The sequence below is a fragment of the Xiphias gladius genome, chromosome 18 (genome assembly GCF_016859285.1).
Source record: "Xiphias gladius isolate SHS-SW01 ecotype Sanya breed wild chromosome 18, ASM1685928v1, whole genome shotgun sequence".
Classification (NCBI taxonomy): domain Eukaryota; kingdom Metazoa; phylum Chordata; class Actinopteri; order Istiophoriformes; family Xiphiidae; genus Xiphias; species Xiphias gladius.
Window position 1 is genome coordinate 6,789,072 of NC_053417.1, and position 72,089 is coordinate 6,861,160.

Consider the following 72,089-nt stretch of genomic DNA (forward strand, 5'->3'; position numbering starts at 1 on the left):
AAGCAAAATTCACGTGTAACTTTATATAGTGCCATCATAGATTTTTATTAAACTATGTGATCATAAACCATTTTGATGCCATTTCTGGCAGCTCATTGCATCAGCGGTAGTAGCCTACACAGCAAAAAGGCGTTTGGGCAGAGCCAGTGCAAGAAGAGGAGGAAAGGGGAAGAGCCTCCACTGAACAACATGGAAGCACTCCGTATACCACTACTCACTTCAGCCATACTGTGACCAACAGAGGAACAAGGAATAAAAATTAAAAAAAACAAAAAAAACAAAAAAACAAAAAACCCATATCAACATCATCTTCAAGTAAATGTAAGAGGACAAGCAGAAAAAAAAATACCGTGTTACTACTGCACACCTCCATGTACACTGGATTAACTCAGAGCCAGAATTTACTTATCAATAGTGAAATTACAACAACAACAATAATAATAATAATAATAATAATAATAATAATAATAATAATAATAAAAGAGACACAATACAAAATGAAAAGAATGGATAAAACAATCAATTAGAAATATACAATTTAAAAAATAAACAAATAAAAGAAAAATAAAATAGAACAACACTGATGGCAAAAATCTAGTGCACTACCAAAAATACTTCCACCGCCAATGGACATCCAGACAGCCTGAGGCCAAAGATTCAGCAGTTTCACACTTTCAAGTATTGATGTTTTACCATATCACAACGATTTGACCCAGAGAGGCAAAATAAAAATAAAAACAAATAAAATAAAAAAATTATCCACAGCGCAAGATAGTTTAGAAACACAGAAACAATACCACAAAAGTCATTTCTCATTCATCAGACAAAGATCACAGTTCAGACGGGAAAAGGACAAAAGGAAAAACCAGGGGGATTCAAACATCCCCAATGCTCAGATTCAACTGAATATGTCAAATATGGTGCAGCATATTTCTAACAGACATATTGTAGGCCTTCACTGACGCAGGGCAGCAATGCCCTTTATTTAATAAAACACAGCTTTTATTGACATATAGAATCCACCATTAAAATATGTGGCAACAACTTATATGAGGAAAAGTTTCAAACCAGACAGCCAAGATATTTCTGAATTGATGAGAAACAGTTTCTGTGAATGTATTTCTACTGATGTAGTAGAACCTTAAATAAAGGAATTAGTGCCGTCCTAATCCGTCAAAACACACAAATGGGTTGTCTGGTGGGACAACATGGCAACTGCTGGCTACATTGTTACTTAATTTTAGAATACTGCACAAGGTCAAGTGTATCATATTACAGTTTTTTTTCAGTGCCATAGCTGATTTTAAATCATGTCTCTTAAGAGTCACGAGCGGGTGCAGAACCTGGCTAATTTATGACTGAAGAAAACAAGGTGAGCCCACCCTGCGAGTGTCCTTGACCTGGGTAGTTGGACAACGCTGTTGGTGGAGAAACAGGAATGGTCAGAGCACAAACGCCACCAAGTGTCACTCATTCATGGTTTATCTTGATGAGGGTAGACTGAACACACATTATCATTACAATGTCCTATTGCGAGTGACAACATGTTTTTTTTTTAAAGAAGGTCTTAAGGACCATTAAGCCATTACCTTTTAAACAAGCTAGGTCAGATTTCAGCAACATATCTGCACTTGTATTCCATAAGGATATTTTGGTGATGATCCTGGAGGCTAAAAATAGTGAACGATTTGCCAGACAGCAGAGAGGGCTCAGTGCTCCGCAGCACCAACGTCTTCCTTATCACATCAATGACGCTGGCTTTCCTGCCCCGCTATCATCAAGCCTGGATTATGGCCATCTTCTAAATTACTTTTTGGAGACAAATCTATTCTTCAATCTCAGGCAGATGGCCATCTGGCCCACTGTAATCGGCCCCTTTGCCTTGTCTCCTTGTGACGATATCCTCTGACAGATGTTGAACCGCATCATACCTGCTGATTAACGAGGACTGCCAGACAGATGAAGCCGAGAGATGGCGGTCAGCCAAGCTCAACTCCAACCACCCCTTCAGGAATCCTCTCAACCCTGTCAAATATGGACTTCAAAACACTATTGAAATATAAGTCAAAATTAGTGCTGGGGGTGCTGCTTAGACAACTGTGCTTAAATATCATCTCTACCACCATTATGCTCCTTTATAAATATAGATGTATTTAAAAAATAAACATCTCAAATGTTAAACAACCATGAAACCAACAGCATCAACAAAAACACCAAGAAACTAGATTTACCGTCTTGAGGTTTTAAGCCTCTGCCAACCAGTCAAGTTGCAGCTTACATCCATATCTGTCCATTCTCATATAATATATGTAGTGAAGACTTTGAAGGAATTTAATAAAAGGTATTAAGCGTATTTTGTCATAATTATCCTATGAATTCTTGAGTAATGGCCAAAAATGTGTTTTGTTTGGTCAAAGTAACCTTTTGACCACCAAATCAGTTCATCCTTGAGTTGAAGTGAATGTTTGTGCCAAATTTGAAGAAATTCTGTCAAGGCGTTTCCTGAGATATTGCATTGACGAGAATGGGAAGGATGGACGGATGGACAAACAAACTGAAAATGCCTCCGGCCACAGCTGTCGCTGGTGCAGAGGCATAATAATGAAAAGAAACTGATTAAAAGGACTGAAAAAAAGATAAGAAAAAAAAAAATACTCAAAGTGGGACAACTAGAGGCCATTTTCAGATGACGGAGGACAGACAGGACTGATGTGTATGTCCAAGTAACCATAAGAAATAGGTAAAAAATGGTCTCCTATTCCGTTAAAGAACAATAACAGAACAGCTGATTTGCATTTGTAACAGCACAGGAGATTGCATGCAACTCTTTCAGAACAACACTTTGAAAATCGATCAAATCTGCAAAAAATCTATATAAAAAGAATCCACTTTTACACCCAAAATTAAAATGACAACTTATTTTTTTTTTTTGAAGAAGAGAGGGCTTGCTTGCCCTTCCTGTGCCTCAAGATCCTTTAGCAGGTTATGTAACTGCCCTCCCTATCACTCTGCATTCACATTAATAACCACCACAGCTGGAGAGACAGAACGCAGCAAAAACAGTCTTAGGTTTGAGTTCAAAATGACAGCCAGCAAAGACAGGGGAAGAGAGAGAGCGAACACGGTGATTTCTGCCAACAAGCGGACAAACAGCTTAGCTTTGACCTCTTCTTGGGTCCCGCACAGCTCTGTTCATTTCAGGCCAGGGCAGACTCCGTGTTCAGTATCCGTCATCCAAGGGAAAAACAGGTTGTTTCCTACGTCAACTTGGGTTTCCAGGGTTTGGAAAATAGTAGTAGAAAATAGTATAGATTTAAGAGCAGGTTTGGGAAGGCTAGATTACAGACACATCCTCTGACAAGGCACTTTCGCTTGTTAAGAGAGGGAGGAGCTCTGGAAACTGGGGCAAGGGGGAGAGAAACGGGGGGAGGACAGAGGCACTGAGCACGGGTGCTATGCTGTAGAGTCCTCCTCTCCATGGAAGGTGAGGTTTTTACTCCAAACAGAGAGGACCAGCAGGACGGCAGCAAGAGAGGAGTCAGCTCGCCACCTTCAGCCCGGGCAGGGTCCACTGGTGAGGGGGTTAATTAGAGCACCACACTCCCTCCTCCCCCAAGGGATTTTCGAGGCGCTGATGAAGCAACACCTCCACTGAAACTGAGGCAAGCACAAACAGACACACAAACAAGTGGAGTTGGTTGGTGTCTTTGAATCATGAACACTGGAATCTGATGTAATTCATGTTATGGAGCTAAAAGCAGCATATACTCAGCATACGCTACACAGACAGGGACAGAGACAGATCACATATATTAGGAGCGTGTGCATGTTTGGATTTCATTTTTTGTTTGTGTGCAGTGACTGGAAGTGCCTTCAACCACCCACACAATTGATTAAGAAAATTCAAAAAAAATTTGCAGTTTTTATAATGTGTGTGTTTATAAAAACCTTGCATGAGTTTTTTAAAAAAAAAGACAGAGGCCAACACAATACTAAAGTCAGACTGACAACATTTTAACATAAACATTCATTTTTGATGAGAACCCCTTTTTTTAAGAACTGTGTCCAAGTTATATCGTCAGCAGGACATTTTACTCTTTGACTTCATCTGTCTGGGAACCGTGTTGATTGATAGGCCTTTTTCACATAAGACACTTTGACATATGACTGTATGAACAAATGGTGGTTGAATTCCATTCAGCTGCCTCAGGGTCCTGGTATTGTGCATGCTGGCTCACTGTCACACTGTTGTGGCTTATTGGGACACTTGAATAGAACGGAGTCATTGTTAGTTTTATTAGTAATACCTGTGTTTTTCCTACTAATGTTTTCCTGCGGTTAAAAAGGCCCATCAACAGAAGAAAGGACTGTAAATGAGCTGGAGATAGACTAGTAGTTATCTAGTTAGGTTTGAAGGCTAACTGTTAGATATAACCATTGTTAGTTCTTTCTAGTGGGTGAATCATGTAATGTCAATATGTTTCTTAATTATATTGAACATGTCTTTAGCATTTTCTGTACTCCAATTTCTTGTTGCTTGTTGGTCGACACATTTTATACGCCGATGCAGATATGGCTGCAATAAGCTAGTGTTGGCGCGGACAATTAATTGGTTGTGTTCTACAACACAGATCTGTAAGAGCCCTAACAGTCAGAAAAACGCTCCATGTTGGCAAGATTTTACTTCAAAGAACATTTTTTTAATATTGGCGTGTTTCTAGGAACGTTTGTAAATAAAACTACTTCATTGTTTTTTTCAAAATACTGACCTGGAATAATTACAGCTCTTAGGAACAACTGCAAGCTAAGATTGATGGTTATTGGCTAAAATGCCCTCACTTCCAAAGCCACATGCAGGCCTCTGAGAGCCTGAGAGAACATGCCATCAAAACCCAGGAGTTTGGATGATGAATATCCAAAATCCAACTGACAACTTGTAGTACCGCTTCCCTGAAGCTTTAAATCACCTACATTAAAAAATATCAAAACCTGATTTCCCATAATGCTAATCGCAAAAAACAAAAAGATGACATATAGAAAATTGAAGTCATATTGTAATTTACAAATTTAAAAGTCCACAAAGAAGATATTCAAAGTCAAAGTAGCCATCAAAATTAAGCTTTGAGAGTTCAAATGAATCAATCAATAAATAAATAAATAAGGTTTTTATTTGAAAAGTTTTAACCGTGAAAAATACATAGGAGAATTTAGAGATCTATATTCATAATTGTGATATTTTGAGAACTGCTTACAAAAATGTCTGGTTAGATTCATTTTTAACCCTAAACAATCCCAAAAGAGAAAATATGGAATTAATTTAGCGCGCATTTTAAATAGATTCACTGGTAATTAAAACACTGTTCTGCACTGTCTTCTGCGGATGACCCCAAACCAAAGCTACAACCCATTAACTTTAATGCTGCTGGATTCCGTGTTTGCTCTATTAATCACTATGAGAAAAAAGAATGAGACCGTGAGAATTGAGGTTGATTATAATTTGAACCTAAATTGAATCTTTTGTTGCTTTAAGCGTAGCTCAGGTTTTCTTTTAAGGAAGCCCAGCTGCTCCTGGCCACCCTAGAATCTGAACCTTGAAAATAAGAGAACATTATTCTTCTACTGACAAATTCAGTTTCTCTGATAAAGCCACATAAGCCTTAAGTTTAGAGCTGAATCATAGCTCATGTTTCTCCACAATCCTGATGGGATCCAACATGTAGTACCAACAACACTTGTTTTTCTCCCTCTACCAAATCAACTGCAATGAAGACCTTTAACATGGTGTTACTATAGAAAAATTTTCTAAAGCAAGTGGGATTGCAGGAGAAAAGTACCAAACCAAGTGCTAGTTTTAAACCGTAGTGGCTGAATGTGAATGTCTGCCAGAGCACAGAGAGAAATTCAAAAAATGTAGAATGAGTTGAATGAAGTACTTACAAAGAGGCAGACAGAGAGAGGTGGAGGTCCTGACAGTTTTACCTCCTGGTGTTACTGCTGAAAGGCGTCTGAGGGCTTTTAAAGTTTATGTTCTCGTACACACTCGACGAATCCTCATTTGTCATCCTAGGATAACACAAAACATATTCACTGACAAAACAAATGAACAACTTTAACCGGTTTTCTGCAGTGAAATTTAAGCCTTTTAAGACCTTTTTAATATCACACAAAATTAAATTTAATACCAGTTTCATGACCATACTGGCTAAAGTATGAATGCATGATGTAAAGCCAGTAGGGATGAATATTTCTTATTATATCACATTTTTCAGTACTTCCCAGCAGTATTCAAAAATAATTCCTACTGATACAATTAATGCAACCTGGATCCAGCTAAGTAGGGGAAAATTGATCAATGGGTAAACCAGTAAAAAAGATTCATTCGAGTTTGTCCAATTTAGGCTTTTGCTAAAAGCACATTGCCAACAATGAGACGATGAGCTTCCTAGCCACTGTAGCTAGCAGTACTGACAGTGTTTTCATGAGGTCTGATGTTGCTGACTAAAACTCACACAATCCACTGCTGCATCAATCCTGCCTTTAATTTATTTATAAAATTTACGACTTTTAAGCCTTTAAAAAAAAAAAAAAAAAAGGAAACTGGATTCAACGTTTCCTAAGACTTCTCAAGGCCGGCAGATACCCTGTTTAAACTATTCTCTGCTATGTTTCTGTGATCACGTGTTTAATATCACATCAATGGCCACTTCACCTTCACCATGGTGTGTGTTATACTCACACAGAAGAAGAGCGCGAGGATGCCATGTTCGGTTTGGACCTTGAGTTGGTCATCTGGGGATATTTGATATTGGAATATTCCCTCTCCTTCATCTTATTCCTCTGCAAAGCATCAACATGAATCAGTCAGATTCAGTCTATCAGACGGGATCCTTTAAAAAGCTCTCACAAACTGTCCTGTGTCTAAGACCTGAATTAAACATGAAACAGTTCCAGGTGGCATCCACATTCAGTGGAAAAGCACTTTAGAAACTTACTGAGATATTTGCCATACTGTTTGCCTCACCGCTCTAGCCGTCATAACATAACGCTCGGCACTGACGTTCAGACTGAGGTCAAACATGTCTCACATAAATATTTTAAAGCCTTCATTACTGTGTCAAAAAGCGATGTATTTTAATTCCTCCATTTGAAGCCAATCTGGAACCTTGATTTATAGTGTAGTGGAGTACCTGCTCCTCCTCCAGTCTTTTCTGAGCCGTGTCTATGTACTGCTGCACAGCCATGTAGATGAACTTATACTGGGCCTCTGTCTGCACCATGCCCGACCTCTGCTGCCGTACCCTCTGGATGGTCTTAGGGATGTCGATGTCACAATCTAGACCTAGAACACACACATCCTGGCATTAGCACAAACACAGTACAAAGATTTAAAGTCCAGTATGTCACTATCATTATATCTCAGTTTCGCACCTTGGCGGTTAATAACATCGATGAGGATGTCAATGACGATAATGGTGCCTGTCCTGCCGATGCCTGCACTGCGAGGAAAACAAGAGTGAAACGTCAAACTGTGTGTAATTGAAACACTTTAAGCATCAAGTCAAGGCGAAAAATAGAACTATCTATTTAAAAATGCATATTTGATTTTTACAATTAGTAACAAATATGTTACATGACGATCAAGAGTTGACAAGTTTTCTCAAAACCTACATGACAATGTATGTAACACATGAAAATCTATGGCTGTGAATTATAGCTTGGTGACAACAGTAAAGTACCTTGAATTTTTTGTTGTGTCACATGTAAAATGCTGTTAGATCACTCTGAGAAGCCAATGTTATTCTCCCCACAATACCAACATTAATTAATCAGCATCCCACTGATTAGTAAACGTAATGAGTCAGATGTTTCCTGTCAGTCTGTCATTATGGCTGTAGTGCATGTTTGGGTGGCTGGGTATGGTGAAAGACATGGAGTGAAACTGGATTAATCTATTCACACCAAATAAACAAATCTATTACATTTGCTACTAAACATGTCTGCTGTAAAGTTAAAATGAATCAGTGCACTCTTGATGATAACAACACATCAAACAAAAAATATTTAGACGCCTGTCAATCCAGCAGGAATTGATTTGTGAGGAACTAAATCTGTGTGACACTGAAATAAATCTGAGGTACTTACAACCCTCAGCTATGAAATAATGTTATTTACCAAACCACAAATTTAAATTTTGGGCTATTATGTCAAGACGAGGAGCACTTCCTGACTACAGCAGAACAAAATCAAATTGTGCTATTTCAAAAAGTTTCAGCTATTAGTGGTCATGCTGACATCCTTCATAAGTAAAACAGACCAATGTAAATAAAACATATGGCATAATAGTTACTTGGGTAAAGAAGAACTTTATCTAACAGTTATCTAATTACAGCTCAAGCGGCAACATGAAGATTTAAGTGCTATTAAGAGCATATGTATTTGTTCTACTGAAAACCATGTCACTCAAAGGGACAGAGGGCCACTGAGCTTGGGGAATTAATGTGATGAGAAAAAAATTTGAAGACCTATTGCGCCCTCAAGTTGCCAATTGGAACCATTTTTCATGAAATCCAAATATCCTAAATTCATGGAGAAGAAAAGAATAAAATAAAAAAGCAAACAGTGACTAACAGATGGGTTAAACCTTATGGGAAAAACCCTGGAAAACTCAAGCCAGATAAATTAATGTGTAATGTCTGACAATGTGTGTGCGCATGTCTCTGAATCTGAATGTACATTTACCACTTAACTTGCCCCAAACACAGTACAATTAAGTGTGTGTTCTAACTCGATAATCAAAACCGGATTATTCTATTTTTCTCTCATATTTACACTGCTTTGCCTCTGTTTCATGTCATGTTTTTGTGCATGCCCCGTTTCCTCCCTCTCTGTCTGCTCTCTGCTATCTGTTACTATAGGATGCCTTTCTTGACTGTTACAGGCATCAGATCCACCCACAGCTCCTATAATACCTCCAACTGGTCCATGGATCCAGCATCGAGCACACCTCCCACTTTACCTTCTCTTGTGATTGGCCTGTTTCTTCAGGTACTGCTGCACTGTTGCCCAATATCAGCCTGCCACATTTTTTAAAGCCTGTTTTTGTTTATGCTGTTCCTGCTCTTTCTTCACCCTCTTTGTTGTCCAACTGCACTCCAGGTACTGGTCAGGTGCGTTCCGCAAGGGAAACAATCAAAAGCCAAAAAGAGGGAGCTTTCGCGCTCTGAAGATGTATCATTTTATTTTTATTTATTATTAACTTACATGGCTGAACACAGAGACAATGTTTCTGCGTAAACGCCTTCTTGACTGTCAGTGTCAACTTTTTTGTTGCCTGGAGAGTCAAAACTGGGTTTGTTAATAAGTTAACTCTAGAAAAGTCTCCTTTCAGTTCACTCTCAGTTATTGAGAGAGGGTTTGGCACCACTTGTGGGTCATTTTTCCCCCCTTGCATTCGTGTTTATGTCTGACACAAACTTCCTGCTGTAAATATAAACACACTCGCAGCCTTTATAGAGCTATGCCTAAAAAATCCTTTAAATAAATTCCACTGTTAAATGAAAGCACTGTGAAACTATGTAAAGGTCTTTTTTCTTTCCTTGTTGTAACCATAAAACCAAGTTTACAATGGTCACATAGACAGCTGCAAAAGGGTTGTAACAGCCTCTGAAAAGAGACTGATGGCCGTGCTGGAGCTGTCTTCACCAGGTCTTTTGGATGTCTTCAGTATCATAGTAACACTGACGTCAGGTTTTTTTAATGGGGAGGCTAGAGGCCATTGTGTGCGCATGTGTGTACACAGGATTGCACACAAGATGGGATTCTAATAACTGTTGCTGATATCTGCTGAACTGTTTTGGCAGATGAGCTTGCTTATTCTCTCTACCTGACCATACATTAATTAACTTATGGCCCAACCACAGTCTTTCTCGTCCAAATTCACAGCATCCTAATGAAAAAAAAAACATAACAGCATCCTTCCTTCCTGGTTGTACCTGCAATGGACAACAATGGGTCCAGTGTCTGGAATGGTGCTCTGTGTGCGGTTGACCTCCTCTAGGAACCAGAGCACACCACCAGGCTCATTGGGCACCCCGTGGTCTGGCCAGCTCAGGTACTGATAGTGCCAGATGTACCTCAGAGGCTCCTTCTACAAGGAAGATACAGCAAAAAGAAAAAAAAAGAAAAAAAAAAAGAAAAAAAAGAAAAAAGGTGATGAGCTGAAGTTGTCAAACTTTCCGTTAAACACTTACAGCATTATTTTTGTTTCCTTTTAATCAGAACATTCATATTGTTTATTTATGTGTGCAGATCTGAAGCTTTTTTGTCTCCATACTGGCTCCCCAGTGTTCATAAACATGCGTAATTCCACTGTAATAAATAGGGGAGAAAATCTACAATCCTCATTCCACACAAAAAAATTGAACTGCTCGGCAAAACTATTATGATACTTCAGCAGTTTGATTTTGCCAGCTCCAGTAGGTACTGTATTTTCCAAATTCATGGTCAGTTCAAAATTCTGTCTTTGTGTTTACTTGAACTATGCTAATTGCTGTACTGTGACGGAGAAATACTCTCTTTTTTTTGTATCTTTGAATCATTACATTGTGTGAACCTTAATGTGTAGAAACAGGGATGGACAACAGTAGTAGTACAGTACAGTAGTAATAGTCTCCTGCTTTTACAGGAGATGGACAGTAACCTTGACTAACTGCAAGAGTGTGATCTATTAACAACTTTTTTGATGACTGATCAATTTAGCTGTATTTAGCCAACACACAAACTTTAAGGCTTGATTGAAGTCTCACTTGGGGGAAGACTTTGGTGAAAATATAATAATCTGCACACTAGCTACAACAAGACTGGATATCCAAAAGTTAAACAGCATTTTTTGCTCCCTATTTAATCAAATACAGACTGAATGCTGTGATCAAAGCAAAAAAAACCCATCTGTTTTTAGTTATTGTTTTCACATATAAAAAAACAACACTGCATCAAAGGGATTTTTATGTAAGACTTCAGTATAAGAAAACCGGAATTTTTAAAAGGTTGTTTGCACTACTCTACATCTACTCTTTCTGTATCTGCCTCTTCAGATCCATGCAGTCGATCCTCTCGTAAGCACAAGCACGTGCTAGAGGACTGAGTGTGTGTCTATGTGTGTGTGTGTGCGCGCGTGTGCGTGATAATCTGACCCCAGGTCAGTGGGCCAGGTCTGACTGAGAACACAGCTCTTCCTACCCGGTCCAGATGGGTCACCTCCAGCTTCCTCAGGATGTAGTCTTGTGCTGGCCGCTCGTCCACGTTCCTCACTAGCACCTTCCCGAACTCCTTGGTGGCATGGAGGTCTGGCCAGTAACGGACACATTTGTTCTAAATCAGAAGAGGAAGAGGAAGAGGAAGAGGAAGAGGAAGAAAGAAAGAAAGAAAGAAAGAAAGAAAGAAAGAAAGAAAGAGAGAGAGAGAGAGAGAGAGAGAGCAGAGGGAGGGTGGGTGATGGGTATTAGACAGTCTAAAGAACCAGCTCATCTCTGGCAGCTTTCCAATCAGCTTAACTGTCATACTATCCTTGTCAGCCGTCTCCCTCCCCTCCCCAACACCAGGCACAGGCACAGGCACAGGAACAGGCACAGGCACACACACACATGCGCACACACACACACACACACACACACACACACACACACACACACACCACCCCATCATCCCCACTACACATATCCATCTATCTCTGTTAGAATCAGCTAATACCATCAAGTGCTGTCTTTCATCTGAAAATGCTGAACAAAATGGCTGATGATAATGTACGTCAACTGACAGATACATACAGGCTACAGCTGTAGGAGACACACACCAGAGTCAACACAATCCGCTGTCATTTTCATTTGTACTGTTATCTTCTGTAGCTTGTTAAAGCCCTTTGTGACCAATCTGGTGGTGAAAGCACTTCCTAAATTAATTTCACTTGACTAGAGTAGTGGATTTTTAACATGTAATGATTTAGATGTGGGTATTTTGCTCACACTCTCATTACGAAATCTTAAGTGTCCAATCGCACAGCTCTCCTCAGTTCGTGGATCTCCATCATTACAAGCAATCAACAGCAATCAGCCCAAAGGAGTGTAATAGTGAAAAAACAGACCATTTAAGAGTAAATGCTAGAAAAAGTGAATGAAAGAGAGCTAGGGAGAGAAAAAGAGCTGCTTGCTTAGGAAAAATAATATATAGAGAAACTTTTCTACTTGATTATTACCTTTTTCGCTTATCATTAAGGCATACAGAAGCCATCACAGTATTCCACGATATTTAATTATACGACTGAATAATTGCTCTATGTTTAAGCCAAATGCTAACCCGTCCTCGCTCTATCTCCTTTGTGGTCATGACGATGACGTGTGTATTCTCCTGATACACCATCTTCCAGAAGTCAATCACTGTATTCTGTAGGCACCCCTGGGTGGCGATGAAGACTTTGCCCTCCTTCATGTGGCGCCCCTCTTCATGCATACTCTATACAGAACAAAAAGTTATACACTGAATAAAGTATTTTCACTCTGAGACCAGAGAATCATATTCTCACAGAAAATGTAATAATGATAAAGTTAAATATACAGAAATATAAAAACATTTTTACTTCTTGAAGAAAATATCTACCAATTAAAATAAAGACCAAAAATAAAGAAATTAATAAAAAGTTAAGTTCTGTTTATAAAACAGTAAATTTTGTTTGAAGAAGTAATCTGTGTTGAACGATAAATTCGAAGTAACCACACTGTATGTTTTTTTTTTAACTGATGTATTTATCAGTTTGGAACTAAACCATCCACAATAATTTTATGTTAAGGTTAAATTCCCCTTAAATTTCACTTATATTGAGTGTTTGCTGTATGTTGTGTATTAGTCATTGATCAAGCACAGGTGTAGATAAAAGGAGTTGTATAATGTTGAAAAGACTCACTCTGATGTAGTTGGCATTGATGTAGTCTGAACCAGGAACATCTGGATCTGATTCCCTGATTTCCACACGAGTTGTGTCGACTGAAAACGCGAAATCAAACTGTCATCAGTGCACAACAAAATATCTACAGTTTCCTGGAATTACATTTTTTTCCAAATATAATGTCAATTAATAGGCTGTGAGTTATCGAAACCAAATCTTGAAACTTTGCTGAGGCCTCTGTGTTACGAGTTGACTATTTGTGTCACTGTTTCCACAGGAAGTTGGGGAGACAGGAAATGGCAGATTGCTGCTTGACTCACAGGGGAGGATATTCTTGTATCTGTTTTTACTCTTGTTTTCTGGCTTCTGGCCTTCTTTCCGGGGATACAGCAGTTTGCACTCCTGCTGCTGAAGTACCTGATAGTTGATGACAAAAGAAAAAGGAGAATGAAAAGAAAACATCTTAATATGACATTCCAGGAAGTTCCAAACAAAAGAATATCCACTATAATGCGACTGCCAAGTCTGAGGTCATTTATACACAGCAGGGGTCACCCTGGAGTGCATGAAAATGAAAAGTGCATGTGTCAGTATTGAGGTTGTACACTTAAGAGGATGCAGTTCAGCACAAAGTTTCCTTCAAATAAAAAGAAGGGCCCTAAAGCCCTTCATTCATATTCATTTTGGATGCATATCTACTCTTGAAGGGGAGAACAAGTCAAGCAATTACAGCATTAATCTATCATTTTTTTAGCTGTGATAACTAAAACCAGTTGTAAGGCAGAAATACAAAGCCAGATAGACTAGTTACTGTCTTTTTTGAAATAACCTATGAGACAAGCATAAAAGTATTTTATGTGTTATATTATGTCACCAATGCCAACTTCAACACAGAAGATGCAGTAAGTGATTTAAATTGATTTGAAAAATGATTATCATCTCAATAAAGACTGCATCCTAGGAGCAGGCAATTCAACAACCAGACAAAGATCAGTTCCTATGATCTTATAGGCAAACTGTAAAAACTTGGTATTGGTTCAGTAAATGCCAATTAATAATTCATTGCCTAATTAGCACTGAAACAATAGAAATCATTTAATTGTTTCAGTGTAAGCCACAGCAAAAGCTTCAGTTAGCATCATTACTTAAAGGTTAAAACAGCATAAATTAATTTGAATTTCCCTCAATAGACAAGAAAAACAAATAACTCACTGGAAACAACATTAATGTGAGCCTACACAAATAGATATAACACAGTTAGTAAAAAACGACATGGAACAAACGGCCTACAAGATGACATTTTATATGACACTTATGTGACAAATCGCTGTTATGGAAAATACTACATAGTTATACACTAACACCTAGCATTAATTAACAGTAGTAACAGTAATCTTTTTTTGTACAAGAGCTAATGAAAACATCATCCTCAAAACACTCTCCAATAACAAAATTTTGGCATCCCAGGGAAGACGCCACTCAAAAGATTAATTACTCCTTATGTGCCCTATTATGTCTTGTACAGATGGCTCAAAGTCATCCAGTTCTTATCTGAAGCCTCATTTAATGAAACTGTTGAACACGGAACCTTTAAAATAACCAAAAACTTTAGCTCAAATATAAATATCCCCATATTTTCTTAAAAACACGATTGAGAGGAATGATTCTGGTGTTGACAGTTTTGCGGCTCCATACCTCAAATTCTTCCCAGAATCCTTGCTTGGGCTTCTCAGAGTTGTCTGCTACTTTGTTGAGCTCTCGTACCCGGTTCTCGATATTGGCTGCATTTATCCTTGTGGCATTAAAGGGCTGTCGTCATGTTGGGACAGGGTAATCAAATTTGTCATCAGAACAAAAGAAGTTTTTCTAACTTTAAAAAGAACAAGTATGAAAATAAAATTTTTATGTGGTATGAATTAACCAGCATACTGCAACACATCCATGTCTTCAAGGTACTGTATGCAAGAGTCACTGTAATGGATCCTTTTGTTTGTTTTATTTGCTAAATTTCTCTTCCATACCTGTTTGAGGTGCACTACGATGCCACTTTTCTCCACCATGGGGTTCTTCTTGTAGTGATCCACCAGGTCAGCCAGGGTGTCAAACCTCTCACCTCCACCCACGTCATATTTACCGTCCTGCTGGAGACACACATCAACACTCAAATAAAAGTCTGAGAGGTTCTTACAGTGCAAACATGAATTCTAGTTAAATATATATGACTCAAAACACCAACAATATGCTGAGGTAGTCTGAGAGGTGAACTCAGGGAGTCTAGGCGTTATAAGCCCCCAGACTGTCTTAATCCAGCTGAACAAAACTCTATATACAGAAACAAAATTTAAGTTTCTGTATATGTCAAGGGGCCTGAACTGAGATACCTTACCTGGTAGTGTATCATAACATGTGTGACCTTGATCTTGCGATCCACATTTTCGTGTTTCTCCTCATTGGTGAGAACTGAGAGGACGAAGTCCCCTGGTTTACTCTGGCTCTCCCGTACCAGGAAACTGCCAGCCTTGCCTTTGTCTGTGAGCAGTTTCTCTGCATCTCGCCCAGAGAGGTGTCCATGGTACCACCTGGAGATGAGTGAAAGAACAGACTGTGATATACCAACACAATAATCCAGAAACAACATTCACTGAAAAAAATGACAACTTCATTGACTGAATATGCAAACCAATAACTTGTAGGATGGTAGCCTGTGGCAGTTCCTCAAAATGAAAATCAACAAATAACCGTATTAAGAACTATAAATCCAGACAGTACATTTGCAAAATAGGTTTATACATTAGAATTACTATTATAATTCTATAACCATCAATATCACCTAGTAATTATGATTATTTTACAATATTATGAGTTGTATTTCATTTTATTTATGCTTCAAAATTATTATTTATTTCCATATTAAACAACAATAAATACTTTCTTGAGTCAATTTGTAACCCAACGTGCCTAAATTCCCCATAATCTTAATATTAGCTTTAAGCGATGTTTAGGGTCAAAACCATTCAATGTGGGCATCACGTCATATTAACTGGCTGTGTCTGTTAGGGCGAAGCTACCTGTTACAGATCAGTCGCAAAAACAACAAAAAAGACGGCAACTAAAAACATGCAGCTGGCAAGACATGTTCAAAAGCACAGAGAACAACAGTGTTCATTATTTCAGATTGCCTGCGTTCACCATCTGCTTCAACTCCTGTGGAGATCAAAAAGCTCAGGGTAGATTTTGTTTAATGGTAGACGAATTATCAAGACAAGTGAGAAGAGCTGAGACAGAAACTTGACTAAATGAGTAGGAGGACAAGCATTATGCTTCCTGCGGAACGGAACAAGTTCTATATCTCAACAGTACAGTTTAACATAATGTCTATATGTGCATTGTGAGAGAAGACACATACTAGAGAATAAATCTGTCTCTTATATTGCTGCAGCCTGACTCAGTTGCTGATGAAAACCTGCATGTCTGCTTAGTTTTTTTCCTGTGTGGTGAGCAAGAACGTGTAGGAGGTTCTGACAAGAGTTGTATGTAGAATGGAAAAAAACCACATAAACCATAGCCCATAGATCACAAGTTGTTCTTAGACCTAAATATAAGATGAGATATACACTCTGCAATTTGCAAATGTGTAGAAAAAGTGAATGTACATAACCGGCGCGGCATGAGATGATACCATGCATAGCTGAAAACTGATGATTTTTTTTTCCTTTTTAAATTGGAAATGATTATATAAATTTAACTTTCTAAAATGCTCCCTGTATGTGTGTACTTTCATTGATTCCTGGCTAATACACCAGCTGTCTTAGTCTCAGATTTCTAAGGAGGTGTGTAGGTTTGACAAGGTGTATATCAGCGTCCAACCTGTGTATAGAAGGATGATAGCCTGTGGCTACTTAGGGAAGATGCATTTGGGAATATTCCACTATTAGTGCATGTGGAAGTGAAGTGCATCTGAATTTAATGTGTGGGTGTGTGTGCACAGAATAATGCATCCTCTCCACATACAGTATATGTAAACATATATGTGTATTGGTACATAATTAATAGGTTAATGGCTGATTCTTTCCTAGAGCCATTTTATCAAAACTGTTTACTAGCTGGTCATGTAGGCCTGGACAATAATTCAATATTATTGTTTAACAGCTCTTATTGGAATTGCTGTTTAAATAATTGTTTCTGAATGAATTCTACATATATAAAATACATGGTATGTTTAAAGCCACACTAATCCAGATTTTTATATTACCAATGAATCAGATGACTGTGTGATGTTAGAATTGTCACTTGATGTGACAAAGCCACAGAAATGACTGTTATCACTGGACTCTGCAGTGCCCCTCGTCTTTACAGAGTGATTTAGGGTCTTTCAGCTCTTGATTTCGGTTTTCAGGCCAAGAACTTAGCTTAGCTCTTAGCCAACTGTATGCTATCTATCCATCACCACATGGCAGACAGACAAAGAAAGCACATAGCATGTGAACATAGTGCATGAATTCGAAGCTAAAGAACCAGACATTGTTATGGAGCTGTTGGAGAACAGAGCTGAAAGGACATTTGCTTATGTTTTTGCTTTTCAAGGGTTACACATTTTAACACTGCAATCCATAATAGTGGATAGTGTATTGCATTAATCACCATCTATCACTATAGTGATATTCTTGTTAATGTTGTGATGTTAATTTCTGCCATATCACCCAGCTCTATGGTGATGGCTCAAAAAGTTCCTGTCAAGACATGAAGGAGATCTGAGGCTCTATTTTCGTGAACTGGGCGGTGTGGCACAGAGTGCAGTCAAGTCTGCCCTGCCCAATGCACTTTGGGCCTGCCAAGCACACTTTGGTATTTTCATGGCCAGCCACTCCTGTCAGACCAGCAGTGCACTTGAAAACAGGGTGGGATCAGAAAGAATACAATATAGGTGGGTGTGTTAGAGGTTGTGAAAATCATGGCCAATCACATCCACAACTTCCATCCCCTTTAAACACAAGACCCTGCAGAGCCCACTGACTTGGATTCCTGGAGAGATTGTTTTTCAGCAGAAACTTATTGTTGTCCGGGACATACAGTTTCAAAATATGAATATAGCAGCTCAAAGATATTGCCAGGATTAGACGATTTCTTTGAATCTGAATCCACTTTTGAATTCACTTTAGACACTTGAAGATCCTGCAAAATAGTGCAGTGTTTGTTTTTGTCATACAATGATCCATAACAATCTGCTGTTAAGTACCACCTCAGTGCCATAGGTATGTGAAAGTACAATTAAAAATGCGGTTTAGTTTTTCATGTTGTATTTATTTATTTCTCAAATTCTTTTAATGCTCATTCAGCCTAGAGTTCCTCGTTTTATGGAAAAATTATTGCTGACAATCTGATAATGAAATAGTTGTATGTTTAATTTTCATACTGCGACATAAACATGACCCTGATATAATCCACAAATAAATTAGGATTTTTAAAATAACACTCTTGTTTTTGGAAAAACTACTATAAAATGTAACTGTAACAGTCTCTATCACACCATGTTCTAGCCACGTCAACCTCTATTCTTATTAAACAGTGGGAGCTTTGGGTGTTACTTTGGCCAGACTCATTAAAAAGCCCCAGTTACCCGGTGTTTTTGATGGAAGCACATGGGGAGGATAAAGGAACGGACCGCCCTGAGGGAGTTATTAGTTAGTCATTGGGACAAGTATCCCACAAGCCTGTTGATTTGCAGTAGAAACTGTACAATAATTAAACAAATGTGATGTGCACATGTACAAAGAGGTTTCTGTGTTTGTTTTCCAACAGTGTGGTGCAAAAAATTTAACCAGCGGAACTCTGTGTAATTGTGGCTTGACAATCTGCAAGATCTCTCTGCTGCCTTCAGATGGACGTAAAGAGTCACCAGAGTAAAGCAAGGGCCTTCAGTATAGACTACCTATTAACTGTTGTGGATTATAGAGCTGGTAAAAAAAAAAGAAGAAGAATCACTCATTAATCTGCAATCTGTCTGGCTAGCATGAATGCCATACACAGAATACAAATTCTTTGTCTGCACAATCACATGGCAGGTGGTTGGATAATGTAAAATAAAAGTGGGGGGGGAAAAAACATGAATAAAGGGGGATATGTGGTTTTGGGAATTTAAATGGGTGTGAATTCACTGAAAAAACTGAACAAAATACTATGGAACAAAAGCACAAAACACCAACAACAAAATTGCAGTGTGCTGCTGGATTCGTGTCGCCACACCCTCTACTGCGCCTCTTCTCCCATTGGGACGCATGGCAAGTCACCATGATACCAAACCGGCAAAGTCAACAAAATAACCTCAGTGCGCCACAGGAAAATAGCAGTTCACCGGTGCAATACTGTGTTTTGTGCTGTGCGCTGGCATTAAAATAGAGCCCCTGATCTCTCTTGTTCATATATTACTGATTTACTCTTTTATTGTTACATTGTATATTATTCATTATTCAACTTGTGTTAAGATGTTAGAATAAGTTTGTTTTTTTTATTTTTCCAACTATACATTTATCTGGCATTTATGGATTTCCCCTACAGTCGTTTATTGCAACTCTACACTGATCTCAAAACTTCCTCTGTAGGTTCAATAGGCCAGGAATGCACCATAATTTTGCAGAACTTTAAGCATAATATTAAATGTAAAAAAGTGACATGATTTACATTCATGCCTTTGTTTTCTTTAGCCACTGTGGCCCTAGTCTCTGGAATACTCTGCCTGAGGATCTGAGGGACTCCACCTCTGTGGACATTTTTAAAAGAAACCTCAAGACATGTCTTTTTAGCCTGGCTTTTATTTAAGCTGCCTCGTTATTTGTTGCCCTAGTTTTAAGTCTTAATCATTGATTTTCATATTTTTTATCCCGTGCGTTTATTTATTTCACTGACTTTCATTTATTTTTAAGATTTTATTGTTTTATTGCTGTCATCTTTAAGCCTTGCTAAGTTCTATTCATTGTTGTCTATTTTTGTTTTACCTTTTTGTCTCTGCTATTTTAATCTTACTTCGTGAAGCACTTTGGGCTGCATGTTTGCATGAAAGGTGCTATATAAATAAAGCTGAGTTGATTTAAATCAAATTAAAAATTAAAATTACAAGTATTCAGTATTTTTCCCAAAGTTTTGTTCTCTGCAGGGTAAAATGCCTCACCAACACTATTTAGGCCATAAGAGGATACTGTAACTGCACCGAAAGCTAGACTAATAACATTTCTCAGGTGGTTTAGCTGCTTCTCATGGCAGGATAAAGCTTTACAGTCTGACACCCCTGAAGCTGTGAGAACAAAAATAACTGTCTGTGGTCAGAGAGGAATTTATGTGCAGTTCAAATGGATCTGCAACATATTGAACTAACCTTTTATATGTATTAGTTGTGTCTATCTGCCTGGATTTATCAACATTGTGCTTAGCTGTACATAAATGTGAGCGTATTTGCATGTGTGGGCATTAGTGTGTGAGTATGTCAGTACCTCTCAGAGGTGGGGTCCTTGCAGTTGAGTGGGTACTTGAGCTCGATGACATGGCCGTTCCTCTCGCGCAGCAGATCCTGTTGCTCTGTGTAATACTGCACCAGCTCGGCCAGTGTGGCAAACTTCTCGCCTCCGTACAGGTCGTAGTAGTCGCCTGAGTTCTGGATCTTAATGTGGGTCACCTCATCATTACGCCTGTGCGGGAAAAACCACAGAGGGAATTAATTTGTTTGTTTGTTATCACGCATGTAAACAGAGATGGACTCACTTCAAAGAAGCGCTCATCATTTTCCTGTCTGTATTTTTGTTGTTATTTTTGTTGTGCTATATTTGTGGGGACCCATCATTGACATAATGCATTCCCTAGCCCCTTACCCTAACCTTAACTATCACAAGCAAATGCCTAAAACCAACCATACACACTTTGTCGCCCACATTCACTCACAAAGCGTAAGTGCATATGAAGTATACTATAAAAATATCCTGCTTATCAAGTCATCTGCCACTATTTTAAGAAACTGAACCTCATTTTCTTAAAAACATGTTAAAGAATCTGCCTGAATGTGGTGATATATTTTAATTTGTCTCCTGTATTTTTCTCGCACTAATCTACCTTCTTCTGTCTGTACACGTTCATATCTCTGCAATACTAAAGCTTATTGCGAGACCTGGAAGTATAATAAGCATAGAACTGTTAAATATAATAAGGTAACTTTTCCATCTGTGGCAAAAATGAAATGATAAAAAAGCTGCAAGCTTTTTCAGGAGAGAAAATGCAAGAAAAAGCTACAAAGACAGTGATTTAAAATATACTGACCAATTTTATTGCACAAAGAATATTTATCACTTTGACTTCTGTAAACAAAAAAAAACAAATCTTCTCACGAGGGATCATAACTTTAAAAAAATACTCTGTAGTTCTCATATTTAATATATTTGGAGTCAGGCTGTATCGTGATTGCAGAACAGTAGGAAAAAAATGCACGCAGCTGCTGAGCTCAAACACTGATAAGCCAAAAACATTTGCTACCACTTTGCATATTCAAAGTCCTCTGGCTGGTTTGAATAGGTGCACACGAACACACACTGAGACACACACAAACACGTATAAAATCCTGCCTGGAAGCAAGTGAAAAACAAGATGCGGCTCAATAGTACTGTACTCCTACTATGTAAATCTACTTTTCCATTTTCCATCTCCAGTGACTTTGTTAAACATGTTCCTTTAGCAGTGATCGACAAAATATCCTGTAAACATATTAAGTACAATGACACAAGAACACACAACTGTTTTAGTGACCACAGGGGGGTTAGTCAGACAGTCAGTACTATCTGATCTCCAGGCTGAGATACAACAGCCTCCTCTCTCTCTCATACTGACTTATCAGCTAATGGTCATATCAAATGGCACAAATGCGATTTCCCTCCATCACTTTTCTTGTTGTTCTCAAAAATTTCAAATTCTTGCCTTCGATCCTCCCACTCAACATACTGTAAATCCTTTGCTCCATTCTTGTATTCATCTGTCCCAGAATCTCTCTCTCTCTCTCTCTCTCTCAGTGTTTCCTGGTAATTGCTTTATGGCTCTATTAGTGGCTGTTGGCAGGGTGCCACAGGTCTGTGGCCCTGTTAAAGGCCCCTCCTCAACTCTCAGGCGAAAGCCCCTTTTCTCTCGGAGTTTAACACCATTAACCATTACATTTTCATTCACTTACCACTCTCCTTCGCTCAGACACTGATAACCTTTATGGGTTTAATGCAGTAAGGCAGCCCTCTTTACAGAAGGAATACAGGGAGGCAAGTTCAGCATCATGTCTGCTACAGTCTATTCTGATACATGACAGATTACCTAAACTGATTTTCTGTCTTTATACCTCCACCTAGGAGGTTATGTGATCACCCGTGTCTGTTTTTTTGTTGGTTGGTTGGTTTGTTTGTTTGTTTGTCAGCAGGATTATGTAAAAACTACTTAACCGATTTGCACCAAACTTGGTGGAGGGGTTGGGCATTCGCCAGGGAAGAACCAATTAAATTTTGGCCCAGATCTGCAACACGTACTATGAATTCTAAAATATTCCTCTGAAGTCTGGTGGATGTGGTTTTACATTGGCCTTGACAGATGTCTGCGCTCTACTGAGCACATTATCACACTCTATTGCTCTTTTGGTGATAACTATACCAAACCTCTTTTGATACACATCATAAATTATTAGGTACCACAGATGTACAGTGTAGGAAATAAGCAATGTATCCTGTAATGTTAGGATTTCTTTATCTGTGTCAATTTCTGGAGTTTATACAAATGTCTGGTCGAAATTTCATGTGAATTGCTGCATTGTAACAGTGTTTCATAAAAAAATGTTGACGTGTTGAATATTTATTTCTCCCATTGTATTTGTAAAGTTATCTTACTAACCAATTTACCAAGTAAAAAAGAACTTCCTACTTTGTACCTTATTAAGATACAACCTAATAAACTAGCAGAAGGTGCAACAAAAGACTTGATGTGTGTATAAATTGGCCAATTTCTGCTGAAATTAAGACAACGTGACAGATTTTTTCCTGCTTATTTTCAAGTACAGTTCATACATTATGTAATGAATTATTCATAAAAAGTTACAATCCACAAATAGCCTTGCTTTGTGGCTGAACATGAAGAGAAATAGTTCTTTGTCTCAATGGTGGTTCCATACTGTCCACGAAAGACTAAAATGAAAAACTATCTTTTCTATAACAAATAAGAAAACCATCTAGGTCCATGGCCCATGTTTGCATAGTAGTCTATGGATAATTTCAAGCTCAATAAAATGACATAGATTTCTCCTACATTTAGATGCCATGTAATCACAATCATGAAACCAAATTCAACCTTCAAAGATGGGCAGTAATGTAATCCATGTAGGAAGTTTAACAGTTGAGAATTATAAAGTATTAAAAAGTTATTGCATACCAGAAAGTCTCATCAAAAGTTATGTAGGATTAAAACATTTAACTGTGAAAAAAACAAAGAACCCCATATATTGTCTATCACCTGTTCTCACTATATTGACAACGATTGGGTCCTAAGACTTTAACAGAGGAGGATTTGGCATAAAACTGAGAAGTACAAGGTTGTTCCTCCTGACTTAACAAAGTTCTGTATTTTCCAATCAGTGCATATGTTCTCCCCACCATCCTTTATGATTTTCTAAGCTGCAAAAGACTGCTTAACTGCCTGAAAATAGCATGTCTGGAATAAGACTGCTTTATCATTCTGAAATTCTACTCACATTAGTTACTGACAACAAGGCGCTAGACTGATCTCAGCTTTACTGCTTTGTTCCACACGATGATCACATAAAACCAGGATATTTAAAATTTTTATCCAAAGGCAAAAAATACAAACTTTAGGATCTTAAACTACAAATAAAACTGAATAACTGTAAATTTTCAGAGTGACAGGAAGAAAAAACAGAGTATACATATAGTATATCCTAACTATATGCATTGGAATTCATATATTTACAATGTATTTAATGTTATAGTGCAATGGTACCCTGCTTTACTGGAAAAACATATGAAGCAAGTGAGAAAATTTTGTCCTTGATTATGCTATGAACTGGTTTGCATTGATAGGACCAACTGAGCAGAAGCACAAATGTACATAATGTCACTGTGCCTCTCTATCAGATCAGAGCATTGTTATTCTGCTACAGTTTAACAGCCAAAGCAGTAAACAGATCACATCTATGAGCAGGATTAAGAGTTAAAATTTCTCAACATTCAAGCCAGAGCACTGAATCCTGTAAGATAGTGGGTTTTAGTATATAGATCAGTACAACTGATTACACAAACATGGACAACTGAGAAATATATTTTGCTCAAAAATGCACATAAATATGCATCTACAAAGTCTAGAAAATATAAATTATTGCTTGCTTTGCCCTAAAGCCATTCCAAGCAATATTTTTCACTCAACACAGCCTGACACCACTGAGAAATTCCTTTTACTGCTGCCAGTCCACTTATCAAATAAAGGTTGATAAAGTTTTAGCCTGTATCTCAATTCCACTTTTGCATCTGAACATACTGCTGCACTGGTTTTTAACCTAAATTCTAAAGGAGCCATGTTCAAATCTGATATAAAAGTTCAAATGTTATGTCAGGTCAGTGTGTTCTGTGTCTCAAGAGCTTGCCCTGATAGGCTGTGAAAGAATCACGCACACTTCAAATGCATCCTCTGGTAAAAAGTAGACTTTTTTTCTAACTATGTACATTCTCTGTTTTCTCAGCTGTGTTACACTCACTTCTAAAAGCCGGGGAATTTGAGGCATGAGGTTTGTGCTAATTCATACAACCAGGAAATCTTACTATATATACTATTTGTCCAAAAGCAGTACCACATATCCTAGTCCAGGGACAATGGCTAAAACTTGAGCATATGGATAGCTTCGATCTGTCTGACTATCCTTCTAGAGAATGACTGATCTTTGCAAGTAAGGTTCAGTTACTTAACTCTAATAAGCTGAGATTTCTTAAAAGGTGCTATTTTTTTTAATGTAGAGCATAAAAAGAACAAACTAACATTCAAAATCTATCTATCTATCTATCTATCTATCTATCTATCTATCTATATCTATATCTATATATATATATATATATATATATATATATATATATATATATATATATATATATAGTCATCTTGATTGTTAGTTTGTTCTTTTAATGCTCTACATTATGACTTTGACTTGCCTCTCACAATATTTTTAAAAAAGATATATGACAGTTGGATCTGGGGTATCAGATACTGAGATGAATGAGCTTAAAGTAAAATATAGAGTCTGTACTTTGCACTGAGATTGCCTCATCTTAATGTAACAACCACTGTCAATAATCCATGATAGAGTACACTAAGAAAGAGTTTCTGTGTCTTAATGCTATCTTTGTACATGGATTTGTACAAAAATAGATTTGTTGTGGACTGCTTGCTAAAAGCAGCAAGCATACTTAACAGTAGCTAGCAGTTAGCCATGCTTACAGGTAGAAGTAAAATGGATACATTTAGTTTGATACAGTGTTTCAAATGACTTGTTTGTACTGTTCGAAGCACAAAAAGTGCCCATTGTTCAGGTGTTGTGTATTGTTTATGATACATGCAATGGGAACTCTGTATGTATAAGAAAAGCAGAAACACTGACACAAACATTTGCACGCTGTACAGTTATCGTTGTGTGCTGATCTAGCTACACCTAATGCCACTATTAGCTGAGAGTGTTAAACTGGGCCATGTCATGAAGGGGGAGGTTAGATGTCAGAATGCAATATTTACAGTACATTCGACACAGAAACCAAGAAATTGTTTAAAAAGTTGGAAATGAAGACTTGGGGAGAAATGCATTTTCAATACAGTCAACATTCACAAATTGACTTAACATTCACAATAATGATAGTGAAATTCTCTTTTACTCAACTGCATAATCCTATAAATAGCCTAGCTGCAGTGGAAACATATCTAAGTAAACCCTGGCATTATATAATAAAAATTATATAATATAGAGGCTGGGAGAAAATCCATTTGCTCTCTGCGGTAATTTGCCTTGCGAAATCCTCTCAAGATTGCCCTTAAATTCCTCCTTGGGGTCTTTAGAGTGTATAAAGTGCATGAAAAATTATGGAGTAAACTTGACCAGGCTGCTCTCCTTACAAAGTTGGACTTGGATATAAATTATGGCCAAAGTTTTTCTGCTTCTAACTTTCTCTCTTTGAGTTTTATTTAACTCTGAATTGATTACATTTTCAAAACCCTCAAAAATCTCTCATTAACATCTCCGACTTCAGCATTCAGACACTTTTGAGCAGCAGCTCTGTCTAACCCCTCCTTCTTCTGTTCACTTCGTGGACCAGAAAAGAAAAGAGGTGGTGGAGATAAGAAGTGGAGGGGCAGAGAGAGGACAATAAGACAGAGAGAGAGGGACAACAGAGTCCCTCAGCATCCATTAAAATCTGAACATTCACAGTGACTGTCCCACTCATAATAGCCTTAGTAAGATGAAACCTGGCTAATGACTAGCTAATTAGCCTCTCTTCTGCTCTGATAAGACAGTGTGTGTGTGTGTGTGTGTGTGTGTGTGTGTGTGTGTGTTAAGAGAAACGGAAAATGAGTTACGTAGAATGATATCCTGCCTAAGAATAACTTCTATGGATGTAGAAATTATCTTCAGTATATTACAATATTCTCAACATTTTACAGACTTTATTTAGTGCTGTACAATCTGGTAAAAAAAAAGCTCTCTGTAAATACTGAATTCCTATATTTTTACATTTTAAATAATTTTTGGCTGGACTACAACAGTTGAGACAACCCTATAAATGTGGATGTCCGAGACAGACTGACCGATAAAGTTACACCACTGGTCGCTGCTCTTTCAAAATGAATTGGCACAAACGGTTTCTACCGTGTCATCTGGGGGTTGTTTACAGGTATTGTTGCCAACTTAGCACCTTTGTTGCTACATTGACTGACTTTTCACACCCTTTTATCGACGCACCTAGTGACATATGTAGCGACTTTCTAGACAAGCCTTAGCTATTTTGCGTAGGAGAGAGTTGCCAGTGGGGCCCTGAAAGTCTTGTTTTCACTAACAGAGGTGTATTGGAGCTGTAAAATGTGTTGGTTTCTCCAATTATCATCACAAACAGCTACAGGGGACTGAGGTTTCCCCTGGTAGTTGGTAAAATTTTATAAAATTTCGTGAGAAACAGAATATTGTGGCAGGACATACCTACATGTATAACACAGGATTCACATCTATACTGAGATGCTACCCATCTGTTATTTTGAAGGTTTTGAAGTCATGGGGTTTTCTTTTAAAGAATGGGTATAAGCAAATATAAAGCTGCCTGTTCAAATATCAGTTTTTTTTTCTTTTAATTCTCTCTCTCACTCTGTATCTCTCTCTCTCACACACACACAAAACCTCTCCCTACCCATTTCGTCATGCCAGCTAGTCACAGAGTAACAAATTCATTTGGACTTTCTTCCAGGCACTTGGGTGACTGATGTATCTCTTAAAAGTTTCCGTTGCCAAGGAAGAGCCACTCTTCAAACGCCCTCTTCTTCTCTCTCACTTTGTTTACTGCTCTCTGTAACTGCCACAGCACGTTGTGCTGAGTCGTACTTACCAGAATCTTAACATTCTCTGCAACACACCATGGCTCTCAATTAAAGAGATTAAGAAAAATATATTTTAAGGCACGAATGACAGGCTTCACATGGTATTACACCTATCCGGGGTTGTTTTGGTCACTTCAGCTTCACCCTGCTGAACAAATTAATCAGAATGTTGCCAAATCGCAAATTCGAAATGTGTTATCTAACAGGTTCCTAGAAACACTCACACAAAACAACTTCTGTTTAAATGCCATCTATTCACTTGCAGACACATACTGACTGGAGACTCTAAAGACCTTGCTCTTTCCTGAGAGGTGAATTTCCCACATAAGTCAAACCAGCACAGTCGCTCCTCGTTGTCAGATTGTAAACTGACTAAGTCCACGATCACAAAATTATTTTAGTGGTACTGAGTGTCTGATCTTTGGACACTGAGTTCTGTTTGTTTGGAATTTTTGGTTGTCCAGGATTTCAGTCTTACACAGTTCAACTCACTTTAAATCACTGTGGATTGGATCACTAGCAAATGGCCTAAAATTGACCAATTATACCAATGACTATTTTCCAGAGAGAACCACTTGCTTCAATAATCACCTGTCCAGCCGGTCAAAACGCCAGCACCAGAGCTTTGTTTCTTCTTGAGGCTGAACTTTGAAGTGGTGAGAATAGTGAGGTTAAGCAGTGAGGCTGATGGTAAACAATAAAAACAACATGGAAAGAAAAAGAGGGAGAGAAGATGATTACTTACCTAACAGAGAGGGTGAAATCCCCTGGATTGCTCTTGCTGGGCCGGGCCAAGAAACTGCCGTGGACGCCCCGGGTCAACAGGAGCTGCTCTGCCTCTATTCCAGTGATGTTGGGGTGGAACCACCTGAAAATTAGGGGAAAGAATGGCCTGTTACACACCCAAATTAACCATGTGTCCATCGTAGAAGAATATGTGCTATCTGTGCCAGTTTCCCTGCCTATGGAGACAAAAGGGGCACCAACACAATAGATCGCCTGAGTTCAGAAAAGTATATTGCTTATTCATTTAATGAACCAATCTTGTACATACTTTATAACTGCCATCCATAATCTTTCATTAAATATTTCACGAATTCTGAGTCCAAGTAGAAAAAGTACCAATTTTCAGCTTTATTTTGAGGACAAACACATCCACACTGGGAAAACATTATAGGAAGTCTAGCCCTTTTTAAACATCTCATAACCATTTGCAAGAACATACATGGAACTGAGCTGACTGGACCAGCAGTAGGATTTTTAAATATTGCCGAATAAACAGACTCCTGCTGAGAAACTCCATGCCTAGAGAAGGACTGGCCGTAAGACATGAAGCAGAGACATCTCTCAGTCATCTTGATTATTAGTTTGTTCTTTTTATGCTCTACATTAAAAATAATAGCACCTTTTAAGAAGTCTCAGCTAATTAGAGTTAAGTAACTGAACCTTACTTGCAAAGATCAGTTCTTCTCTAGAAGGACAGTCATTATAGAGAAAATCCAGCTCAGAACCCTGGATTTTACTTACAGGTTTGATGGTTTTGCCCAGAAACTGAGAAGAAAAATAGCCCGTCAAGGTTATTAGGCAATTTATTCAGCTACTGCGTGTTTATGGCTGGTGTATGGAAAAAGTTTAGTAGTATCTCCGCCTCTCTGACCTGTGCTCTGCTGATCAATGATTGTCAGCCGTGTAGACATACAGCATATCCTTGGGCAGTGGTTGTACATTTATTCTTCTGTGATGCACTGACTGTTAGGAACATAGTCAATGTGAGGTCTGTCCATGGACTCACTTTTCAGATGATTGGGACTACCTTCCATTATTTAAGAAGGAAACTGATTATAGATTAACAGAATCTGTAGTTTCTGCTTATGAATATTCATCCTAATCGTTTCCTTTATAACACAACTTTGATAATGTTAATCTTTTAGCTTTTCTAATTGTGAAGCCACTGAACTTACTGTACTTACATCAACCTAAAATAAATTATATTTTAGGTCTCACATTGGTTGCCTACTTCTTTGTATCAGATGACTGGTCTCACATGATTGATGTTTTTGTTGTTGTTGTTTTTTGTTGTTGTTTTTATTTACACTTTAGAGTACAGTTACACCAGTAAATAAATTTCCCTAATAACACAACAGCATAAACTATGTTGAACAGTAGTAGTCTGACTGATATTATTTCAAAAAGTGAGCTGTATGAAAAATAAAACTAGTAGTAGATCTAGGGATGAACGGGAAGTAACTGTAACTGCTGAAAGTTGTATCCCATTGCATTTATGCTCTTATTCCTAAATATTTATTCAAAGATGTTTTAATACAATATCTGTAATCATGATTATGGTAGTGTGTTAGTACAAAGTTTATTTCTTATTTTCAATAAAAATAAAAAGAGAACATACATTTTTTCTTGATGAATCGGTGAATACATGCAAACTCAATCTCCTGTGGTGGTTTGACAGAGAATGACACTCAGGTTTATAGTACTGCAAAGCCAAAGCTAATAATTACATGTTACTTCCTCCGTCTCAAAACACCCAAGGCAAATATTTATCCTATACACTTCTCAGGTATGTTGACTGATTATCTGGGTGTTGCTCCCTTACTAAGTATTTTACACTGCAACTTATCCAAACCAAACCATATACATTATTCATCATTCAGACACAGCTGCAAGATATAAACCAAGTGCATCCACATAGTGGCAATGTCATTAGTATGCAGTTGCGTTGCATAAAAACTGTATTTAATGTGTGACGAACTATATTAGTCTTGAAGAGGCAGTAAGTAGGTAGAGCAGCAATGTCCCAGTGAATGGCTGTATGTCTGCTGTGTGGATTTAGAGCTTCTGTTTCAGAAGGGATCATTGGGTTAAACCTCCGTAACTACTGTTTGCAATTGCTGGCTAATCCAATGCACCATTAGCCATCCAGGGCCCCATTTTTGTGTCAAGGCAGGGGGCTTTGACAAAACTGACATTAAATTGCATACGAACACAGTAAGTGGTGTGTTGTCTATCAGTGACAAAAAAATGTGAAATGGTACTGGGACATGGTGTTGTGCATTTTTTGTGGGATGGGGGGGCTCCATGTAATCACTTTGACAAACAGGTTGCAAAAAGTGCATGGACCATTTTGTCCTTCATGTGCCATTTAGTAAAATCTCAGTAACTTACAGTTGCTAAGCAGCATGACAGCGATGCAACCCTCAGTAACAACTACGGATAGGAATCAAGAACCAGTTCCAGATGAGAACTGGATCAAAATTGTCAATTCCTTTTATCAATGCCGGCATGTTTTCTGACAGTCAGAGCCAGGTGGCGTTATACACTCACTACGCAAGTTGCGTAGGGCGCCACAAATTATGCAAGGGCCCCGCCTCCCCATCATGTCAAAGTGGGTGTCAATGTTTACAACTTCGATAAGAGGATGAAGCAGTACTATCCATCTGGTCACGAAAAGAGAGAGAGAATAAAAAATGAAAGCGAATTGTGGGAACAGTAATCAAGTAAACATGTGTTCTCTCCTCTCCAAGTCTGATGTCAGCAAATAACAGTAATGTTAAGTTGATATGCATCTCTCTTTAGTCTGTCTGTCTCGCTAATCCAGCTGGGCAGTGCATCTTGGGCTGTCTGTGTCTTGCTTAACAGTCACTTCCAGAGCTGTTTTTTGTGACGTGTGAACATCTGTTCATATACGCATGCACGAAATGAAACTCACGCTTTACAGCAGAAACCTCCGTGGAGACCAGTCCAGACAATATATGGGTGTGATGGCACTCGTCACAGATGAATATCATTTTAAAACAAGACAATGACTATTTAGTCACGCAGTCAAGATTTAGTTACAACTCTAAACTAATGCAAGATGGAAAGGGATGGATTGACATTGACGATTAAAAATTGAATTTAAAATGTTGATTACCTGGGCATAATGGACAGTATGGATGCACGCATAGTAGAAATAGTATTTCATATTTGAAAATGTGGAAAAGGAAATCTGTGGAAGCCACTATGAATGGGCCTGATGCAGCTGATAAAATTAATAATAAAGCTGCAATCATAGCCTATAGACTTGTGTTTTAGTTGTATAGCCAAACTAATTGTATAATATTGTGAGGACTGGACTAATTACCAGGCAGCAGAGCCAAAGCTCAGCATCATATTTTATTATTTTCTACACTTTACATATTTTTTTTACAATTTCTTATTTACAGTATGTTAATATTAATATCTCCTTATTTTAACATTCTATAGAAAACATTCTATTCTATATATATTATTTGTTTATATCTCATTCTGTTCTGGTAGGTCTACTTATTCTTAGACTGACAGACGAAGCAAACTGTTTAAAAGGAGGGAGGATCGTAGTGGGAGCACTGGGTGTTTGACGGCAGTTCTAGTTGTGATGTCTATAAAACAGTAATTTCAAGTAAGGGTGGAAACACCAGCAATTAGCTAAAACCTCTTTCTATGCAAAAGGGGTTTAAATTCCAGGAATGCCATGTATTTGACACACTACGCACAGTGCCACTGCTTCCCAACTGAGCAACACGTCCATTACCAAGCGTAAAATGGTAAATGGTAAAGGAACTGCACTTATATAGCACTTTACTAGTCTTATTAACCACTCAAAGCGCTTTACACTACATGCCAGATTCACCCACACATTCATACAGCACCTTTTTCCCCCTTTTTCTATACATACAGTGTTTTCTACACACAACGATGATACATCGGAGGCAATTTTGGGTTCATTACCTTGCCCAAGGACATGTGGACTGGAGGAGCCGGGGATCAAACCACCGACCTTCCAGTTAGTGTATGTGTGTAGTATTATTTTTTTTCCCACCCACATTCTGGGAAGACCCGTCAGAATAGGGTATCTGCACCTGCACATGTATCTGCACCTTTATTACTGTTTACAATCATTTACATAATGTGTTAAGAAAATTACCAATATGTATGGGAAGTGACACAAAAGGTAACCCTTAAAATGTACTACCTTGGCACCAAAGGCACAGTGAAAAATTTTGGGTGCACCGAAATTGTGTGCTGGTTCACATAAATAAAAGTTAGGCATACCAGTGCAACCAATGTAAAAAGTTGGTCTGGAGCCCTGTAATGGATAGATTAACTGAAAATGAAACTAAATATTCATCTGTTTTTTGTTTGTTCTCTCCTCCCTCCCTCCCTCTTCCACCATTTACCTAAATAGATTTTAAACTGTCATAAAATTTTTAACAGGTTAATTTATGTATTTACTTATTTTTTGTTCAGAGTAATGTAAATAAGAAAATAACTGTAAGATTGACAAAGTAGTTCCAAAATTAGTCCCCAGATTATTCAAATACCAAAATTACCTATAGTTGCAGCCCTTGACTTTGTCTTTGGAAAGAAAAATGCTTGTAAATGTCAATGATTCAATAAGAATTGGAAAACAGACTTTTTTTTGACATTGACATATAGACCAAATGAGTAATGGAAATCATGCTTTTCACATCCTAAATTGTAGCCTTTCACCACCACCCCCAACACATTACAAAGGATTATTATTGATTAATATAACCCAGCGGAGAGCAGGCAGCAGGCGACACAAGAGCGCCTTCATGAAGCTCATGCTGAGAAGATAGTATCTGAAAGCTTTAACAGTGGGCGAGCATTTAGCTGTTTCTGTTTTTGTACACTGTATGACACAAACCCATGACAGTAAGATAAAAATAAGACTCATGTGTCAGCTCAGCAGATCTTGTGTCACCTCAGAGCAGTGAATACACACCGGAATACCGTTATGGTCCCTTCTGGTGCACAGGTCTGAATCTCAGCCCATTATGTGACGGAAATACTTTCTACTAATTTCTTCAATAACTCTTAAAACCACAAAAATATAAATGTAATCACTGTGTGACAAGGATATCTAGGCCTGACATTCGTATTGTCAACTGCTAGAGTTTGTTTGACAGAATGACCTAAATATTCAGATCAAATTAATTGAGACTGTCATTTACTAAAACTATATGGAAAAACGGCTTGAAATTGCTTTTTGGAATTGGGAAATGCATATGTCAGACATGTATGTTTTTGGAGCTGAAGCAACTGTCACCATTTTGCACTCAATGGATGGATTAAAGTGACACTGACTGCTTGTCAATGACAAAGTAGCCTGGGGCTGGTTTGATTATGTTGATATTGACCAAAAATCATATTGTGGGATTTTTTTCACTGAATGGTGATACACGATATATATTTCCATATTGTCTACGAAGTGGGCTAAATGTTTAGTCTTAAATCAAAGCCACGTGAGATGTCACAAGCGCTTTTATTAAAACAGACATATAAATGGTACTGTCTCATCCTATATCTCTTTTGAAAATATATCGATATACCTTAAAAAGTCAGTATACTGGCCAGCCCTTAAGTAGCCTGACCTGTTTTGACTATGACAGAGTGGATACATGAGAAGGGTGAAGTGAAGTGAGAAACAGACACTGCAGGAGAATCAGAAACAATGCTTAAAGTGTGATAGGCTTTGTACAGGAAGGAATGCCATGTGAAATATGGTACACTACACCTCCTTGTTGTCGTCCTCGAGGATCCTCCATTATTGGAGGTTTATCAACAGGACTAATATACACATGCAATTTTAACTTAAATACCAATTTAAACTAAAAATCAGCTTGATCTAAATGCAAATATCATTCCAGCCTAAGTGAACAGAGAGCGTTTAACGATGAAAACAAGACTGAGACAAATCCCTGGACGGTACCCGATCGCATAAGACTGAACGCTACAGAACAGACATCTAACCCTGGGGGGCAAAACTAATCTGCTGCGCTTTCTCTCATTTCACAAGCCGAGGGAGAAGATTATAGGAGGAACTTTACAAATAATAAATTGTAACCGATTACAAGGGGATTAGTCATAAATACATGTCAGAGCAGAGAGTGCCCTGGACAAGGCCCTCCCTGTGACATTAGACATATCTCTGGAAGTCTAGTGGGGAGGTTGGGTGGTTCACTTTAGGATGGACCATTTGGAGTCAAACAGGAAATGATTCAAAGGCACTGAGAAAGTGATAAAAGTATTATTCACAATATTCAACGTGAATCCATAGGAGATACTAGTGGCACTAATGGTATCTTGTCCCTAAAAATACACTACTGACATTGCATCTAGTGGAAAGTGTATGAGGTCAAACAGAAACAGAAAAACTTAAGTAACAATACTGTGTTTGAAATATAATCAAATCACCAAACTGGAAAATGTGTAAAATGCATTTTTAAGATTTTTGTATGGCAATTGACCTGGAATGTTTTTCCTTTTTTGCAGTGGTTTATCATGTATTTTGCCATACTGTTTGTGTTTTATTGTTGTTTACATTTTCCAGTATCTTGTAAGCACAAGATCTGAATCTCAAGAAAAGTGTCTGATTAACTTAAGAAAAAGTTTTCTTTTCGGTGGATCACAGCACTCAATCTTTATATTAATATCCATATCTTACCAACTATATGTAGTGCTGGATAACCTTCAAGATTTTTCAATACTAGAGGTGACATGATACAGCGAGTTTTAGTACATTTGAGGATAATAAACATGTTCTACATGTTCTACAAAACCCCTTTTTCCTTTAATAAAAGAAGGCAAATGTAGCAAAAGTTTATCCAGCTATGCCTAGCAAAGTTATAGCCCAACTGATATTGCTCTATAATTTGGGGCCAATACCAATGTAGATATTTGCGATAATGATATATTTGCTGTTTTTGAATTAACCTGTAACACAAACAAGAATCCCTGAAACTCATTTTTTTAAGCATCATGAATAGGAGAATTTTACAGTTGAGAACAAATATTTCAGTGATCTCCAGTGGATGAACTGTCATGGCATCACTGTTTCTCTCTCTTGTTACTTAACAGCTGACATATTAGCCCATGCATCTGCGAAATGCTAAAATGGAATCTAACCAGACAATCCATGCCAGCTTATGGTACTCTGCAGTTTTCGAAACTCAGGGCTACGCGCACAATTTATGACAGTTATTGCTGCTAAATCTGGTAATTCTCGTCTTTTATTTGACTATATTTTTTCCACTTGTCTCAGCAGTTTCCTTTACAATTAAACTCAAACTGGCCACCACATTTAGGTAACTGTACTGGGGAACTATTGAAAGGTCATGGGTGTCAGCTGGTGGACAGATTACTTGTGGTATTGTTTTTAATCCTACACAGATTCACTCAGAAAAATAATAACAGAGGGGCAAAAATACCTTATGTCACTAATCCATATCTAATCCCTCGTCACAGCGCTGCTGTTAGTCGTCAAATTATCAAAACAATGGAGATGGGTTGGTACCAGATGCAAACACTGGACTGCTGCTTCAAACAATTGACAGCAGCAACTACTGCACAACTATGCACCTTTTTAGGTTTACAGTCAGCTGAAGGCAGGGGGACACCTTCTCCTGAGTGTCTTGGCAAACAATTCAACAGCCTTTTTAACAACTAGAGTGTACTCTTAGCCACTTTGTAACCAAACCTCCTGAAACACCCACCTTTACAGCAACACACACATCAGTGAACGTGAAAGAAATACTGAACTTATACACAAATATTTCTGTACCGTAAGGTCTCCAAATGCCCTCCCAAGTTCACTTTTTCTCCTACAGCACTGAATTCTGTGTATTAAATTAAGCAAATTACAGAAAAAATAAAGCCATTATTTGCGGAAAGAGGAGGAGTTAAAAGAGGTGTGAGGTTTGTCCAAAAGCAGAAAATTTACTGAAGATGAATGGGATTGTTTCTGCCCTACCTCACCATTCTGGTCGAAGCGTGCCACAGCCCCTTGCTTCAGCAGCCTCAGAGTTTATTAATCCAGTACTGGGCACTGTTACACAAGGGAGAGTGGGAAGGATCGAGGGAGATATAGAGACGAAAGGGGAAGGTTGGGGGAGTGCTTGTAGAAGTGTTACTAGGTTAGATAGAGTGAGACAGAAACAGTAGGAGAAATGACAGAGAAATGGAGGGGGTGCTTTGTAGAGAGAGAGATAGTATGGGGCGGAAGGAGGACGAGCGAGGGGGCGGAGGCCTTTTAATCTGGGATTTGGACAAGCGTGAGCAGGCCTGATACCAGCACTGGTCGGTGCTATCAGCTGTCCCCCTGCCTTCTTTCCTTTCCTACCTCAGACACATGTGACAGACACTGGCAGACTGGTTCAACCACCCTCTGCTCTCCTCCGTCATCCTCACCTTCTCTCGCCTGTGTACCCTAAGAGGTCAGCAGCTGTCCCATGGCTGTGCTACAAAACCCATTCTCTGATCCTAAAGCTAACAGAGCTTTCTCTGGCTGTAACACAGACCAGACCAGGCCAAGCCAGATCTGGGTGCCAGGTCTCTGAGAGCTACAAGGTCCCTGCTATCTTGTCGGAGGCTAAATGCAACAGCTGTGTTGCCCGTGCCTGGAGATTACACCTAATCGTGCGTGGCGTAGTTACAGTGGATCATAGTTAGCGCTTGCCAAGCAAAACCCTCCAATCCAGCCAATTCAGCAGTATGCCATTGGGCCATTAATTTTGCAGGGGTTAGTTAGGGAGATTTGCAGATTAGCTAGAAAATAAATGCAGAGGACAATAGCATGTCAGTAAAGGACTGTAGTGCAACTCCTAATGACCTCTTTGCAACTATCTCAAAGGGAACGTACTGTTTGATTTCATCCACTTTTAACATATTTGAATATGAGTTCTCATAATTATTGGCTAATAAAGGTGATTTGTTCTTTTTAAATCACACCTTTTTTGTGTTGGTTACTACACAAACACACACCTGTAGACTGACTTATAACAAAATTTAGAGTCTACAGCCATGCTAGTAGTTCTTTGAGTTGTAATGCTCATTGTAAAGACAAAGTGAAATGTAGAACTGGTGATGGTGCAAAATGAAAAGTCATGTGATCCCCGTTTTTATGGCAATCGTCCAATAGCTGTCATGGCATTACACAAAAAAACCAGGCCAACCTCATGGTAGTGCCAAAGTCATTAGGCTTTATTCCCTGAGGACCTTGTACAAAATTTCATGGTTGTTGAAATATTTCAGTCTGGTCAGTGGACCAACTGACCAACCAACTAAATGACCAATGAAAAGCCCAACATGGGCATCACTAGAGCCACACAGTTAGTGTAGCTAAAAATATTGAACATTAACTTCATAGTATTGGAAACTACCCAAACCAAGATGCCTTAAGTTGTGTTTGTACCCAATGCAAACTGCTACTAAGACTACAACAACAAACCAGAATGTTTTCTCTCTAAAGCCACAAAACTGTGGCCAGTTATGAAAGTGCAAGGCCTAGTTGAACTTGCAGGGACAACCAGGCAACAAAAGTGGATTATTCCTAATTTCTGCCTTCTTCTTAAGTGGTGAAAACCGGAAGCTGGACGTTGGCAAAATAGATGTTCTGACCTTGCTAAAAAAATAGTCACCAACTTCTCTGACATTTTTCTGAAGATTTTGGTTTAGGCCACTAGCAATGGCTTTGTATTTTTTCATGGAGGGAGTCATAAAAGAAACGTTTTGAAATCAAACGAAATTCTGAAAATGAACAGTTCTCCCGCACACTACCATTTGGGATAAATGTAGCCAAATCCTATCACATTATAGGAATTATGGATACAAGTCTACAAAAATTTAGTTACTTTCTGCTGCTCGGTGGGGCCACCAAGATTCAAAGCTGCCTAATTTAGCTTTAACATATCAGCATTTGTTGTATCAGTTCACATGTTTGTCAAAAATACTCGGGGAATATCTCACAAGGTCCTTACAATGCTTCACTTCTGAGAGCCACAGATCAAGGTTAAGTTCCTCAAAATTTTAAATTCTGAATCTTTAATATTGACAGCCAGAAGTAAGTCTGAATTTTACATTTTGTTGAAATACTTACAAAACTACTTTGTTGTACAGTTTGATTTTGGCTCTGATTCCAGAACTGTCCTTTTCATACAAGGCAAATCAAACAAGACATTTTATTTTTAATTATGAAACTCATTTTCCCCAAATGTCACTTATGCAATCCTGGCTCCAAGGCTCTTGATAGATTTTTTGAGATTTGCAGTGAAACTATTATTTAGTGTCTGCGTTGTCTAAGCTCAGGACAAAATGTATTTGCCCTTTCTCTTTCTGTGTGTGTTGCTCTATTTAATGATTAACTTTTAGGCCATCACTCACCAAGAAATACTCGTAGAAACAGACCTGGTTATTAGAAACCAGTGACATAAAGTGTCTTCAGCTGCTTATTTGCTTACAAATACTCAAGTGTCAAATTAACCAGAGGTAGTAAATATGATGCTTACAATTAGTGCTGTTGATGTATTTTCAATTACTCTATATTTGGGTACAATGTAAAAATAGACATTAATTTTGTCCACTGAAAGTAAGTAAAGTGTCAATCCAAAACAAATTTTAAAGTGTCCTTTTCATGAGACTTTCAACGTAACTTGCTTTGTTTACAGGGGAAGTACGTGAAGTTAAAGTTTTTCACCCTTATATTGTACTCGTTTTCACTAATAATTGCTACTGAGAGTTTATAATGTAACTACAGGCCAAACAATTACAAAAAATAAATATATTTCTGGATTACCAAAATGTTTATCTTCATACTATGGGTAATGCCAACCACCTGACATTAAATTATAAATAATCTGCCAGAGTATTACAAAAGGACTATACAGATCCACAGTATCAAACTCAGATTATTTTATTGAAATGCCCTATTGGTTGATGTGACTGATGTCCCAAAGTTACGTGTAGCCTTTAATTTAACTGAAAAGATTTATCTGTGTAGTACTGTAGATTTGAGTCACTGTCAATTTAGAGAGGTCTTTAAACCAGACTGAACAACATGCCTTTCACTCCTGTACAACCCTATCCATATTATCTCTCTCCCTCAACTCCTCAGATCATGACCGCAGGAGCAGGAGTGACTCAGGGCTTTCCAAGAATAGGATTCCCTTTGACAACCACCAGGCACCCCATTTCCCTGCATCTGGCCTTGGGCAGGGAGAGACAGAGACAGAAACATGACAAAAGAAAACGAGATTTCAAATAGTCTGCTTCTATCTGACGAGACATCGACAGGGAAGTGTAGAATAAACTGGATGTACTGAGGGAGAGACAGAGGCAGCTGGGAACTGCAGGTTAGGCCTCAGGCTGGTTAAGGGGAAACAGGCCAATGTGCATCCAGCCACCACTCTATCCTCTTACATAATGTCTCAAGTTCAATATAGCCCTGGTCGGCTATTTAAAGCATTCCTGTCTAGGCCCACTGACAAAAAGGTGATATACTTAGTAGCCGCAGCGCAGCATGAAAGCCTCTGCTAGGCCTATATTGGTCACAGACGAGCCATGGGGTGTGGATTTTGGTAATGTTGCATATATTTTTAGCCCAGCTGATGATGCGGGGTGTTTACATGGGGTGCAAAACTCGCACACACCCCATTGCTGAAAATTTAACTTCTCTGTGTAGCACCATGCACTCAGCTTGATAGAATTAGCTAAATTACTAACTTAGGCAATCACTGCCTATGTGCATACACTTTGTTTTTCAACACTTGCACATATGTAAGCCAGCAGAAGCTGACTAACTGATTAACAACAATGGTAACGGTGACACGACAAATGGTCAGAAGCTTTCAGGGTAGTTTGACAATTCTTGACAATTCTTGTAAAAACAACTAGTAGAACAGGGTTTCCATAGTTTGTGGTTTTTTGTATTTACATGGAGTAAACAGGACTTATCAAACGCAGAGTAGAAGTGGCCCCAGGCAATATTGGTTAATAAGTAACTACTATGTTTTTTCACAGACACATTCAATTTTTTTTTCCAACAGACAACCTGGAAACCAAACTTTCTGGAAAACAGAAACTAGTAAATATACACTGGACTTCTTGCCTGAAATGACAAACCCAGATTAAGAAACAAACTGTGGATACAGAATAATCACTTAAAAGTCTTCATCATTTTGACTGTTTTCAAAGCACATTTGTTGTAGAAGAAATTTTTTTTTGAAAATGCCGCCCTATCTATTTTTCCTGACATCTGTGCAAAAACTTGGCAACAATTATGAGTATGCATATGATTAAAATAATGACATAATCCCTTGTACTGGAAAAAACAGAGTATGTTTAACATAGAAGTAATATTTTTCACTCAGCTGTGATGTCTGCATTTTCTGAACAGTGTCAAATAGTTTCATGCTTTGTTTTTCGACTCAATAAGCATACAAAACAATTGTATTCAACAACAGGGATTTTACATTTTATTAAGGACAGAGCATTATAGATGTGGTTAAATTAGGCATTTTGTCCATAGGAAACTGTTACTGATCACAATCGTATTATTGAAAGCAAATCTATGGTAATACTTTGCTAAGATTTACATATCTCATTTATTATGCAAACTTAAAAGCGTACTAGTTTGAATGTAGGTCATGTTTAAGACCTATGTACATACTGGATATAAAAGATTTACTTCCTTTTCTCCCTTTCAAGTTATCAGAAAATGAAGATACTGAGAATTGGCTGCCAGTTAAGACTTTATAAACTAACTGACATGACTTTTGTATCTTGTAATCCACATTTTCTATTATTCAGACACATTAAGTCTCTAGCTTCTTTTAAATCTCTTCTTTAAACTTGTGAAAGGCTTCAGAAAATGTTTGACAGTTTTTTATTTATACTGTTTTATTCCCATTCATGTATTGATGTTATGGTTTTTACTTCCTCTGTGCTCATGTTCTTTGGTCTTATTCTTATTTTATTTGCCTTGTCTGGTTTTGTTTCTTTTTGTAAAGCACTTTGTAACATATAAGCGCTGACCTGCCGGCAAAGAGAAGTTAAATGGTAAATAATAGTTAGTAGGCCATAAGGCTGAAAGTTGCCATGTTAATCGATGTCCAAACCAGTATTAAAATGCTGCAGTATTATTATTACCATTATTATTATTATTACTCATTTCATCAGCCAAAGACAGTGAAAGAATAACACTTCTTACTGAATCACATTCAAAGAGCATGACTTTAATATTCACAGTCATTTATCTACAGAGCAGACCCAGAAGCAACAGCAGGTGTTGCAGTATCAACCCGATCAACGCTAAGATTTGATTTACATGGCTCAATACGACAGGAATGCGGTTCTGAAATGTTAAGGTGTATATATGACATAAGCCTGGAAAAGCATGCCCTCTCCTATTTTTTAAGCACTTTGCCCTTAAATGTTTAATCATAGAAGCATTAAGTAACATTCAAAGATCATGGGCATGTGGAGATGACATAATTTTAATGCATTGTCACCGTTGTTTTCTGTTCGAACAAAATGAAAAATATGCAAAACATGTATCTGGAAAAAACTAACAGTTTGTTCAGAGCACTCCTGGAAATGTTGGCAGTGTTATCTTATTCCTCCACATGGGCTGTTGTTTTCCTGTCAGCTTATCGAGATAACTGACTCACTGTTCTCAGTTGGTCAAATGAGTTTCAGTGACAGACGAGGTCTGTTCCATAAACAAAGGGGGGCAGAGGTAGTTTCCAATAGTGGAAGGTTTGTAATACTACGGAGAAACAACTGGCAAAATAAAAATGGAACAGCAGTGTAAAGTGATTCTGCATCATTACGTCTTTCTCGGGACCCACAGTTATACTGAACACATTACAGTGCTTAATCACTGTTACGCTGATGGTACAGTACAAATGGTTCCTTTATGAATAAACCGCCACAAATCTTCACTACAAAAACAATAACAAAATATGTGGAAATTCCATCCCTCCCCAATAGTATGATGAACTAAAATCCTTCATGAAATGGGTAGCCTGAGTGATACTATCATCAACAGGAGTGCAGGTCCATCAGATCAAGATGGCACACATTGTAGTATTGTTCCCCTGTGGTATTTCAACTCAGGAAGTACAGAACGAGCCACAGAGCAACAGTCATATGTGTCTCAGCCGGCGACAAACCATGGAAACTGGCAGACATGAAAACAACTATTACCTTTGTCTCACTGTTGCCCACTATCTCTGATCTTAGTCTGCTGGTGGCTTTGGCCCCTGGGCAACTCTAGTGATATAGTGAGAAATTATGGCAAAAATAGTTCTTATTTTCATAGTTTTTTGCCACTATTCTCATCTGTTATGTAACATTTTACTCACCAGCCTTTGACCAAGACGGGGCCACTTTTAGTGTCTCCTGGGCACAGCTTTTGTGCATTTTGCGCATTTTGTGCATCTTAATCCTGTAATCTGAATCACACAAAGTTTTCAAAAGCGAGACTAAAAGTGAAAAGAAAGTTTAAAGTAATTACCCAAAGTTTCTATTGTATTAGTCAACTGGATTCAGGTTACGTGTGCAGGAATGAGTGACCTTCCTTAGGAATACATACATATGCACCTACACAATTTGATTAAGCTTTTCATCTGTGTATTCATGTACACATAAATCAACCATCAAATTACCGATAATCAGCCACTGCAGCAAGTTTACAAGGATTTGGATTGTAGTTGACAGTTTATGCAAAGCGGAGCCACACACAGCACCACTAAAAAACAAAACTATCTATTGGTGGATAGGTGGATCCTTCCTGCAAGGTGTACCAGGAAGCAACTAAAGAATGCAATGGACCATGATTATGGAATATTGTGTGCAGAAAAAAGAAAAGGAAAAAAGTTGTAAAAAATGAATTTTCCATTAATGCCCCAGCCAGCCTGGCTGCTTTACTGTTTCCAAACTCCCTTTGATGTACCATGGCCTAAGCCATATCCAGCTAGATTCGATTGTGAGAAATGCTATTTTGCCAAATAACATGGCCTGAATTCAACAGTCTTTGTTCTGTTAGAGGAGAAATAAATGCCTTTGTGTATTGTGAAGCTGGACTAAAATCAGTAGACTGGCCTTTTAACCTCGAGATCATTATTTCACCATTGCAGTTTTACGTACTAAAAGGCATACAAGACACAAAAGTCACATGCCAAACATCATGCGATACAACACATCTTCTATCTTTTCTACCCATATAGTGGTAGACTATTTGTATCTACTGTAAACTTACTGATTGCTAACAATGCATTTTTTAGAGTCCACAACAACCATTACGGTCAAGCGACAAGCCGACTGCTGGAGTCAACATTTCAGAGGTCACCTTGCAAAGAAACCTCTACCAGGAGGAACAGTTGGGAACAGTTAAATTTAAACTGACTATTAGTTATGACGAGGACTACAAAGAAGTCCTAAACTTTAAATAGCTGTATTTCACTGCACCATTTCACATGCCAACTCAAATAACCCTAACAAAACAAACATTTCGACTCATTATTATTTTAACTTATACATATAGCAGGTAATATTAGCTTACTTCCTGTGTACTGGAAAGTACCTGGAAAGGGCAATTTAGGAGAAAATTAGACATTATATGAACCAATAATGCAAAATCTCAATAAGCACACCATGCATCTCTCCATTCATGTTCCTGGCGTTCAGCACAAAGCAACTCTTAATTCCTCACATACTAAGCTGGTCAATGTTTCAGTGAGGTCATTACTAGTCCACAGACGTATGTGTTGTTAATAATATATAGGAAGAGTACCAAGTTACTGTTGGTAAAATATTACTATTTTTCCAAAAGGAAGCAGAAGTAAGTATTACTTTCACAACTTATTAGTATTAATTAGTCATTTTATACTGGTAGGAAACAGTTTATAGTGTTTATAGTTCTTGTTTTTAAGCTACAGTTACTAATTACATGAGCACTTGACTTGGTTTACGGTTCTTGACAATACATTAGTGAAGACCTGAAGCTAATGTTGCTAGAGTATTGCTATGAAAACTTTTTTTCCGGGGTTTTACAAAAGTTCCCTTTTAAATTTGTTGTATGTTTAATACAATACTTTCTGTCTAGGGCTTAGATTCACAGGAAGCTATAAGCCAATTTCCTTCACTTCGCACGGAGAGAGACAAAGCAGGAGGACCGCGACAAAAATAGCCCCTAGCGCTAGATTAGAAAAGTGTTAAGACTTTTAAAAATAAAAACTTGTGTGATGTATGGAAATTGGTGGGAAGAGTTATGTTCACATTATATGTACGGTCTGACTTAACTGCAGCTCAGACATAACTCACGCCATTCACAAATACATGCACACAGAAAGTAAATTAACGTCAAACAGTAAAGGAGGGCAACGCGACGTATACTTTAATTCAACTGTTACTTCACTCTGCAGCAGCTAGCTACATTATAGAATTCAGCGTTTCATCAAAGCGTTCGGTCGCCGCCACTCGTACTGCCGGCTTACTTTAAGCAAAGTCAGTTATATAACTCTGTGCTAATTCATAATTAACAAGACAAAGACAACATGACGTTTCTTTGCATGAAATTCTAAATATGAGGCGACAAGTGCCTCTGTTAACTGGGTCTGTGGCACGAAAAAAGTTGAGGCGCCCCTGCTTTCTCGCCGGCAGCCTCAGGTCAATCTCGCCCGCACAATCTCTGGCTGCGCGTGCGGTGAAAGGGGGGCTGTTAAATATTAAGGGGCGACTAATGACAGTTGAAAAAACACAAAGCGCGACTTCACCTGCGAGATGTCATAGCAGTCTCCGAAAGCTGTCAATTGTCCTCAAACGTTCCCCCTGTGCCTCTACTGAGTCGCTGTGAAGAGTGAGCGATCTGTTTAACCTGCGTGTTGAGCTACACATAACTCCCAACACGCCATCCGGTTACTACCTTCAAAACAAAGGCCTTGCTTGTAGCCTAACTTTAAGGAGAAACACGTAGCATTTGAATTTTTGTTATATTTTAACAACCAGTTCTTTGAAATAATCCCGTTTGTATTGTGTTTTTATGTTCTTATTAGCCTACCTCTGTTTTTTTTTTTTTTTGTGTGTGTGTGCTTTAGTGCTCTGACCTATGCACGGGGATCTTCATTCTGTTTTATTAGTTTTATATTTTATATTTTTATTTTACAATATAAATTTCTAATCAAAAAAGGTACTCTCATAAGGAGATAATATCATTATTACATAATTACAACCTTTGGCTTGTGCTAAGTTAACTCCAAACTAACTTTGAAAATTCCGTGGTATTTTGATAGTACAACATCATGTTGTAGCCTACTATCACATTTAAAAAGGCTATTTAAGTAAGCCAAATGATTCTTTTGTCAAACGTGACCATCTTACACTTTTGTTTTGCACGACAATCTTCTTTTCCTGCCCTGGTTCTGACTAAAGTCAGCTAACTTGATGGAACCTAGAGAACAAAATTAAAGTTCTTAGTATCATATTTAGGTTAATATCAGAGGCTTCATAACCTTTTATTACCAGGGCCCTTAAAAAATATGCACAATTAGATCATTACATCCTCACCTTTGACTGGCTGACTGTTGCTTGAGGCTGAAAACAGGGGCCCACCCAAACGTTGTGTGACCATGATGTTTAGAATCTGTCTATGTTGTAAAGTGGAAGAATGTTAATTATTAACTATTAGCAGTTGCAAAAATTAAAGACCAATAATTAATGGACATATTAACTGTTAACGAGAACAGCAGGACCGCAAAGCTTATTTTTGTCCACCGATTTATTTTATCTCCACCAATGACGCAGTAGGGTAGTAATGAACTTATGCAGCGTGTTGCTCACAAGACAATAGCAGAGCCTTTGTCTTGTGAGAGATAAGGCAGGTCTTTACCTCATCTTCTGTTACATGTCATGATGGGTAAGCCTCCCAGCTCTGGAGAATGTTTGTGGTGGTGGGGGAGAGTGGTAAGAGAGGCAGAGCAGCACTGACGTCACCAGCCTGTGGTTATCAGTGGAGGTTAATCTACTGGGGGAATGGTAGGGCTTATGCAATTGTCTGTGAGCCCACAGGCTTCACGTCTATGGATTTGCTTTTTCCACTGTTTGACCTAGTGTTCTACTGTGGCCTACAGACAAACACTGAAATGATGTAGTGGGAATTTCTCCTCTCTGTGGAATTTCTGTTGTGATAGTACCAAATGCAATGTGCTTCAAGCAGGATAGATGGGTTTGAACATAAGTTTATTGTTTGGGTCTGGTGAGTAGTTAAAATGATCCTGTCGCATAATGGGAGGACATTACTGTCTGATCAATACATCATGGAAATTGATGAAGAGGGGGAGAAATAGCTGAATATTGGAATAACACAGTGCACATTTAGTATTTAACACTAAATGTGATTGATACAAGACTCAAGGACTTGAAAAACAAAGTCATTACCATTTATTGGGTGGTTGAGATGCCCTTTGTATATCACGTTTTGGTTTAAAGGATGATGGGAAACAATTTTTGTGCTGCACCTACAGTACAGGCACATATTTTGGAGATAACTGGGGAAAACTGTCTCACTTTGGCTTCTGCATGTGGTGGAGAAAAAGGTCAATCAAGCTGTGTTTTGAAGTGGCCCGTGGCTCTATAGGAGCCATGGGCTCTATGGGGGGGGGGGTGTCACCCAGACAACCAATAAGGTACTTTAAGTGCATATTAATTTGAAAGGACAACACTGCATCCAAACAATAATGACACTTTGGCGGAAATGACAAATTGGTGGAAATGGAACAAATTCCAAGTGTCCTGATAGATTTTAACACTCTACAGAAATTAATAGAAAACAATGGATACCTGTAAGAGTAGAAAAAGTACATTCAAACAAAACAGCAGGGTTTGCCTAATGATTAACTGATGTAGAAAATACACCACTTGTAATGACTCTGCTAACACATGGAAAACCACTGGGATGGTCCTTCAATAAGTGGAAGAATACTTTTACAAATTATAGGAGTCGTAAAGTTAGGGATGGAAAGGTATGACAAACTTCATCGACTGCAACTTTCACTTTTTACACAATGCATTCTGATATCCTGTTGAGTCTGAGAGGGACAAATAGACAAATAGACTCAAGAACACAAAGCCTAGTTTCCCACCCAGGGGAATGGAAACCAGGATGTCCCATCAACCCTGAGGTGGCTGCTTCTATAGGCTTGTGGCCTTTGGCCCCTTTTGCCTTGAGACTTGCAAAACTGCCTGTCCAAAGACTGAAAAAAATTCGAAAGGGAAACAAAGGGGACTTATACTGAGGGTGATGCAGCTGGACAGCTGGAGCCTTGTCAGAGAGAAAGAACTTTTATTACCATTTGGATATAAAAAGCTGTGAGAGAGGAACTTTGTTTCACAAAAGGGGGTGAAGTGTAGTATGGTATTCGTAAGGTCTTTCATTTTAGGGGAGTAACTATCGAAGGTTTTTAGGGAACATTCTTAGAAGATCATTCAGTGGTTTTCTAAGAACAGTTTCTTCCATCACTGATGATATCGTGGTCTGTACTGGACTCTTGGGTCTGTGTTTGGCTCAGGTTGGAAGATTTGATGAAATTTCATCCAGAGACGGCCTGAGTTTGTTGCATAAACCAAAAATCCACTTTGACCATTGAAAAGACTTGCATTCCCCAACATGTGTTACAAAAACACATCTTAAAATGTTCTGGCTGCCTCTGAGCTCTTTCTTCTGCAGCTTCTCTCAAAGCCAGTCAGTTGCTCAACACATGATTCAAAATGAGCTTTCTGTGTCTCCTTGGTTCTGTGAATCCTGTGTTCTCCGAAAGATATATTTCATCTGAACTGTCTCAACCCGCTAGCTCCCCTGGGTGTCACCCAAGCAGTGATCCTCTGTTTTATTATTTAGTATATATATATATATATATATATATATATATATATATTTTTTTTTTTGTTTGTTTGTTTTGATTTTAATTTCCATAAAACCCTTTAATCAGACCACTTACACTTATTAACTTGAAAATGATCTTTCCCCAGAAGGATCCCTAACTGGGCAAAACTATTTCATCTAAACCATTTCATAGATTTTAATTAACACAACACACGATGCAGTGTCCTTCTCTGTCATTAGCAAGGAATAAATTAAACTCATTAAATCTCAGGCTTAATGAAAATGCTCTAGACAGATGTGGGCTGGCTGAATGATGTATAAAGCTGTGCAGCAGTTACTTTTTTCTCTTGAATTCCAGGCTTTCAATTAGCAGTAGGGCACTAGAGATTGCTGCAGGTGATTTGAATTATAAGAAGTAAATATTGCTGTAGCCAGAAATGCTGTTTATTGATGTGTGTATGAATGCACTGGCTTAAATTGGTTTGGATTTGGAAAAACACTGTTGGTCTTACACGCTTCAATCAAAATTTGAGCCGAAACCTCTCATTAAGACCCATCACATATTGAAGTCTTGACTTGTGATTGCCTTAAAATATGCAGGTGCCTGGAAACTAATGATGAATCAGAGACTGAAACTGTGAATTCATAGGATACTTGAGCTTTCCCACCAAATTGCATTTAAGTTATTGTAATTTCATAACTGGCTCGAACCTGGAAATATATAGAAAAAAACACTTGATGGGCTCTCTACCATTAGCTCTTTTATTACCTAAAGAAGTTGTACATTAGAGTACTGTGCCACTGCATAAATATCTTATTTCTCATTTCTTATTAGTGTTGAACTGCCTAGGGCAAAGAAAAATACATGAGCACAACTAAAAAATGCACACAGTGGAACATAGACCTTTGCCAAGGCCAATGTCAAACAGCACACACCAGACTTCAGATTCATAGAAAATGATCCTGATATGCCCCAAAATGTAATGGGATCTTCCCTGGCCCATGCCCTATCCCTCAGCGAAAGTTTGGTGCAAATCGGCTCAGTACCATTTGCGTAATCCTGCTGACAAATTAACAAACAAAAAAACAACCAACCAACAAACAGACACAGGTATAACCTCCTTGGCAGAGGTAATAATTCTGTAGTTTTCTCCTCTAAGTTCACGGCTGTAATCAGGAATCACTATTTGACAAAATAAACTTAACACAAGTTCTACTTGTAGGCTTTTTCTATGTTAGTTTTCAACCACATCTTCATCACTGAATGGAGTTTGCTTAGTTGTCATGGAATTTTCTGAAATATTTTGTCAAACTACTATGACCAAGGTCAAGAATCACCTTTCACACTCAAGAATGTCTACTTTTTCACGCAACAACAGATATGGAAATTAGTCATTAACACAAAACTAAAAAATATTTTCAGTCTCAGAAGAAACAGCTGGTGCAAGTTAAAGGATAAGACTATATTCCATATTTCCATAACATCCATGAGGACAAAATCCAACAATGAATTGACCGTACTAACTAACTGTGTCTGTGTATCCATAGCCTGTTATATCTTATTCCCCTTTGCGTTAGAGCTCAAAAAAACATCCCTGTTTTATTGGGTGACACGTTCCTTTATTACCATGAACATTGACACCTCAATAAAGAATTCTCAACTGAAGGTCTACCAACTAGTTTTTCTGGAGCTTTCAACTGCATCTTAAAGTCTGAAGACCAGCTCAGTCTTCCTCAGGGGGTTGTACAGTCTGGAGAAAGCTAGTAGGTGGACCTTGAGTTAAGAATTTTTTCAACTACACTTTCCAATATCAGGAATAAATGTTCTACATTGGAACTATAGTTTATTTTGAGTTAATACCACATACACCATTTGTAAATACTCGAGCAGCAAATGTATATTCATCTGCAGCCAAAAATAGTCCCCAACAAATGCACAATTTACTCCTGTTTGAGTAGCTTTGGCTAAAAACTACAGTGCCCAGATGTTTTAGGAAATCACTGAGCCCTTTTTTACAGCGTAGGAAAGTCATAAAGTACTGAGAGACAGAAACTGTTGGTTTTGATCTTTTTACAGGACTTGTTCACAAAAACAAAAATGTAGAATAACACCAGCCCTAACTCCACATGATGACAAAATCAAGATGGCTGACAAGAATGGGCTCCATTTGGTTGACATTTTATTTCATGGTGGTAGGAACACAAGACAAAGGTCATAAAGTTAGTAATGTTCAGGTCATGCCACTTAGTCGGTGCACTGCCCTTTGAGGAGGTTTTCGCAGTCAGACAGTAGTTTACAGAGGCCAGATATGGAGAATAATCCACATGTAGACATAAATAAGAAAAAGAAAATAGATTCAAAAAACAGTAAATAGAAGATTTTTTGTAAAAAGCCAGAGGAGACATTTGCAGAGGCCCCCTGGGATTTTTTTGTGTATGAGCATTATTACTAATATAATTATAATTATTATGTATTACTCATTTACATTTTGAGGATGACGCTATAATTCACTGGCTAAAGTAAGGAAACATTTATATGCATGATGTCTTTGTCACCTGCTCAGAGTCAAGGTGACCGGTTTTTAAGGCAATTCATAGTTTCGACCCAAACCAAAGACTGTAATTGTCTTTACCGTTCTTGAGTCCATCCAAATATACAAGAATCTCTCCTGTATTAAGTGTTACTACCTGAATGGGTCAGATTCAAACAGTGTGGTAAAATAAGACCAGTCTAAGGTGAATAGAGTGAGTGCTGGAATTTAAATGTGTCTTGAGACACCAGAAAAGGGTTTCCTGGTCTGGTGTGGACACTCAGAGCTTGATTACACACAACACAGTTATAGCTTTAGGGCTATCCCTCCCCCATTGTACATTAAGTATATCATTGTGTGGGTGAACAGACAAGTCAGACATGGTTCCAGTGTATATTACTAAAAACATAAATCTCCACAGATCACACATTTGCTAAATTTATACTTAAAAATTGCAGGGCTGTACAAAAACAGGTTGCTTGATGATTGAAGAATGGAAACATAATTAAGAACTTAAGAAAGAAAAAAAATAGTACCAGACATGATACTCAACCACAAACAGGCATGATTTTGTCTTAGAATATTGCCAAGGTTCTCCTATCAAAACAAGAGTGTCTTTAAGTCAGTCAACGCAGCTTATTGTGAATCAGCAAAGACGACTCCACGTTGCATCAGTTCACTGAATGTTACAGAATTCGCACTAATAATACAAACTCATGCGTTGCTATGTTAATTTGCAAGTACTGTAGGATTATGCATCTTTTCCCATTTTTGTGGCTGTTATGGCTTCAAAAGGTCACAACAACATCACAGTCTCTCTCTCAACAGCCAAAAAAAGACTCCTCCTGGAATGTTCCTAGATCATATATGTAAAGAAATTAAGTCTCAGGCAGAGTTTTTTTGAAGCTTTTTTGTTTGTGTTGACTGTTGTTTGACACGACATTCCCAATCGAAGTCGCTCTCCCCATGTCGCTCTCCTTGCTTCCTCTCTGTCCGTCCTTTTCTTCAGTCTTTGCTCTCAGCACCTCCTTAAGGTCAGATATGGTAACAACTCTTCCCCTTATGCACCATTAAGGGTCCTGCAAAACTAACTGCTCCAAAGGTAAATAAAAAAGACCAAAAAACATATACAGGGAATGAACAAGGATAAAACATTGTTCTGAGCTTTGTTTCTAAAACTACATCAGTGGAAATGAGAGATAAAAGGAACCTGTTTTAGTCAACAAAAAAAGTGACATTTTTCAAATTAGAAAGTTTTTTTTTTTTAGAACAAAATGGAAATAAAAAACAAACAAACTCCAGATTCAAACCAACACTGCGGAAGTGCATGCATTTATAGTGGTCATCATTAATTCATCTGCTGATTGTAAAACAGAACGCACAATAGTACATGAGAAGCACAATTCTCCAAAGAGAACCCATCTTACATATTCACAGTCTCAGGTATTATTTATATACTCTATATTTATAACATATATTCATGTCTATGATTCATGTCTTAACTTATGACTAATGATATGAGAGTCATTGTGGATCGCAGCGCTCTCTCCGCCATGTCGGCTTGCAGTGTTAGTGAGTCGTAATTCAAAACTAAAGCCTCAGATGGGATTCAGATCGAGTGAAGAGTTTTTTCTCTTATTTTACCGCTGTGAGATGGGGGTTGATCGAGTGGTTTGGACTTTGTACTTTCTCACTGTAGCGGCTTGACTGATATCTGAAAAGTCCCATTAGTTAAATACAGTGGGCTGAATACAGAGTCTTGACAGTAGACGCCAGCTGGCTGCAGCATTAAAGAACTGCAAACACCAGCTACAGTGTACACTGCGTCCAGCTCTCATGGGGAATGTATGTCTATATAGTCATGGATGTATAGGCCATGCTTGGGGGATGTGGGTGATAGATATGGCACCAAGACAAGGCAGTAACCAGAGATCATCAGCAAGGTCCACCAGTGTTCAAGTAATGAGTGGAAAAAAAGGAGCAGGCTTTTTTTAAGTCGCCGTTTGTTTTAAAACAACAAAACTGACAAGAATAGAATATCTCTTTTTCACAGAGATACCTGTTTTTTGAAGAAGGTAAAGAGCCAGGGCAGTAAAGAAAAAAGAAGGTGTGTTCTGTGAATGGAGGTGCAGATAAAAAAAAACAAAAACAAAATATATAAAACAAAAATCAAAACAACATATTAATTTTCTTTCCATATAAAAAGCAATGAAAAGTATACAAAAATAGAAAATAATTACAGCAGGAGACATGAGCGCTATGGAAGGAGCGGATGGGAGGGTTTTCTCTTTTTTTTTTCCATTTCTTACAATATTTTGTCTCTGCCGGGTTATTTGGCGGCGGAACAGTGTAATATTTTGGGGCTGTTTAAGGCGTCCTCCACCAGGTGCAGCTCCACGCCGTCCACCACCACGTCTTTGATGCAGCCAACAAAGCCGGTGCTGTAGGCCTTGGGCAACCGACGGGCCACCGCCAACTCCTCCAGACCGCCTGTGGGGAGACAGAGGCAGAGATTACTATGACTATAAAGCAGCTCCTGTACATAAACACCAAGTCTTAAGAACAACTGAGGTGCGTATCAGAGAATAATTACTCCAAATTGAGGCAAGCTAGACCACTCAGCCTTCCAAAGTAGCAACTTTTTAAAAATGTATTTTAAAGGGCTACTTCAATTATTTAGCATAGGTCGAGCACCAAAAACGCTGGTTCTTACATTTCCATTATATAGTCAACAGCAATGTTTTATTAAGCCTTCTCTGACACATCTTTTAAACTCTACGCTTCCAGTTTGACATGCAGGTTGTATTTTTCTGGTAAAATTTCTAATTTCAAAGCTCAATCCATGATATCCCTTGATGACATCACTGTTTTTTTTTTTTTTTTTCAGCTCTTCCAGAGCCACAGAAGACATTACACAACTCTGCATGTCTAGCAAACTGATCAAATGTTCAAAATCCATGGAGTGCCCCTTTACAGATCAAACACCAGGATAAGGGTTTGGATTTCATAGAAAATTAAACCTATAAATGTCATCAAAAGGCTGTACCTGGAATATTTTGGTAGCAACATTTATTAATGGTACTAGGCCAGCTACTTTGTCAGATTGCATTATAGGCTGTGATCTTTCGCACATGACACCAGCAGATGGACACGACAGGATGACACTTTATTTGTCGTAACACCATGATCAAAGGAAAAGAGGCCTGCACACCAGCCACAGAAAACTCTGTTACGATAGATGACAGAAAGGGTTCTTTTAATTTGACACCGTGCACAAAGTGCTAAGAAATGTGCTACAAATGAAAGGTGGTGACAGAGTATAAAATTATGAAGACCTCACGTCATCATTATATTTAATTTGTTTCAATCTTTAGTCCTGTGACCTCCCAAGACACTTGCTCATCAAGAATTTGTATTCAGAACTGTGACAGCTTTTCTGAGTTCTTTTAGGTGCAGTGCTTTTCTCTGGCGGGTCATTAAAAGTAGCTAATACTGCTAACCACCCGAATGCTTCTCTACTTATTCCAGACATACAAAAGACAGAAAATATGTCATGTCCTGTGTGTTTAACTTGAAGCCAGTTCACAAATGTTAAAGGGCCAATTGAAAACACTTTCAATCAAAGAAATAGTTGCAACAAAACTGTTGACAGCATGTCCTACGATACTGTTTCTGAAAAGAGATGTTGCTGTTGTTTCTTCAAATCACATGTTTAAATACTGTGAGCACCAAAATCAAAGTACCATTCACCTCGAGTTTAGTAGGATGGAGGGCAAAACTGCGTGGCTATATACCACAGGATTTCATTTAAAAAAAATATGCCTAATTTTGGTGAACTGACCCTTTAAACTATCTGTGAACTGGATCTGAGTTGACTCACTCGTGTTCTTATCTATCAGTCTATTAGTATCATGGATTTGTACTTCAAAGCAAACGTTTCAGTTGTTGTGCCTTCCGTTTTGCTTTGACTTTATTTAAATCTTTAATTTTCTGCATTCACTCTTCTATTTCAAATCATAAAAACCTTTTTATTGCCATTTTTAACTAAGCCTCATAACGCTCTGTTTTGGAGACTTGATAACCTAATTGCAGGCTGTGTGGCAGGCTCATTTTCCCATGTTTGATGGCGTTTTGAACTACTCTTTTGAGCCATCACTCCCAAAGTAGTCATTAGTGTCTTTCGCAATAAATCAGCATGAAACGTCTTTATTCAGAATTTCATGAGATCCGTTCTTATGGGGAGAGATGCTGACCCTAGCAACGAAGTTTCTCCCACTGCCATCCTTGCCCTCTCACTCCTTCTCTCTCTCCATTATGTACACTGTCAGAATGCCACACACTCCTGCATCCTCTTTCTTTCTTACCTTAATGTTAGTCCAACTCCTTTTACCCCCACGTTCCCAATTTCTCTGTCTCCTCCGTGTTTTCTCTTATTGAATCTGTTGGGCTGAGAGTTCATATCCCCGTAGAGCTCTTTACATTCCCTGTCCATGACCCCTTTTAATCGGATTGTGCGCCTCTGAATCAGGGATCAACAGGGCTAATTTCATGCAAGTTACAGATGAATTAATGATGAACAGTGAAAAGGGGATTTCGAAAAGGAGAAGGGCTCTCGATGGGATGACTGTGTGAGGAATATGTATTCTTGCCGCAGGGCTCGCTCAGCACCTGTTCCACTGCACTGCCTCGCTGTATGTATGTATATGTGTGTGTTTGTATCCGCGTGCCTGAGTGCACGAGAGCACCTCTAACGTCTAGCTGTGTGTCTCTTAAATGTCACTCAGGCTGCTTCTCCTCTTCGCCACTGTGCGCTTTGCATTTTAAAGAAAAGTCTGACTTTATTTCACAGCCCGTCCTCAATGTTATTTCCTCAGAATGTTCAATCCTGCTGTGCCATGTGTGTTCTCTCAAAAACGATTTCTCTAAGCCAAGCTCAGACCAAATTGAACTCGAGGTAGATAACAGGCTGACTTTGGTCATTTTCAATTCAGGAGAGCAGACAACTTTTGAGTTAGTCAGATAGCCTTTCATTTCTCAACTCAATACCTGAATGGGCCCGGACATTTTTTTTGCACAAAACGCAATCTTTTTTTCCCTGCCACAGGCTTTGCTTATCCTCTGCAATGCCAATGAGTTCATTGCTCATCCTTTACCAGTGGCTAGGATGAAATACATCACAGAATCACAAGTATTCCCCTGGCTTGATGTATAGCATGGCAGACACATTTTCAAATTGGAATGACAGTTTTCTTTTTTTTTTTTTTTTACATGTGTGGGCACCTACCCAACCAGAGTGCTCCGTCTGTGTCCAGCTGTGTTGCTGCCAAAGGCGATGACCCCGTTACAGCTGCCTCATTGCCAACCTGTAGAGAGCCGTCTCTAAGAGCTCTGAGGAAGTGAAAGATAAAGAGGGAGATGCAGTTGGAAGTTGGTCTGATGCATGTGTGTCACCCTGAATAGCTGTAAATTGCAGTTTCATTTAATCTGAAGCATCAACTCCATCGCTCCACTTCCAGCTCACTTAGCACTCACATAACTGCATTTGCCAAGCAGCATTCTAAATGTGCCTGTCTACCAGTTAACAGATGCTGTTACGCTATCATTCATTTTTAGGTGGCGCCGTGCTATGCATTAGCACACACTTAAGAATTGTGATGATGGGGCTAATTTGAACCCACTGAAGTGTGTTTCCAACAGAGCCACAAAACACAGACAGCTATATAACTATGTGAGCTCTGAGCCACTCGCCCCAATTTACACCATCATCAACATCCAAATGATGTCATCTTCCAGCAACTCATATGGTCTCCCTTGTAAACACGGGCTGAGATTTGGCCAAATCCCTGTTTGAAATGGATGCAGCGGCTTTTCGAGGGTTGATTATTCTTGCCTTACCTGCCATACCTACATTCTCAGCTATGCTGAAACCCAATGTTCAGCAGGGATAAAGCAGGAAGGTAATAAGTGGGTCATTTTCAAAGTTCAGGCAGTTCTTTTGTTTCTAATGAAGGAATCCATTAGTGTGACATTACTGTGTGGCATAAAGTGTTGCATGCTTGCGTGATAAAACCTGTGTTATTGTGTCTACTTTATGTGTATACTGTAGACACATGCCATTGGCGTACATTTCTGCAGGTGTACAAGTAGATACAAAATGTCTACCAGACTGAATTACCAATCGAGGAAGGTAAGCCGAAGCAGTTTACTGTGCTGCAACTGGGATGTGGTAATTTAATTAACTGTAGTTTTGATTAGGAATATGAGAGTATACACGATTAAGCAGTGTCAACCGACATGACAAGAGCATGACCATGACAGCCTATCTTGAAAAAAGGGTTCCTGTGTTATTTCAGCTGATACTGTGCTTATTAATTATAATGCATATTCCTAAATTAATTTCTGGTTAATAAAATTACCATACAAAAACAAAACTGAGGACTGTTTGGTCTTTAACTTTACAATTGTTTTATTCTACTTTCATGTTATTTCCGTTTTTTGTGTTTTTAAATGTTGTTCTAATGCTTGTCTTTGCCTTATCTAAAGCATTTTGACTTGTTTCTGTTTTTGAAAGGTGCTATATTAAAAAAGATGCATTGCCTACTGTACACATTAGTCAGTGAGTGGGAGAGCATACATTATGTATTCTAGCATAAATTATGTCTACAAGCATACATAATGTCTTTAAATAGGAGCAATATACAGTATGCAAGGAGTATACTGTAGATGTAGTACTGTACAGATGCTGTTATGAATTTTCTTATTTATTTTATTTATTTATTTCCTATCTAAATTTCCTTTAATATGCCAAAATGTGTTGGGATGTTGCCATGTGCTTCCTTTTTGAACATTCATTAATGTGTCTAATCCATTTGATGCGCAATGCGTCATACTCATGCATGACCGGGCATGAAAATAACCTTAATCTGAAACTAATCAGAGTCATCTCAGTGTAAGGGATCACTTTGTAGACGAGGATTTATGCAAGAGATCACACAGTTTGCATCCACACAAATACAATATGGATTAAGTCTAATCCTGGTCTAACTGTAAAAGCTTTAACTCCTGATCCCCGACTACCTGCCATCTCCCATCTTACCTGCTGGCCTTGATGCGTATCCAGCGGTTGGTGTCGACACGCACCGAGGAGCGCAGCACCACAGGCTTGGAGCCCAAGTCATACGTCATCTGGACGTGTCCGTCCACGATGGCCAGGGCGATGTAGTCTGAGCGCTCCACGCCCTTCCCGCTCCACAGCACCAGGCCTTGGGTCGCCTCTGTCCGGATGCTCAGCTCAAATTTGTTCACCAGCAGAGCCTTCTCACTGGGAGAACAGAAAATAAGTTCGTTAGCTTGCGGTCTAATTAACCAAAAACAATTCTAATCTTCGCCGTAGCTGACACAGCTCAGTTGGTGCTTGTGTCATTTGTAGTTGTATTTGTGAAGCAAGGGACTTCTGCTGTTGTCTCAAGGGTATATTACAAATGACTCAAGCATGACATATGGTTCTGTTTGCTAGTACATGTAGCCAGAAAGCTTTGTAGCTGGAGCTCCACAACATCATAAAAACAGAGTGATTTTTCAGGAGAATCAGGAGGAAGGCATAGTTTAGGAGTAGCAGGGGACTGTTTTCCTATTAGCTTTCCTACATCCTATTGAGCCTGAACTGCATTGCTGCTCAGTCCCTCCTGTGTTGCTTTGTGTGTCTGAATGTGGGCTGTTTAGGCAGCTGTTTGATCTCCAGTCCCCTGACTGCTACAGCTGTGAGGGTGATTTGGATTCAGAGACCAGTGACTTCCACCTGTCCTTACGAGGCGCTGAACGTCATCGTCACTGATGTGTGAAAAAAAATAAATGCCGTGCTGTGCCTCTACTATACGCCATCGCATAGCCATCCCTTCATACAAACAGTCACACTTAAAGTCCCTCTGTTCTTTGTGAGTCCAGCAGAGATACAGTACACTTTCAGTGAATAATTTCTTTAATTTTTGTGTGTTTGTGTGTTTATGATTGTGTGAGTGTGTCATCAATCAGCATCCGTGCAACTGTCTGCACATCTGCCAAATGGATCAACTTCCACCTTCTTCAAAGGGTATTTAAACACACAGACAAAAACAAGGTGAGGACACGTACAACAAAGAGCCAATGACACGTGGATTGAAAAAAACAAAACAAAACAAAACACAAAAACAGCACAGAGCTGGAGATAAAGATTAGACAAGACAGACAACAAGACAAAGGAGTCAGCATACCAAACAGGGAGGCTCATGGGAGTACAAACAGGACAGGAAATGGAAGGGGATATATACAAAGTGAATATGGCACCTTCTCCTTAAACTGTAAGATTTTTTTTTCTAATTTTCTGCGAGTATTTATATTCAATAGTGAGCAAAAATAAAAAAGAAGCAATGGGATGACATTCAACTTTGGAATCTGTTGTCAACTGTTGGCCTAAGGGAAGGCAACTTTGACATCTCAGACCAACAATAAAGCTGGTTCACCTCAGCAGAAAGAGGGAATTAATCTAAAATCAAATTTGATTTTCTCCTTCAAGAACATGCTTAGGTTGGAAACTTAGACCTCCTTGATTAACTGAATCCGCTGAGGTAAACATGAAAGAAAAAGAAAGTATGACTTAAGAGCATCACATTTGTTTTTTTCTCCAGTGAGAAAAAACACATATACGGCTCAGTGAACCCTCTCCTGGCAAACCCTCAAAAGAGCTTACAGGGCCCCAATAAATCTCCATCGGAGCAGCTTGTCAGTGATAAGGTCAAAGTTATTAAAAGTGCTGAATATATCATGAATAAAACAACACCAGCACACAGCATTCTATATCTTATATACACCACTGACTTCATAGATTTCTGGTGTATTACTGTTTCTTTTTGTAAATAGAGGGATTTTATCTACTTATATGTATTCAAATTCTCAGAAGACTTTTCAGAGTGCTGTCCTCCTTTTCAACTCTAGGGGGCAGTAGTGGTTAGAATAATAAAAAAGCCATCAGGGAGGCTGCTGCTCTGGCTGGTTTGGTGACGTTATCAGAGCTCCAAACTTCAGAATTAATTGGAGCATACACAGCGGCACTTTTTGATTCATACTGGTAACTCTATCTCAATTATGGGGACAATGCTGTCTCCGCGGAGGAGAATTTAGCCCTGTGAGAGGTTGGGGAGGGGCTGTCTGGAGAGAAGGGGAGGATGAGGGGGCGAGAGGCGAGTGGACAGCACCAAAGTCTAAAAGCTTTGAGACTCACCTCTGGTCAGATGGGTTCTCCAGTGACTCAGGACTTAAGGGAGCAGGGGAGAAAGTCAACGGCATGCAGTATGAGCGCAAGAGGCCAGAAGGAAAGAACGAAGGAGGGAAGGAGGGGCAGGAGGTAGGATGTAGTGAGCTCACTTAGTTACTCACAGAGGTCTAGTTCAGTCCTGGAGCTGCAAAAAGCATATCTTATCTGCTCTACTACAATATCGACCGTTTAGAGAGTCGATAACTGTTGTGTGATCATAGGAAGTGTGTAGCTTAGCCCTGATCACACCGCAACCATAAAAGGAGGTTCTCAAGGGAACCACTTGGATCAAGATGGATGATTAATGCACCAAAATGCCCTGGGATCAAGCATTTTTTTAAAAGTGAGCATCAAGATTTAGTACATTCATGGTCAGTGTCCACACTGGTACAAAGTCTACTTAAGTCAGCTTCCAATTATTGAAGAACTCCTTTATATTTATGGTGCTGCACACCACAGTGCAGCAGCAATTACCTTCTGTCTGGAGATGAAAGCGATGAATGAGAAAAATTGGGAGATTGTTAAAAAAATGGGGTCAACCACCATATCAGTTGAGAGTCAGGGCTGGATATGATTGGTCACTGAAATAATGCGGCTTGAGCAAATCGACCCGAGCTTTCAGATACGGGCAGAGAGGTGAAGGAGGAGCGATCAAAGGGTGCTGTAAATAGTAACAGCAACATTAACCCAAGGTGAACGTTTGACATTTCGGCCTCACACAGCTAATAATGGCCTCTTGATAAATTTATTCATTTCCTTTACAAAATCAAATCATGCTGAATTGATCGGTACACCTCCAGAGTGCTGTGCTAGGGCTCTGTGTTGCTTTGATCCACGCTCATTGTGGCTCTTAGTAAATGTGACATCCATTAAACTTTTGACAGTCTGGCTCCAAGGACCACTGTCCCCTCCTGCTAAGTGAGATTGATGCCCATGGCTACTAACTGCGGAGAGATCTCAATTGGAGGTCTAATCTACAAAGGGAGACAAATCAGTGATTAACATGTCACTGGCTCTCTGTACGACTGGCTCCGTAATTATTCACAATTAAAGTTAGAGATCTGGCAAAAACGAAATGACAGAAGTCCTGACATGGACTGGAACTCTGAACGCTGAATCCAGTCAGCTTAATCCGAGCTGAATACCGTTTCGCTTCTTTGGGGGATTTTTTTTAAAAATAGGTTACTCACCAAGCTAATGAGCAAGACGAAAAACCCTTAATAAGTATATCATGACCGAGGGCTTTCCCCGAGCAGAAACTCCTCGGGCACCAGTAACTAGGTTAAGGGGTATTTACTATATACTCCTCTTGCAGTTTTCAAGGGGACTCATTCATTTCCTACATAACAGATAATGCCATTCAGCGTAAATTGCATGGCAATTCATTTTGTTTATGAACGAGTTACAACCATGCATAAAATATTGCACATTCTTAGTATAGCAATTCATTTTCTCTGAGGGTTGAGCACAATGCTTATCATGCACCCATTCATGCTTCCCTTTGTGTTGGAAGGAAACACAAGAAAAGAAAGAAAAGATCTAATGACATTGCAAAATGTCTTTCAATAATGAAATATGTCAAATTAAATTATGGATATGGAGCTTGAATGTAAAATCTGACATTAACGGTAAAAATGATTTCTATGTGGAAATTATGGGAGGAAACTGAATATACTTTAATCTCTTCAATTGGGTTAACTATCAAAAATGGCTTCTTTGTTGCTGTTAGTTCGGCTTGATTTGAAGCTGGGCAAATGCCCACTCAAAACGTCTACTTACTCTGGGATGTCATTGGTCAGTTGGCTTGAGTGAAAAGGAAAGACAGTGAAGGACATTTATATAAGACAAGACGTGTGTGGAACAACGACAAGGGAGGTCAGACTGAAGGACAGGAGAATGCTGATCGGAGCAGAACAGACCAGCAAAGTTACACATAAAAACACATATGCGACAGAGTTCTGCAGCCAGTTGTTGCTGAGTGAGTGTGAGCTGTATGTGTCCATGGCAGTGTGATGATCTGCAGGCTGTGGCCCAGCTTTCACACCTCTGAGTATTCGTGTGAAGAGCTGTAAGAACAAGATATGGAGCCATATGCTTGATGTCTTTTCAGGTTCATCACACATAAACATTTTTGTTTATGCCAACCTGGAGGCACACTCTTACCAACCTTTTAGATGGATGGAAGAGTAAAAATGTCTCATCAGCTGCCTAAAGGGACAGGATTTCATTTTTTTTTTTCTTTAAAAAAAAAAAAAAAACGGCCTATCCAGAAACCATTTTACACTTACGTTACCAGGTTTTTCCCTTTACAGGGTGATAAAAATTGCAGGCGACATGTCTTCGTATGACAGTTTTATGGAGAACCCTCACATAGACATTTACAATAGGATAAAAAAGTTTAATCATGCATGTGTGCTTATTGTCCAGTGTGCTCAGAGCAAGGCTGTGAGTGTTAACTGTATCGCTAATTAGTGAAATCCTGTCTAAAGCGCAGCAGGACTGCCACAGACAAGGGGGATGAGCTATTAGCCAAGTTCCTAGTTCACCCTGAAGCCCTTCTACTGATGATATCATCAACACTGTCATCCCAGCTTACCAAGGCAGGAGATGGATAGACAGAGGGGTTATTTAGCTAATAGCTATTACAATGGAGGTGTTAGATGAAGCTGAAAAGATGAGGATGTTCTCCTTGTCCTCTAACTTACCTCTTTGTAACAGCGTTGTGGTACTCAATGAATGTCCGCCCGTCAAAGGCGATGGCCTCGGTCTCTCCAGCAGACTTCTCGTAGATGGCTGTGAAGAAGGGGGCAAGGTGGGGGAAGGAGGATTGTATAGAGGGTGAGATCACACCAATCAATAAGACAGAGGGTTAGCTTATTAGGGCTGAGGGCGATGGGGTGTTAGCAAATGGGGCAAGGGGAGTGTTGGTGCGTTTGTAGTTTTAATTAACATGAAAGGGACAGCTGGCTACATGCACAAGGTTAATGGTGAAGGCAGTGACTAAGTATGTAAGACAGATCAGGCCATAGTGAGTATGTGTCTGGCAGAGTGATATGAAGATGATGAAAGCGATGTGCAACTCTTGACAAGAGCATTTCATGAATATTTCATCATTTTCATAACTGCCACTTTAGTTTGAGATCAATACATAATAACCCTAACATAAAAGAGATTAACATGTCTAATATCAACATTATTACCTTGCCTAGACACACACAATGGAAACAAAGGCCTTATAAACAGAAAATATTAGAGTAGTGGTTCATCATCCACTGAAGCAAGCCAAAAAGAAGCTGTGTTACACAAAGCATCACTGATTTCAGTCCCACTCATGCGAGCCTTTAAAGCATCCAAAATGCTGCCAGGTATCCTTTTAGAGTGAAACCAAATAATGCTGGGTGAGGAAATAGAACACTGTGTACAATTACAGTGATTGATTGCAATTGCACATAGCCATTATAGGGCGATCTCAAGCCAGCAAGTATTGGTTTCCACTGGCTTACACACAGGACCAATCCTTACAGATATATTTGGGCTAACAAACGTGTTGAAGCATCAAGATCTTATGTAGCTCATTGACTTGCAGTAGGACAAAGACAAATGTGTAAGGATAGACAGTGAAGATGACAACGATGACAGTGATACTCACTGTTCTGACAGTGTCCTCCTGAGAAACCACTGAGACAAGTGCACTCGTAGTTGTCCAGCTGGGGGCTGCAGTGGCCGCCGTTCTGGCAAGGCTCCTGAGAACACGGGTGGTCCTGGAACATGGCTACGTTCCTGGACCGCAGGGCGTGCTCCTCTCTGAGGATGGGTGTACCCATCAGAATGATCTGGGAGCAGAAAACACAGGGTTAAAGAGGCCTCCAATGATTTTGCATGCACACTAAAGGCCAGCTTACTAGTCATTTTTAGTACAACTCAACCTGTGAAAACAGCTGTATAATGTTGTCTGTGGCTCTGGGTGAGTTTAATCAAGTCTGAGGAAATAACCCTGATGATGTCATCAGGTGTTATCTCGGCTTGGGCTTGGAGATGATACATTTATACGCAGAAAGCCTACATTGAGGAATAGACTTTGAAAAATTGGGCATTTATCAGGCAGCGAGGGTCTCACAAAAATGGACAACATGGGTGTGGTTTGATCAGATTTAATAGTGACCTGGCAACAAACAACCCCGCAGCTGTCACTGGATTTTGATTGATGTGTTGCTAAATCCTGATTCACGCAACCTAGTATGCGACATCAGCTTTTCCCTACTGAGCCCTGTCCACTTCAAATCAACGCCAAGGACCAAAAGAGAAATCTGTCATGTGAAATAACCAAAACTGTTGTAACTTTGGCAGAAAATGGTGTGTCTGTGTAGGTGTGATTAGTCGTAGTAAGAAGCTAATTGAGAAAATATACACTCAATACTCTGGTAGGGCTAACATTACGGTCGTGGGACAGACGTTAAGTCCCTAGAAGCTCAGTTAGAATTTGTAGTTTCAAAATACAGGTTAGATTTCCTACATTTTCAACAAATCTGCCTGTAAAACTAACTAGTATATCAGTATAATCTCATATATCACATTTTTAAAGACCTGTGTTTATGTAACACTAATTGTTTTTGACCTTTCTTTGCAGGGTTACCTTTATGATTCGTGTCTTGCTTTTACATCTCTTACATATGTTTCAACGCCTGTGTTGTCAAATTTATCTGGTTTAATTTCTCTCTCCTTAGCAAAACACTTGAGTATAATTTTTTACCACCCTTGGTTGTTGTCCGAAAGGAAAGAATTGAGTTATTGGGCTTTGTGTTTTCTGCTGAGATCTCATTAAAACTCACATAAACAAAAAAACACATAAACAAATAACTGTGTACAATAATACTGTATATTCAACTTAATGTGTTTTTCTTCTGAACACAAATGTCACACTGTCACCGTATAAGAAAATGCCTCCGAAATTACGTGTTGATACAACACACATGCTAAACAGTACATCAAACTGACAATAAATACCATCTTCCTCATAATTAACTATTCCCTACAGGCCAAGTAAGACAAATGCCACATTTAGCTTTTGATTTGCTCGAAACTGTCAAGGGAAAGTTTGCAGAAGAGAACTAATGACAAGTTTGTGCAAACAGAAACATCCTGCCTTTGTTCTACTGGGTTATTTTTGGCACTCGGAGATGAGCTTTTTGCTGGAAAGTGGAGAAAAAAAAACTGGAGGGCTGTCAGGGAAAGATCTGAGTATAGCGAAATGGAGGGACTTCAAAATGTGCATTCTATTATTAGTGCATGCTAATCCAAATGAGCAGAACCACTGCCCGTCACAGTGTGAGTTTATAATGGAATACTAAAGTGGGGGTCGGTAGTATGACAGCTGGACAGCTAATAACTTATCATGTGACTTTGCTACTGCATGTCTGAGGGACCAATGGTCCTGACTCATTATAATAGCGTGCTGCATTTACATTAGCAGAATCCATACAAAGCAAATGACAGTACTTCATCAAGAAATAGAGGCTTGTAAACATTTACCTTTTGGATTGTTCCCTTGAAACCATCCGTGAGTGCAGCAACTCTTGCTAGTCGGCTGTAATCAGGAGCTCCACCAACGAAAAGAGACTCTTTCAGGTTAAGATCTACGTGCAGATTCTGATGAGACAGGGCACAAAGAGTTTTCAACTGGTAAGCTAGAGCTTTGCAATCTTGAAAAAACCTCAATATACTGTATATCTTTAAAAATGCCCAATCTAATCTTTTCCATACCCCATCTGCAGTTTCTCTCAGGGGTTTTCTATTCAGCACGTAATGGTTAATGGTTTTACTTAGCAAGTGGAGTTATCTGTTTGCGTCCAGGGAGCCTGAAATAAGTTGTATCCTTTTAGTCGAGATATAAAGAGTGAGATTAATATACTACATTTGCAGACATGTCACAGTCATATAGATTGTCACATTATAAAAAAGGATTTATCTATATTGTAGACAGCAGACGCTTTAACTGCAATTCCTTGCCCTCCTTCCATGTCAATGCACTTGATACATTACAACATAATTGATTCTATGTCTCTCGGAGAGAGTGGTCAATTATCCTCTATCTCCTTTATCTATGAAACATAAAGAGACTGAAAAGGGAAATCAGGAGCAGGCTGGACTTGAGATATGGACGGTTCTCTACAGACAATGCTAATGAATAGCTGATTATAAGCACCGACCTTTCAAACAGTTGAGTCTGGAGACACATTAATTGCAATTCATTTGTGCTGCAGATGACTATGAAATTTGATTCTTTCCACCAAACATTTGGGACAATTAGATTGCAAGGTGCCACTTCCTTCTTTAGCGTGGAAGACCCAGCCTACTTCAGAGGGAAGGAATTAATGATTTTTATTTTATGTAGGCTAGTAATTGCCAGAGGGGTAAAGTGGAGTTAATTGCTGGAAAAATGATGGAAGGGGCCAAATAAACAAGCTTTGTGCGGGCAAGCTGGTTCTGGCCTGGGTTTCATTTAGGATGGGATTTGGAGTGCAGGAGGCAGCGGTGCTCGGCTGAAGCCCGGGGCTGTGTCACTGCTCCTTGAACTGCTTCCAACAGAGTTAGGGTGGGGACCTTGGCCAGAGCTGCTGGACCCAGCTGTGGCTGGTGCCTCCAGGCTTGCCAAAAGTTGTCACCAACTGCAGGGCAGAGTTGGCCACCTCAGGCTCTTTATGTAGACCTTACTGCTCTGCAATACTCACTAACTCTGCAGTTACAGATGCATATTAACCTTGCTCTCCAAGACTGTTGATGTTGTTTGAGATGTTATACCTTTATTGTATGGTACTCTAGAATTCGAGCCGACTCTACCTATGCATTGTTACTTTTCTATGGCTCTAAAGTGAGATTTCATGCAATGATATGGTGCATCATGTTCTGATTTGTCTCAAACAGGCAATAATCTGCACCTGGTGAAGGTAGAAAGCTGGTTCCATGGATTGGATTCTTGCTTGGTGATGTTCAGGGAGTGTTGTTTGTGTTATGAGCGAGCGAGTGGGTGAAAGAGTGAGCAACTTTATGATATTATGGAGAGTCATTCCTGTTTGCAAAAGAAGTGAGAGCAGATGACAAAAGAACAGCCCAGCTTGGCTTGGCACCTCACTGTCTCCTACGGTGTATTTCCTCCCCTTCGTTCGCCTCCTGTCTTTGCTCTCGCTTTTCGTCAGCCACGCGACACTGGTGTGGTATCTCCGCCTACACCAGACCAATGAAGACGTTTCTTTGTTGCTAAAAACAATGGCCGTCACAAAGATGACTGCCTTCTTTCCTTCTTCCCTCCCACATTCCCACCCTGTTCCACCCCCACAGCAGATGGACCGAGGTGAAAGCCAAACCGTGTTCTTTAAGAGCATCTCTACTTCAGTGCTGTGTGTGTGTATGGGCTTATGAAATGGCAAAGTTTTTCTACAGAACTGGCACCTTTAAAGCTGCCTGCTGCTCTGCAGAAGTACCTTTTTTTTCTGTGCTGTTGTGTATGGAGAGATGGGGGTGAGAGGACATAGTGAACGACTCAAATGAAATATGGGCTAAGGTGTGACTGGGACTTGTCTCATTACCTTGCGTGATTTCTTATTTCCAGACAGCACATCATAGAGAAGGAAAGAAAATAGGGAGGAAGAGAGTTATTAGGGGAAGACTAGTAAGTGTCTGTGCACAGAAGGGCATGCAGAGCTACAGTAGGTAAGTGCAAACACACACACACACACACACACACACACACACACACACACTCATATACCCTCATGTACACGTACATACACACTGTAAGAGCATTAAACATAGCTGCAGTGTAGCACAGACAAGGGGAATAAGTACATTAAATAAGAATACAATAAATGTGTAGAACCCATTTTTTCTGCACATGCACCTTTGTATTATATACTGTACATACACATACACATACAACCCAACCACAAAGCTGTGCAAGTGTATGTCTACACTTTACGAGAGTGAATGCAAATAAGACCAAGACACCAAGAACGCCATGCATAAAGCAGATGGTGCCATTAAGAAAAGATCTTCAAACTTCATGGATGAGAGAATGTGAATAGTGCCACTTAGCCCAACCTCATTTAAAGACTGCTGCCATTCAGTGAGAAGGTGAAGTAGATTTTTATTTCTCCTATCCGTACCTACGCACCTTTGAAAGTACGCACCATATATGTATGTGACCAGGCACATGTATTTTTGATATGATATGGGCTACTCTGAGCAAATCGTACTGTAACTCCCCCCTTAGTTTTTAAAGCAGGAGAAGGAGAGAATTAGCTGAGAGCCGCATTCGATGGGGTCTCTGCATTGAGCTCCATATTTAGTCTCAGCTCATCCCTTGCGTCCCCCAACCCCTCCCACCCATCCTTGCTTTTGCCTTGCTCTTCTCTTTTAATAAGATTTTCTGCCTGTGTTGCTGGAGTAAAACACAATTACCATACGGACGATGGGAGGCAGTGGGGGAAGGACAGAGCAGTGAGAGAAAAAAAAAGGAGAAGAGCACTGCATCTCAGAGGAAGACGATGGAGTTGACAAAGTTGTTTAATATAATTGGATGATTTCCAGGCTTATCAAACTATTAGATCGCTGCCATTTAGAAGCATGTACCGGCTTTACTGGTCTAGACTTGGGGCTGAAGAGTTTCATTACCCTATTCTTGCTGCTATCTCCTTTATCGCCTTCTGCCTCCCCAGACACCACCTCAAAGGCTGAATTTCTAAAATTGACTGTATACCATCAGTAAAAGCTGCTTTTGCTTTCTGTATGCAACACCAAGCTTTATCTCCAGTATGTCAGCAAGCTGAAAGGCTGAGATTTTTCTTTTTTCTTTTCTTAAAGTGGAATTACAGGACCTCCAAAACTAAGACAGCTTGTCAAACTGGCCCTCTACATCTGGAGCTCTCCCTCGTACCAAGATGGATGTTGGGAGATAGTGGCATATTTTCAGGAAACCAAGCCGGCGAAACTGCATGGTGTGAAGCAGTGTGGAAAACCTCAGAGGAAGGGGAAAGTCTGCTGAGTCAACTCTGCCTGAAGCGGCAAGTTGAACCGCTTTCACACGGACAAAAAAGGAACACTAAAGCCCGAGGTTGTTGCGATGACGTGATGAGAGCACGCATATGATCAAAAAAAAAATACAGTATATACAGCACAAGCAAGGCTAAGCACAGCGTAGGCCCATCTGTCCTGCATGCTAAAAAAGCAAGACAACCATTTGCAGGCGCTTGTTAGCTTGCTCTCTCTTACCGGTGCCTCTCCTCGGACGGGGTCCTTCTTGTTCACCATGATCTCTCCTTTGCGATTGGAGCGCTCCAAGTTAATAGTGTTCCACACATTCAGCTGGATTGCTTCTTTACTCCTGAAACACATAGATACACAAACAGACACGAACACAAATATGCACAAAGACATTCATGTGAGTCACATATTAGGAAACAAAGGCTCATCAAAACACTGTAGCTATACTGTATGTTATATGTAGCATAAAACTTTGCTAAAAATTTACGTTTTATATTTATTTTCCCAAGATGTTTGACTTAAATCCACTTAGACATGCTAACCTGATAGTAGCAGGTCCCTTGCCCAAGTCATAGCGGAACTCCAGGATCCCATTGTTGAGGGATAGAGAGATGAAGTCTCCTTTTCCGTCCGATTTTTGGCCGTTGTAGAAGATCAAACCGTTGGAGTTGTTGGCCATGAGAACCACTGTCATGCTGAGCTTTTGACTGCAGTCGAAGCAAAAGCAAAGTCAGATAGTTTGTCAGAGATACACCTACCCACGACAGAGCAAAGTTCTCTTTCTATTTGCTATCCTACATGCTAAGGCCTGGATAATGTCTTATTTGTGTAACCCTCATTGTCAATTCAATTCAGGCTTACAGAAAGAGCACTGCCTTGGGCACAGAACAAGCTCTATGAAAACTACATGATATCCAGTGTTCAGTAATAGATACTGCACAAGACTTGACTATGTGGGTTTCATGCAGAGACATGAGACTTACCGCAGATCATGCCCGTAGAGATGGAGCCCCTTCAGCTCCAGGTAAGAGTCTCCATTGAATAGTGGCATGTAAGCCCCCCTCCTCTCAGCCACTGAAAAAACAAAGAGACTATATTCATTCTCAGGTCCCGTTTTTTGTTGCTGATGGAATTGAAATTCAGAGGTAGTCTGTATGTCTTTGAGGGACCTGTCAGCATTATGGAAAGAGATGGATTTGTGTTTTCACAGCCTTTGGGATTAAGAATTTCTCTGGAAAGATATTCAACAAAAAAACCAAACCAAAAAAAAAAAAAAAAAAAAAAAAATCAAAATTCTTATGCCAGACTGATTACACAGCCCGCCACAGTATAACAAAGAACCTTTGGAGACATGTAGAGTTTAACACCACAACCGGGACCCATGAAATAATACAGCTTTGTGTTTTGGCAGGCCTTTTTACAAATTCATGTCTTTGTAACGGGTCTACTTCTGGCTGTCCCGTTTCTGGCTGTCTGGAGTGATTAGGATAGGCACTGTGCCATCTTTCTAACAAGTGGCTTGACATTAAAAATCATTCAAGTGTCACCCGGGGGTATGTGTTTAAGGTGCTGTTTGCAAAATCTATCATTATTCATGGGCATGTGCAATACTAGATGCTCAAACATACACACACATACACACAAACAAACTAACACAAATACCTATGTAGCAGGCAAGAAAGCTTTAATTTGTAATTGGCTGGGATTAGCTGAGTTGAGTCAGGATGGAGAAGGCAGACGGAGATGAGAAAACTAATTAGCTATTGTGCAGAGGACTGCTAATGATGATGGCGCGCAACATGGAGGAGAGCGAAAAACAGTCTTGCACACACAACGAGGCATTGTGCACTAAACTATCAGAGTAACAGAGCTGCTCAGAAAATACTTTCCTATGCAGGAGTGTGGAGGGGGTTTTCTCTGTTTTACCCTGTGCTCAAAATAAAAGCATGATGATCAATAAGTCACCCGAGATCCATGCACTGGAAAGAGCTAAGTGAGCAGGAAAACCCAGACGACGTATGCGGGAATCAATCTAGGTGAAAAGTTGAACTTTTCACAGTGAAGCTCAAGCGAAACAGAAATAAAAGTCTCCAAAGCAATACTTACGGGGCCTTTGCATCGTCTGATGAGGTCGATGGTAAGCTCTTTGGCAATTTTGTTTATATTTGAGCAGTGTTACCTAATTAGTACTTGCTATAAAATCCATTAAAACAATATCAAATAAGGAAAGGCAATGACCAATCAACTAAAATGAACATTTTGCTGGCTAAAAACTTTGGAGTTGCAATCAAAGCTCCTGGCCCCGCCCCCAATCAATTAGCTCTTCAACAGAGTTGCTTGAACTGTGAACCAGAGACAAACACACACCCTCTCACACTCAAACACACAAGAGCATTAGCTGGCCCCTGGCTTAATGTAGCCATGGTGTGGAATGTAAAACATTATTGAACTTCAAACTCTCCCCTGCAGTTAGTTTTTCAAGGACCAGCTGAGTCCGAGTGATCCGGCTTTCATCGCTAAATTGTAATGATTTACACTATCACAGGGTAAAAGCACTGCGGAAAGTAGGCCATTCAATACTATACACCATTGAAAAAGTCCTTGATGGTGAATATTATAGCAGCGAGCTGTACCGACAAACCCTGGCGGAATTGAAATGGAAACCAGAGCTCAGCTGTAAGCATGCACACACTCGGATACAAACACTTTATATTACGACTAATTCACCTTCAGGCTTCTGGTGAGTGGGCTCTGAGCTACCTGTCTTTTTAACTGTTCTCAGAGCAGCCCCTCAGAAGCTACGTCTGCCTGGCTGCCCCCTTATCTCGGAGCTCCTGTCCGGGGCTGACAGTCTTGCTGACTGACGCTCCCATTAATCACCACAGGCAGGGAGGACTGATGCGATTATTCATCTCATTGATTCCTCTGAAAAAATAGCCTTTTGGA

General features: G+C 39.1%; 2 protein-coding genes across 6 annotated transcripts in view; both read right to left on the reverse strand.

Annotated features, from left to right (window-relative positions):
• Positions 1-2,106: 2,106 nt before the first annotated feature.
• Positions 2,107-45,286, reverse strand: ptpn11b (protein tyrosine phosphatase non-receptor type 11b). Of its 3 annotated transcripts, none has more exons than XM_040153519.1 (16): positions 45,184-45,286; positions 28,323-28,445; positions 20,422-20,616; positions 15,324-15,516; positions 14,959-15,075; positions 14,633-14,746; positions 13,258-13,354; positions 12,956-13,035; positions 12,352-12,507; positions 11,239-11,370; positions 9,993-10,147; positions 7,429-7,496; positions 7,188-7,339; positions 6,737-6,837; positions 5,938-6,063; positions 2,107-3,657 (listed from the first exon to the last, which is right to left on the reverse strand). In XM_040153519.1, exons 1-15 carry the CDS (start codon positions 45,195-45,197, stop codon positions 5,976-5,978), a joined length of 1,785 nt encoding a protein of 594 aa, XP_040009453.1. In that variant the 5' UTR covers positions 45,198-45,286; the 3' UTR covers positions 2,107-3,657; positions 5,938-5,975. The 3 variants fall into 3 exon arrangements, with proteins under 3 accessions (XP_040009453.1, XP_040009452.1, XP_040009454.1); XM_040153518.1 differs by having other exon boundaries at positions 14,959-15,078; XM_040153520.1 differs by lacking the exon at positions 45,184-45,286 and adding an exon at positions 36,384-36,457 and having other exon boundaries at positions 14,959-15,078.
• Positions 45,287-49,899: 4,613 nt separating this feature from the next.
• Positions 49,900-72,089, reverse strand: part of agrn (agrin) — a 255,568-nt gene continuing 233,378 nt past the window's right edge. For 2 of the 3 annotated variants that reach the window (XM_040152614.1, XM_040152616.1), the window contains 9 exons: positions 70,127-70,217; positions 69,686-69,850; positions 69,372-69,483; positions 65,637-65,753; positions 63,757-63,940; positions 62,813-62,900; positions 57,915-58,139; positions 56,103-56,206; positions 49,900-53,308 (listed from right to left, as the gene is read on the reverse strand). In XM_040152614.1, coding sequence (XP_040008548.1) covers positions 53,148-53,308; positions 56,103-56,206; positions 57,915-58,139; positions 62,813-62,900; positions 63,757-63,940; positions 65,637-65,753; positions 69,372-69,483; positions 69,686-69,850; positions 70,127-70,217 — 1,247 coding nt within the window. In that variant the 3' untranslated portion in view covers positions 49,900-53,147. Of the gene's footprint in view, positions 53,309-56,102; positions 56,207-57,914; positions 58,140-62,812; positions 62,901-63,756; positions 63,941-65,636; positions 65,754-67,690; positions 67,703-69,371; positions 69,484-69,685; positions 69,851-70,126; positions 70,218-72,089 lie in introns of all 3 variants that reach the window. The other variant, XM_040152615.1, reaches the window with a different exon arrangement.

Bases quoted from the DNA above. Each gene is read 5' to 3' on its own strand.
- ptpn11b (XM_040153518.1), bottom strand. The intron at 14,747-14,958 runs GTATGGAAGAGA...ACATGACGACAG, and splicing joins TCGTAGTGCACCTCAAACAG to CCCTTTAATGCCACAAGGAT. The intron at 10,148-11,238 runs GTAGGAAGAGCT...TCTTCCTTGTAG, and splicing joins AGGTGACCCATCTGGACCGG to AAGGAGCCTCTGAGGTACAT.